This window comes from Oncorhynchus nerka, linkage group LG25 (assembly GCF_034236695.1).
Source record: "Oncorhynchus nerka isolate Pitt River linkage group LG25, Oner_Uvic_2.0, whole genome shotgun sequence".
NCBI classification, from domain to species: domain Eukaryota; kingdom Metazoa; phylum Chordata; class Actinopteri; order Salmoniformes; family Salmonidae; genus Oncorhynchus; species Oncorhynchus nerka.
In genome coordinates, this window is record NC_088420.1 from 905,445 (window position 1) to 977,533 (window position 72,089).

General features: G+C 48.5%; 1 protein-coding gene across 1 annotated transcript; it reads right to left on the reverse strand.

The window, feature by feature from the left end:
- Window positions 1-6,951: 6,951 nt before the first annotated feature.
- lnp1 (leukemia NUP98 fusion partner 1) lies at window positions 6,952-31,872 on the reverse strand. Its single transcript, XM_065009976.1, has 4 exons — window positions 31,684-31,872; window positions 8,472-8,729; window positions 8,021-8,104; window positions 6,952-7,131 (listed from the first exon to the last, which is right to left on the reverse strand). The coding sequence occupies exons 1-4, from the start codon at window positions 31,870-31,872 to the stop codon at window positions 6,952-6,954; spliced, it is 711 nt and encodes a 236-aa protein (XP_064866048.1).
- Window positions 31,873-72,089: the final 40,217 nt, after the last annotated feature.

The following is a 72,089-nucleotide window of genomic DNA, read 5'->3' on the forward strand; positions in this document are numbered from 1 at the left end:
CCTGTTGTATCAGTCCTGTTGTATCAGTCCTGTTGTATAGGTCCTGTTGTATAGGTCCTGTTGTATCAGTCCTGTTGTATAGGTCCTGTTGTATAGGTCCTGTTGTATCAGTCCTGTTGTATAGGTCCTGTTGTATCATAGGTCCTGTTGTATCAGTCCTGTTGTATCAGTCCTGTTGTATAGGTCCTGTTGTATCAGTCCTGTTGTATCGGTCCTGTTGTATCAGGTCCTGTTGTATCAGTCCTGTTGTATCAGTCCTGTTGTATCATCCTGTTGTATCAGTCCTGTTGTATAGGTCCTGTTGTATAGGTCCTGTTGTATAGGTCCTGTTGTATCAGTCCTATTGTATAGGTCCTGTTGTATCAGTCCTGTTGTATCAGTCCTGTTGTATCAGTCCTGTTGTATAGGTCCTGTTGTATCAGTCTGGTGTATCGGTCCTGTTGTATCAGTCCTGTTGTATCGGTCCTGTTGTATAGGTCCTGTTGTATCGGTCCTGTTGTATCGGTCCTGTTGTATCGGTCCTGTTGTATCGGTCCTGTTGTATCAGTCCTGTTGTATCAGTCCTGTTGTATCGGTCCTGTTGTATCAGTCCTGTTGTATCGGTCCTGTTGTATAGGTCCTGTTGTATCGGTCCTGTTGTATCAGTCCTGTTGTATCAGTCTCTGTTGTATCAGTCCTGTTGTATCAGTCCTGTTGTATCAGTCCTGTTGTATCAGTCCTGTTGTATCAGTCCTGTTGTATCAGGTCCTGTTGTATCAGTCCTGTTGTATCGGTCCTGTTGTATCAGTCCTGTTGTATCAGTCCTGTTGTATCAGTCCTGTTGTATAGGTCCTGTTGTATCAGTCCTGTTGTATCAGTCCTGTTGTATCAGTCCTGTTGTATCAGTCCTGTTGTATCGGTCCTGTTGTATCAGTCCTGTTGTATAGGTCCTGTTGTATCGGTCCTGTTGTATCAGTCCTGTTGTATAGGTCCTGTTGTATCGGTCCTGTTGTATAGGTCCTGTTGTATCAGTCCTGTTGTATCGGTCCTGTTGTATCAGTCCTGTTGTATCAGTCCTGTTGTATAGGTCCTGTTGTATCAGTAGGTCCTGTTGTATCAGTCCTGTTGTATCAGTCCTGTTGTATCAGTCCTGTTGTATCAGGTCCTGTTGTATCAGGTCCTGTTGTATATCAGTCCTGTTGTATCAGTCCTGTTGTATCAGTCCTGTTGTATCGGTCCTGTTGTATCAGTCCTGTTGTATCAGTCCTGTTGTATCAGGTCCTGTTGTATCAGTCCTGTTGTATCAGTCCTGTTGTATCATCTCTGTTGTACCAGTCCTGTTGTATCGGTCCTGTTGTATCGGTCCTGTTGTATCAGTCCTGTTGTATCGGTCCTGTTGTACCAGTCCTGTTGTACCAGTCCTGTTGTACCAGTCCTGTTGTACCAGTCCTGTTGTATAGGTCCTGTTGTATCGGTCCTGTTGTATAGGTCCTGTTGTATAGGTCCTGTTGTATAGGTCCTGTTGTATCAGTCCTGTTGTATCAGTCCTGTTGTATCAGTCCTGTTGTATCAGTCCTGTTGTATCAGTCCTGTTGTATCAGTCCTGTTGTATCGGTCCTGTTGTATCAGTCCTGTTGTATCGGTCCTGTTGTATCAGTCCTGTTGTATCAGTCCTGTTGTATCAGTCCTGTTGTATCAGTCCTGTTGTATCAGTCCTGTTGTATCGGTCCTGTTGTATCGGTCCTGTTGTATCAGTCCTGTTGTATAGGTCCTGTTGTACCAGTCCTGTTGTATCAGTCCTGTTGTATCAGTCCTGTTGTATAGGTCCTGTTGTATCAGTCCTGTTGTATAGGTCCTGTTGTATCATCTCTGTTGTATCAGTCCTGTTGTATAGGTCCTGTTGTATAGGTCCTGTTGTATCAGTCCTGTTGTATCAGTCCTGTTGTATAGGTCCTGTTGTATAGGTCCTGTTGTATCAGTCCTGTTGTATAGGTCCTGTTGTATAGGTCCTGTTGTATCAGTCCTGTTGTATAGGTCCTGTTGTATCATCTCTGTTGTATCAGTCCTGTTGTATCAGTCCTGTTGTATCGGTCCTGTTGTACCAGTCCTGTTGTATCGGTCCTGTTGTATAGGTCCTGTTGTATCAGTCCTGTTGTATCAGTCCTGTTGTATCATCTCTGTTGTATCAGTCCTGTTGTATCAGTCCTGTTGTATCAGTCCTGTTGTATAGGTCCTGTTGTATAGGTCCTGTTGTATAGGTCCTGTTGTACCAGTCCTGTTGTATCAGTCCTGTTGTATCAGTCCTGTTGTATAGGTCCTGTTGTATCAGTCCTGTTGTATCGGTCCTGTTGTATCATCTCTGTTGTATCGGTCCTGTTGTATAGGTCCTGTTGTATCGGTCCTGTTGTATCAGTCCTGTTGTATCGGTCCTGTTGTATCAGTCCTGTTGTATAGGTCCTGTTGTATCAGTCCTGTTGTATCGGTCCTGTTGTATCATCTCTGTTGTATCGGTCCTGTTGTATAGGTCCTGTTGTATCGGTCCTGTTGTATCAGTCCTGTTGTATCGGTCCTGTTGTATCGGTCCTGTTGTATCGGTCCTGTTGTATCAGTCCTGTTGTATCAGTCCTGTTGTATCAGTCCTGTTGTATAGGTCCTGTTGTATAGGTCCTGTTGTATCGGTCCTGTTGTATAGGTCCTGTTGTATCAGTCCTGTTGTATCAGTCCTGTTGTATAGGTCCTGTTGTATCAGTCCTGTTGTATCAGTCCTGTTGTATCAGTCCTGTTGTATCAGTCCTGTTGTATCGGTCCTGTTGTATCAGTCCTGTTGTATCAGTCCTGTTGTATCAGTCCTGTTGTATCGGTCCTGTTGTATCGGTCCTGTTGTATCAGTCCTGTTGTATCAGTCCTGTTGTATCAGTCCTGTTGTATCTGTTGGTCCTGTTGTATCGGTCCTGTTGTATCGGTCCTGTTGTATCCTGTTGTATCAGTCCTGTTGTATCAGTCCTGTTGTATCGGTCCTGTTGTATCGGTCCTGTTGTATCGGTCCTGTTGTATCAGTCCTGTTGTATCAGTCCTGTTGTATCAGTCCTGTTGTATCAGGTCCTGTTGTATCGGTCCTGTTGTATCAGTCCTGTTGTATCAGTCCTGTTGTATCAGGTCCTGTTGTATCGGTCCTGTTGTATCAGTCCTGTTGTATAGGTCCTGTTGTATCGGTCAGTCCTGTTGTATAGGTCCTGTTGTACTGTTGTATCAGGTCCTGTTGTATCAGTCCTGTTGTATCGGTCCTGTTGTATCAGGTCCTGTTGTATCAGTCCTGTTGTATAGGTCCTGTTGTATCAGTCCTGTTGTATCAGTCCTGTTGTACCAGTCCTGTTGTATCAGTCCTGTTGTATCAGTCCTGTTGTATCAGTCCTGTTGTATCCTGTTGTATAGGTCCTGTTGTATCAGTCCTGTTGTAGGTCCTGTTGGTCCTGTTGTATCAGTCCTGTTGTATAGGTCCCTCAGTCCTGTTGTATAGGTCCTGTTGTATCAGTCCTGTTGTATCAGTCCTGTTGTATCAGGTCCTGTTGTATCAGTCCTGTTGTATCGGTCCTGTTGTATCAGTCCAGTCCTGTTGTATCAGACCTGTTGTAGGTCCTGTTGTATCAGTCCTGTTGTATCAGTCCTGTTGTATCGGTCCTGTTGTATAGTCCAGTCCTGTTGTATCAGTCCTGTTGTATAGGTCCTGTTGTATCAGTCCTGTTGTATCAGTCCTGTTGTATCAGTCCTGTTGTATCGGTCCTGTTGTATCGGTCCTGTTGTATCAGTCCTGTTGTATCGGTCCTGTTGTATCAGTCCTGTTGTATCGGTCCTGTTGTATAGGTCCTGTTGTATCAGTCCTGTTGTATCAGTCCTGTTGTATCAGGTCCTGTCCTGTCAGTCCTGTTGTAGGTCCTGTTGGTCCTGTTGTATCGGTCCTGTTGTATCAGGTCCTGTTGTATCAGTCCTGTTGTATCAGTCCTGTATCATCTCTGTTGTATCGGTCCTGTTGTATAGGTCCTGTTGTATCAGTCCTGTTGTATCAGTCCTGTTGTATAGGTCCTGTTGTATCAGTCCTGTTGTATCAGTCCCTGTTGTATCAGTCCTGTTGTATCAGGTCCTGTTGTATCGGTCCTGTTGTATAGGTCCTGTTGTATCAGTCCTGTTGTATAGGTCCTGTTGTATCAGTCCTGTTGTATCAGTCCTGTTGTATCAGTCCTGTTGTATCGGTCCTGTTGTATCAGTCCTGTTGTATCGGTCCTGTTGTATCAGTCCTGTTGTATCAGTCCTGTTGTATCAGGTCCTGTTGTATCAGGTCCTGTTGTATCAGTCCTGTTGTATCAGGTCCTGTTGTATAGGTCCTGTTGTATCAGTCCTGTTGTATCAGTCCTGTTGTATCAGGTCCTGTTGTATCAGTCCTGTTGTATCATCTCTGTTGTCCTGTTGTATCAGTCCTGTTGTATCGGTCCTGTTGTATCAGTCCTGTTGTCAGTCTGTTGTATCAGTCCTGTTGTATCAGTCCTGTTGTATCAGTCCTGTTGTACCAGTCCTGTTGTATGTCCTGTTGTATAGGTCCTGTTGTATCAGTCCTGTTGTATCAGTCCTGTTGTATCAGTCCTGTTGTATCAGGTCCTGTTGTATCAGTCCTGTTGTATCAGTCCTGTTGTATCGGTCCTGTTGTATCAGTCCTGTTGTATCAGTCCTGTTGTATCAGTCCTGTTGTATCAGTCCTGTTGTATCGGTCCTGTTGTATCGGTCCTGTTGTATCGGTCCTGTTGTATCAGTCCTGTTGTATCAGTCCTGTTGTATCAGTCTGTTGTATAGGTCCTGTTGTATCAGTCCTGTTGTATAGGTCCTGTTGTATCGGTCCTGTTGTATAGGTCCTGTTGTATAGGTCCTGTTGTATCAGTCCTGTTGTATCAGTCCTGTTGTATAGGTCCTGTTGTATCAGTCCTGTTGTATCAGTCCTGTTGTATCAGTCCTGTTGTATAGGTCCTGTTGTATCAGTCCTGTTGTATCAGTCCTGTTGTATAGGTCCTGTTGTATCAGTCCTGTTGTATAGGTCCTGTTGTATCAGTCCTGTTGTATAGGTCCTGTTGTATCAGTCCTGTTGTATCGGTCCTGTTGTATCAGTCCTGTTGTATCAGTCCTGTTGTATCGGTCCTGTTGTATCAGGTCCTGTTGTATCAGTCCTGTTGTATCAGTCCTGTTGTATCAGTCCTGTTGTATCGGTCCTGTTTTATCATCTCTGTTGTATCAGTCCTGTTGTATCGGTCCTGTTTTATCATCTCTGTTGTATCAGTCCTGTTGTATCGGTCCTGTTGTATCAGTCCTGTTGTATCAGTCCTGTTGTATAGGTCCTGTTGTATCGGTCCTGTTTTATCAGTCCTGTTGTATAGGTCCTGTTTTATCAGTCCTGTTGTATAGGTCCTGTTGTATAGGTCCTGTTGTATCGGTCCTGTTGTATCGGTCCTGTTGTATAGGTCCTGTTGTATCGGTCCTGTTGTATCGGTCCTGTTGTATCGGTCCTGTTGTATCGGTCCTGTTGTATCGGTCCTGTTGTATCAGTCCTGTTGTATCGGTCCTGTTGTATCGGTCCTGTTGTATCGGTCCTGTTGTATCGGTCCTGTTGTATCGGTCCTGTTGTATCGGTCCTGTTGTATCGGTCCTGTTGTATCAGTCCTGTTGTATAGGTCCTGTTGTATAGGTCCTGTTGTATCAGTCCTGTATCTTCTTTTTAAACATTAGGGATCCATTGTAAGTCTAGTGAAGAGAGTTAAGTTGAAAGGGACACATCAACCATTTTGAAAAGATGAAGTCTAAGACTGGGATCAGACCAGGCCTAGGTTATATAGACAGAGGGGATCTGAGTACACTCCTAATCTGAGACACTGTGTGAATACGGGCCCATACCTTTTGAATACGGGCCCATACCTTTTGAATACGGGCCCATACCTTTTGAATACGGGCCCATACCTTTTGAATACGGGCCCATACCTTTTGAATACGGGCCCATACCTTTTGGAAAGTGAGTTCCTCTGGTTCACTGTCTGTTAGGTTGGAAAGGTCAAATAGTAGCCTGTCGTTTGGTCCAAGGAGAGTTGAATGTGTGTTTGGCTTACATGCTGACCACATCACCGCGTGCGTCGTTTGTGCAAGCATTGCAAAATAAATGTACACATGCATGTTATTCAATCATTGCACCCACATGGCATGCGCGCGTCAGCAAGCATCTGCATAGCCAGGCGCTAAAATAGAACCTAGTTCTATTTGTGGCGCTTGATGCGTTGCAAGTTCAGCCTCTCCCATCTCTTCATTGGTTTTTAGGAGCATATACCCACGTGGGTGATTGAAAGATTAACTGAGGTTCACACTCCAGTCCAGGTGGTGGGGGTGATGCACCTTAAAGTTGTTTGCCAACCGCCACATAAAGTCCAAAGATGAAGAAGAAGCCTGAAGGAAGAGAGATTACTAGACACTAACTAGGTTTACCCTTTTATCTGTGGATTAATTGTCAGAGTAGGATCTTGTGCATTTCAGGTAAAATAACAACCCAATGTTTATATCCCAAGATATAGCTAGCTAGCTAAATGTCCATGAATGTGTCATGTGTTTCGACCTGTCCCCAAATTAATGTAGTCTATATAGTTAAAGTTCATTTTGATATTTCAACCTGTGTGTCCTGATCACGTCTGGTGTGGGTGGACAAAATCCGCGGGCGCACGTGCGCGAGCAGTGTGATCAGCATGTTAGACGTTGCTGTGTTAGTTATTTCAGCGTTGTCTCAGCATTAGTGTTTCCAAAATGAAGGTAACTTTATCAAAATTCCCAGGTTTTCCAGAAATCCTGGTTAGAGGATCCCCGGAATTCGGAGAACAACAGAAGGAAATCCGTAAACCTCCAACCACGATTTCTGGAAAACCTGGGAATTTTGGGAACTTTTTTTGTCCCTTCTCAGCGTTGTCTCCTGAGGGAGAGCTGGCGTCGGGGGATACAGTAGTCCTCCTGCACCTTGCTGAACGGATCCTCGCCTGAGCTCCGCCTCTCCTCTCCTCCAGTCACAGACTTCCTCCTATCACACACTCCGGCTGTGCTCCCGCTCCGGGGACGCCCCACATCCAGTCTGCTGGCCACCTTCCAAACAGCCAATCAAAAAACAGCATTAGTTTAATGCTTTATGATGACAACAAGGAAGCTGGGAGACTGGGGTCAGGTATCATGCTTCTGGTGTTGGGGTCAGGTATCATGCTTCTGGTGTTTTGGACAGGTATCATGCTTCTGGTGTTGGGGTCAGGTATCATGCTTCTGGTGTTGGGGTCAGGTATCATGCTTCTGGTGTTGGGGTCAGGTATCATGCTTCTGGTGTTGTGGACAGGTATCATGCTTCTGGTGTTGTCAGGTATCATGCTTCTGGTGTTGGGGTCAGGTATCATGCTTCTGGTGTTGTGGACAGGTATCAGGTATCTTGCTTCTGGTGTTGTGGACAGGTATCATGCTTCTGGTGTTGGGTCAGGTATCATGCTTCTGGTGTTGGGGTCAGGTATCATGCTTCTGGTATCTTGCTTTGGTGTTGTCAGGTATCATGCTTCTGGTGTTGTGGTCAGGTATCATGCTTCTGGTGTTGGGGTCAGGTATCATGCTTCTGGTGTTGGGGTCAGGTATCATGCTTCTGGTGTTGTGGACAGGTCATCTGGTGCTTTTACACCTCATTGTTTGGTGTTTTGTGGGGTACAGCACTTTGGTATCTGATGCTATATAAATAAATTTGATTTGATTTGATTTGGACAGGTATCATGCTTCTGGTGTTGTGGACAGGTATCATGCTTTCGGACCCGTATTGATCATGTTTCAAATCAGGCTCTGAGGAGCCTCCAGTGCTGTATAATACAGAGGGTATATAGGGGACATGCAGGTTGCTGGGGTACACTGTAAACAGGTTAACTACCTTATTACTACAGTACAGAGGGTATATAGGGGACATGCAGGTTAGTGTTAGGGTTATAGGAGTGTGTTGTGACCTCACCTCTTTGTGGAAGCGGTGTGAGCATTGCAACTCCTGGACTCCTCCTCCTCCATTGCCCATGTCTTCATGGCTGTCCGCTTCCCTCTGGAATGGATTACAGTGACATTAGTAATGCAATTTTCCTTATTGAAAACGTTCAATACTGCATCTTATTGCAAATTAGTATGAAAGTATCACTGGGCTTGATATGACTTATCAAACAATGTCACGTGCTTTTTATTGATCATCACTGATAAAACAACAGCAGCAGCATCATTGATGGAACAGTGCCCAGTCATTGATGGAACAGTGCCCAGTCAATGATGGAACAGTGCCCAGTCAATGATGGAACAGTGCCCAGTCAATGATGGAACTGTGCCCAGTCATTGATGGAACAGGCCATTTGCCACCCGTCCATCTATATTAATCCATATACATTATAGTTATATCCCTCTACTGTCTCTGTACCTACCGTGGACATGACCTTCTTGTTGTGGAGCCTCAGTCTCCTTTTGAAGGACTCGGCCAGCTCTGGGATGGTGGTGATGCGCTTCTCTTGGAGGGCTGATTTGACCCTGTTGTTTCCGTCGGAGGACGCACGGCGAGCTCGGGGGTGGTTCCTTACCTCTGACCCCTTCTCCTCCAGGGGTTTCGTGTGGACGGGCGGAGGCGCCATAGTGTCGGCGGCTGCTGCATGGAGACAACTCAGCTGCATGACGTTTAGTTGGGACTGAGGAGAGCAGAGAAGGGTCAGCGTTGGGCTGCTTATGTCAGAGATTTGGTTCAATGTCACTTTGCTTCCTGGGTCAGTCATTGTGCACAGGGATACGGTTAGGGTTAGTTCTTCTACACAGGGATACGGTTAGGGTTAGTTCTTCTACACAGGGATACGGTTAGGGTTTGTTCTTGTGCACAGGGATACGGTTAGGGTTAGTTCTTCTACACGGGGATACGGTTAGGGTTAGTTCTTCTGCACAGGGATACGGTTAGGGTTAGTTCTTCTACACAGGGATACGGTTAGGGTTAGTTCTTCTACACAGGGATACGGTTAGGGTTAGTTCTTCTACACAGGGATACGGTTAGGGTTAGTTCTTCTACACGGGGATACGGTTAGGGTTAGTTCTTCTACACGGGGATACGGTTAGGGTTAGTTCTTCTACACAGGGATACGGTTAGGGTTAGTTCTTCTACACAGGGATACGGTTAGGGTTAGTTCTTCTACACGGGGATACGGTTAGGGTTAGTTCTTCTACACAGGGATACGGTTAGGGTTAGTTCTTCTACACAGGGATACGGTTAGGGTTAGTTCTTCTACACAGGGATACGGTTAGGGTTAGTTCTTCTGCACAGGGATACGGTTAGGGTTAGTTCTTGTACACAGTTTGTTTATACCCATGGTGAATATAAAACACGTGTCAATATTAATATTGACTCTTCATTCTCTAATACTGTTGTTAATCTAGTCCACTGTCTAAAAAAAGACCTTCCAATAAAACGGCCTCCCATTGCATTTCACAATGGATTCATGTTCAGTAATATTGATTTCCCGTCAACCAGTTGGTTACCTCAGGGTGTTGACAACATGTGTGAGTAACGTACAGTTAGGAATATATCTACTGTTCCCTGAAGGAGGCAACGTGGTATAACATACTATGGGGAGTCAACAACCAATCCTATTCAACTGGTTGTAATATAATATTTAATATTTCCTCAATTCAGTACCGCCCTTCAGCCTAAACCACCTGAGGACGTGGTGGCGGCAAAATAAGTTATACCTCATTCCCTCCTTCGGGAAACAGTAGTTATATTCATAACTGTACGTTCCCTTTCACTCGGTCACTCAGTATAACATACCTTGGGGACATACAATTACACTCCTAGGAGGCTCACAGCACCCAAGCACACACAGGTTCCACCGGCTCCAAACTGCCAGAGACCCATATAGATATCCAGAACCTGCTGCAACTTGGCTATGCGCACTGACTGCCCAAGTCCTTAGACCCCACGGTTCTAAGAATAATACTTGCCTTGCTAGCCTGAAATGTCAGAACTCGTACAAGGAACTGTAAGTCCAAAACAACAAAACACCAAGGTGACTTAATGAAGCGCACACGTTGCACTGCATAGCATCGACCAGAGTTATGAACCACAGCAACCCGAGGCGCAAACTCACAGGGAAACTGTGGTAACCAGGGCAAAACGCTTCCAAATCAAACTTTATTTGTCACATGCGCCAAATACAAGTGTAGACCTTACAGTGAAATGCTGACTGACAAGCCCTTAACCAACAGTGCAGTTCAAGAAGAGTTAAGAAAATATTTACCAAATAAACTAAAGTAAAAAATTATAAAAGTAACACAATAAAATAACAATAACGAGGCTATATACAGGGGGTACTGGTACAGAGTCAATGTGGAGGCTATATACAGGGGGTACCGGTACAGAGTCAATGTGGAGGCTATATACAGGGGGTACCGGTACAGAGTCAATGTGGAGGCTATATACAGGGGTTACCGGTACCCAGAGTCAATGTGGAGACTATATACAGGGTAGGTCCGGTACAGAGTCAATGTGGAGGCTATATACTGGTGGGGTCCGGTACAGAGTCAATGTGGAGGCTATATACAGGGGTACCGGTACAGAGTCAATGTGGAGGCTATATACTGGGGTACGGTACAGAGTCAATGTGGAGGCTATATACAGGGGTACCAGTACAGAGTCAATGTGGAGGCTATATACAGGGTACCGGTACAGAGTCAATGTGGAGACTATATACAGGGGTATTACAGAGTCAATGTGGAGGTTATATACAGGGGTACTGGTACAGAGTCAATGTGGAGGCTATATACAGGGGGTACTGGTACAGAGTCAATGTGGAGGCTATATACAGGGGTACCGGTACAGAGTCAATGTGGAGGCTATATACAGGGGTACTGGTACAGAGTCAATGTGGAGGCTATATACAGGGTACCTGGTACAGAGTCAATGTGGAGGCTATATACAGGGGGTACCGGTACAGAGTCAATGTGGAGGTTATATACAGGGGTACTGGTACAGAGTCAATGTGGAGTGCTATATACAGGGGTACTGGTACAGAGTCAATGTGGAGGCTATATACCTGGGGTACTGGTACAGAGTCAATGTGGAGGCTATATACAGGGGGTACTGGTACAGAGTCAATGTGGAGGCTATATACAGGGGGTACCGGCCTGTTGACATCTCTGAGTCAATGTGGAGGCTATATACAGGGTACGGTACAGAGTCAATGTGGAGGCTATATACAGGGGTACCGGTACAGAGTCAATGTGGAGGCTATATACAGGGGTACTGGTACAGAGTCAATGTGGAGGCTATATACAGGAGGTACTGGTACAGAGTCAATGTGGAGGCTATATACAGGGGGTACTGGTACAGAGTCAATGTGGAGGCTATATACAGGGGTACCGGTACAGAGTCAATGTGGAGGCTATATACAGGGTATTACGGTACAGAGTCAATGTGGAGGCTATATACAGGGTAGTACACTGGTACAGAGTCAATGTGGAGGCTATATACAGGGGGTACCGGTACAGAGTCAATGTGGAGGCTATATACAGGGTATTACGGTACAGAGTCAATGTGGAGGCTATATACAGGGGTACCGGTACAGAGTCAATGTGGAGGCTATATACAGTTTGGTACACTGGTACAGAGTCAATGTGGAGGCTATATACAGGGGGTACTGGTACAGAGTCAATGTGGAGGCTATATACAGGGGGTACTGGTACAGAGTCAATGTGGAGGCTATATACAGGGGTGCGGTACAGAGTCAATGTGGAGGCTATATACAGGGGTACCGGTACAGAGTCAATGTTGGAGGCTATATATTGTTTCAGGGGGTACCGGTACAGAGTCAATGTGGAGGCTATATACAGGGTCCTACGGTACAGAGTCAATGTGGAGGCTATATACAGAGGGTTCCGGTACAGAGTCAATGTGGAGGCTATATACAGGGGGTGGAGGTACAGAGTCAATGTGGAGGCTATATACAGGGGTACCGGTACAGAGTCAATGTGGAGGCTATATACAGGGGGTCCCTGTTGTACAGAGTCAATGTGGACTATATACAGGGGTTACGGTACAGAGTCAATGTGGAGGCTATATACAGGGGTACCGGTACAGAGTCAATGTGGAGGCTATATACAGGGGTACCGGTACAGAGTCAATGTGGAGGACTATATACAGGGGGTACCGGTACAGAGTCAATGGGAGGCTATATACAGGGGGTACCGGTACAGAGTCAATGTGGAGGCTATATACAGGGGGTACCGGTACAGAGTCAATGTGGAGGCTATATACAGGGTATTACGGTACAGAGTCAATGTGGAGGCTATATACAGGGGGTACGGTACAGAGTCAATGTGGAGGCTATACAGGGTATTACGGTACAGAGTCAATGTGGAGGCTATATACAGAGGGTGCCACAGAGTCAATGTGGAGGCTATATACAGGGTACCGGTACAGAGTCAATGTGGAGGCTATATACAGGGGGTACCGGTGCAGAGTCAATGTGGAGGCTATATACAGGTTCTATTTGTGGCGCGGTTACAGAGTCAATGTGGAGGCTATATACAGGGGTACGGTACAGAGTCAATGTGGAGGCTATATACAGGGGGTACCAGGGAGTCAATGTGGAGGCTATATACAGGGGTACCAGTACAGAGTCAATGTGGAGGCTATATACAGGGGAGTACTGGTACAGAGTCAATGTGGAGGTTATATACAGGGGTACCGGTACAGAGTCAATGTGGAGGCTATATACAGGGGGTACGGTACAGAGTCAATGTGGAGGCTATATACAGGGGTACCGGTACAGAGTCAATGTGGAGGCTATATACAGGAGTACTGGTACAGAGTCAATGTGGAGGCTATATACAGGGGTACCGGTACAGAGTCAATGTGGAGGCTATATACAAGGGCTACCGGTACAGAGTCAATGTGGAGGCTATATACAGGGGTACGGTACAGAGTCAATGTGGAGGCTATATACAGGGGTACCGGTACAGAGTCAATGTGGAGGCTATATACAGGGGGTACGGTACAGAGTCAATGTGGAGGCTATATACAGGGGGGTACAGAGTCAATGTGGAGGCTATATACAGGGGTACCGGTACAGAGTCAATGTGGAGGCTATATACAGGGTTTAATGTACAGAGTCAATGTGGAGGCTATATACAGGGGGTACGGTACAGAGTCAATGTGGAGGCCGGTACAGAGTCAATGTGGAGGCTATATACAGGGGGTACCGGTACAGAGTCAATGTGGAGGCTATATACAGGGGGTACTGGTACAGAGTCAATGTGGAGGCTATATACAGGGGGTACCGGTACAGAGTCAATGTGGAGGCTATATACAGGGTGTTATGGTACAGAGTCAATGTGGAGGCTATATACAGGGGGTACCGGTACAGAGTCAATGTGGAGGCTATATACAGGGGGTACCGGTACAGAGTCAATGTGGAGGCTATATACAGGGGTACCGGTACAGAGTCAATGTGGAGGCTATATACAGGGGTACCGGTACAGAGTCAATGTGGAGGCTATATACAGGGGGTACCGGTACAGAGTCAATGTGGAGGCTATATACAGGGGGTACCGGTACAGAGTCAATGTGGAGGCTATATACAGGGGGTACCGGTACAGAGTCAATGTGGAGGCTACATACAGGGGGCACCGGTACCAAGTCAGTGTGCGAGGGTACAGGTTAGAGGTCATTTTTCCATGGAGGTAGGGGTGAAGTGACTATGCATAGATAATAAACAGAGAGTAGCTGCAGTGTACAAGACAAATAGAGGGGGGGGGTCAATGTAATAGTCCGGTAGCCATTTGATTAATTGTTCAGCAGTCCTATGGCTTGAAGGTAGAATCTATTAAGGAGCCTTTTGGTCCTAGACTTGGTGCTCCGGTATCGCTTGCCGTGCAAAACAGTCTATGACTTGGGTGACGGAGTCCCTAACAATTTTATGGGCTTTCCTCTGTGACGACCCTCCCACTCTGTCTACCGTATTCTTTCTCTTTGCTCTTGTTTTCCTTAATAGGATGTCAGTGGGCGGAGCTGGGAGTGTCATCAGTGACACCTGGGCCCGGGTGTGTCCCAGGATAAAGGCACCACTTCCCCATTCATTGAGGAGACTCTTCATGCAGACACAGATTTTGGTTGTGGCCGTTTGTTTACTTTGGTACCTTTCAACATTCCTCATTATCACATTTATGCACGCAAACACTCACTTTGACTACTGACTACACATATCATTGTTAATTATATTTAGTTTACTTAAGTTAATAAATATATTTTGTTATTCCTTATCTCCACGTTGTCTCCCTTTTTGTTACGAACTCTGAGCCGGTTCGTGACACCGCCTATTATATTATGTCCTGAATGGAAGGAAGTTTGGAGATGTACTGGGCCGTTCGCACTACCCTCTGTAGCGCCTTACTGTCAGATACCGAGCATTTGCCATACCAGGCGGTGATGCAACAGGTCAGAGTAACACCGCCCCCTTCGATGGAACAGCTGTAGAACTTTTTGAGGATCGGAGGACCCATGCAAAATCTTTTCAGTCTCCCGAGGGGGAAACGGTGTTGTCGTACCCTCTTCACGACTGTCTTGGTGTGCTTTGACCATGTTGTTTGTTGATGATGTGGTCACCAAGGAATTTTAAGCTCTCAACCCGCTTCACTACAGCCCCGTCGATATGAATGGGGGCCTGTTTGGCCTGCCTTTTCAGGTGGTCCACAATCAGCTCCTTGGTCTTGCTCACATTGAGGGAGAGGTTGTTGGCCTGGCACCACACTGCCAGGCCAGCGGTAATAATTTAGGCAGGTTACCTTTGTTTCCTTGGGCACAGGGACTATGGTGGTCTGCTTGAAACATGTAAGTACTATAGACTCAGGTCTCAGAGGTAAAAGTGTGTAAAAGTGAAAACACTTGCCAGTTGGTCCGCGCATGCTTTGAGTACACGTCCTGGTAATCCGTCTGGCCCCGTGGCTTTGTGAATGTTGACCTGTTCAAAGGTCTTGCTCACATTGGCTACCAAGAGCGTTATAACACAGTCATCCAGAAAAGCTGGTGCTCTGATGTATGCTTCAGTGTTGCTTGCCTTGAAGCGATTATAAAAGGTACTTAGCTCGTCTAGTAGGTCCGTAATAGTTGTCAAGCCCTGCCACCTCCGACGAGCATCAGAGCCGGTGTAGTAGGATTCAATCTTAATCCTTTATTTATGCTTTGCTTGTTTGATGGTTTGTCTGAGGGTATAGCGGGATTTTTAAAGTCCCTGGCCACTAGGAGCTCCACTTCCGGATGGGCATTTCTTGTTTGCGTTTGGCCTTATAGAGTTGGTTGAGTGCGGTGTCAGTGCCAGCATCAGTCTGTGGTGGTAAATAGACGGCTACGACAGGTGAAATGCTTACTTACAGAAAGGTATTTGTGTGTGTGTGTGTGTGTGTGTGTGTGTGTGTGTGTGTGTGTGTGTGTGTGTGTGTGTGTGTGTGTGTGTGTGTGTGTGTGTGTGTGTAGGTAAGTAAAAGAAATAAAACAACAGTAAAAAGACATTTGAAAATAAGAGTAGCAAGGCCACAATACACCTACCTATACAGACACCTGTTAGTAGCAAGGCCACATAGTACTACCTAGCTACATACACCTACCTATAGGCTATATACAGACACCTGTTAGTCAGGCTGATTGAGGTAGTATGTACATGTAGCTATATACAGACACCTGTTAGTCAGGCTGATTGAGGTAGTATGTACATGTAGCTATATACAGACACCTGTTAGTCAGGCTGATTGAGGTAGTATGTACATGTAGCTACATACAGACACCGGTTAGTCAGGCTGATTGAGGTAGTATGTACATGTAGCTACATACAGACACCTGTTAGTCAGGCTGATTGAGGTAGTATGTACATGTAGCTATATACAGACACCTGTTAGTCAGGCTGATTGAGGTAGTATGTACATGTAGCTATATACAGACACCTGTTAGTCAGGCTGATTGAGGTAGTATGTACATGTAGCTATATACAGACACCTGTTAGTCAGGCAGCTATATACAGACACCTGTTAGTCAGGCTGATTGAGGTACATGTAGCTATATACAGACACCTGTTAGTCTATGTACATGTAGCTATATACAGTCACCTGTTAGTCAGGCTGATTGTATCTACATGTGGAGCTATATACAGTCACCTGTTAGTCAGGCTGATTGAGTAGTATCTACATGTAGCTATATACAGTCACCTGTTAGTCAGGCTGATTGAGGTAGTATGTACATGTAGCTATATACAGACACCTGTTAGTCAGGCTGATTGAGGTAGTATCTACATGTAGGTACATACAGACACCTGTTAGTCAGGCTGATTGAGGTAGTATGTACATGTAGCCACATACAGACACCTGTTAGTCAGGCTGATTGAGGTAGTATGTACATGTAGCTATATACAGACACCTGTTAGTCAGGCTGATTGAGGTAGTATCTACATGTAGCTATATACAGACACCTGTTAGTCAGGCTGATTGAGGTAGTATGTACATGTAGCTACATACAGACACCTGTTAGTCAGGCTGATTGAGGTAGTATCTACATGTAGCTATATACAGACACCTGTTAGTCAGGCTGATTGAGGTAGTATGTACATGTAGCTATATACAGACACCTGTTAGTCAGGCTGATTGAGGTAGTATGTACATGTAGCTATATACAGACACCTGTTAGTCAGGCTGATTGAGGTAGTATGTACATGTAGATATATACAGACACCTGTTAGTCAGGCTGATTGAGGTAGTATGTACATGTAGCTATATACAGACACCTGTTAGTCAGGCTGATTGAGGTACATGTAGCTACATACAGACACCTGTTAGTCAGGCTGATTGAGGTAGTATGTACATGTAGCTATATACAGACACCTGTTAGTCAGGCTGATTGAGGTAGTATGTACATGTAGCTATATACAGACACCTGTTAGTCAGGCTGATTGAGGTACATGTAGCTATATACAGACACCTGTTAGTCAGGCTGATTGAGGTAGTATGTACATGTAGCTATATACAGACACCTGTTAGTCAGGCTGATTGAGGTAGTATGTACATGTAGCTATATACAGACACCTGTTAGTCAGGCTGATTGTAGTATGTACATGTAGCTATATACAGACACCTGTTAGTCAGGCTGATTGAGGTAGTATGTACATGTAGCTATATACAGACACCTGTTAGTCAGGCTGATTGAGGTAGTATGTACATGTAGCTATATACAGACACCTGTTAGTCAGGCTGATTGAGTAGTGTAGTACATAGTAGCTGATATACAGACACCTGTTAGTCAGGCTGATTGAAGTATGTACATGTAGCTTACATACAGACACCTGTTAGTCAGGCTGATTGAGGTAGTATTTAATATACAGACACCTGTTAGTCAGGCTGATTGAGGTAGTATGTACATGTAGTACAGACACCTGTTAGTCAGGCGGTATGTACATGTAGCTATATACAGACACCTGTTAGTCAGGCTGATTGAGGTAGTATGTACATGTAGCTATATACAGACACCTGTTAGTCAGGCTGATTGAGGTAGTATGTACATGTAGCTATATACAGACACCTGTTAGTCAGGCTGATTGAGGTAGTATGTACATGTAGCTACATACAGACACCTGTTAGTCAGGCTGATTGAGGTAGTATGTACATGTAGGTATAGTTAAAGTGACTGTGGGTGTATGATGAACAGAGAGTAGCAGCAGCGTAAAGAGGGGGGGAAACACAATGCAGATAGTCCAGGTAGCCATTTGATTACCTGTTCAGGAGTCTTATGGCTTGGGGGTAAAAACTGTTGAGAAGCCTTTTTGTCCTAGACTTGGCACTCCAGTACCGCTTGCCATGCGGTAGTTGAGAGAACAGTCTATGACTGGGGTGGCTAGGGCCCCCTTTTCTCCCCAATTTTGTGGTATCCAATTGTTAGTAATTACTATCTTGTCTCATCGCTGCAACTCCCATACGGGCTTGGGAGAGACGAAGGGTGGCTGGGGTCTTTGACAATTTTTAGGGCCTTCCTCTGACACCACCTGGGTAGAGGTCCTGGATGGCAGGCAGCTTTGCCCCAGTGCTTTTAAAAATGAATCTCTCCAGAAATACAGTGGGGCAAAAAAGTATTTAGTCAGCCACCAATTGTGCAAGTTCTCCCACTTAAAAAGATGAGAGAGGCCTTTAATTTTCATCACACACTTCAACTATGAGAAAATACAATCCAGAAAATCACATTGAAGGATTTTTAATGAATTTATTTGCAAATTATGGTGGAAAATATGTATTAGTTGTCAGTCGTATTTGTCCTTTGTCTTGTCGTGTCCCATGTATATATATTTTTATACTATATATTTTTTTTGCATATCTTTTTATATTTTTCTAAACCCTTACTTCAAAATACTCTCCTGCAACCCGCCTCACCCAATGTGGTGTGGACCTGCTTTTTCTCTAACGTATTTTTCTTTGCCTCTTACTGGAATCTCTCCAACATAAACTAGCCAGCTAACGGTCATCAGCTAACCTCTAGCTCGGAAAGCTCTCGCCAGTTTGTACAACACGATTCAACCAGAGCATACGGACCTATTTTTCTCTCCATATCCCCGGATTCCTATCGCAAGCTCTGAACCTTATCACCTTCCGACATTCGCAGCTAACGTCCCCTGAATGCTAGCTGTCTAGAGCACAACGGACTGTTGGCTTACGAGGCCCATCGAATACATTCCGAAGCCACTAGCTAGCAGTCAGCTATCCTTTGCTAGCGGTCATCAGCTACCTTTATCCCGGACTCTCACCAGTCTGTACAGCGTGACTCAAACCAGAGCTAGTCGGACTTACTTACAAGCTCTGAACCTATTATTTTCTTTTTATAAAAAAATGTATTGTGATTTTTTATTTATTTTTGATTCCACCTGGAATTATAGCAGCTAACGACCCCTGAACGCACAGCCGCTAATCTGCGGCCTGCTAGCCATCTAAAGCACATTGGACTGCTGGCTTAAGAGGCCCTTCGGAAATATTTCTTCGGCACCTATACATATTTTGCCAATTGGCCTGGTTTACCACACGGAGCCCTGCTGATCCGTCCTCTGATGTAACTGCACGAGGTGGGCACAACAGACTTCCCTCCATCGTCGTCCCTCTAAAGACTTTCTGTTAGCCTGCTAGCCCCATGCCGCTAGCTGCCTGAAGCCACGCACTGGACTTGTATGATCACATGGCTACGCATGCCTTTCCCTAACGTCACCATGCCGTGTCGATTGCTGTTCTGGTTTGTAACTATTGTTTTATTTCACTGTAGAGCCTCTAGCACTGCTCAACATGCCTCGGCTAACAATTTAGTTCCACCCCCCCCACACACGCATCACCTGGTTTAAATGCTATTTCTAGAGACAATATCTCTTTCATTATCACTATATGCACAGGTTTACCCCCACTGTATTCACATCCTACTATACCTTTGTCTGTACATTATGCCTTGAATATATTCTACCGTGCCCAGAAATCTGCTCCTTTTACTCTCTGTTCTGAACGTACTAGGCGTCCAGTTCTGTTAGCCTTTAGCCGTACCCTTATCCTACTCCTCCTCTGTTCCTCTGGTGATGTAGAGGTTAATCCAGGCCCTGCAGTGTCAACCTCCACTCCCATCCCCCAGGCTCTCTCATTTGTTGACTTCTGCAACCGTAAAAGCCTTGGTTTCATGCATGTTAACATTAGATGCCTCCTCCCTAAGTTTGTTTTATTCACTGCCCTAGCACACTCCACCAATCCGGATGCCCTAGCCGTGTCTGAATCCTGGCTTAGGAAGACCACCAAAAACCTTGAAATTTCCATTCCTAACTATAACATTTTCCGACAAGATAGAACTGCCAAAGGGGGCAGTGTTGCAATCTACTGCAGAGATAACCTGCAGAGTTCTGTCCTACTATCCAGGTCTGTACCCAAACAATTTGAGCTTCTACTTCTAAAAAGAAAACAAGTCTCTCACCATTGCCGCTTGCTATAGACCACCCTCTGCCCCCAACTGTGCCCTCAACACCATATGTGATTTGATTGCCCCCCATCTATCTTCTGAGCTCGTGCTACTAGGTGACCTAAACTGGGACACGCTTAACACCCCGGCCATCCTACAATCTAAGCTTGATGCCCTCAATCTCACACAATTTATCAATGAACCTACCAGATATAACCCCAAATCCGTAAACACTGGCACCCTCATAGATATCATCCTAACTAACTCGCCCTTCAAATACACCTCTGCTGTTTTCAACCAAGATCTCAGCGATCACTGCCTCATTGCCTGCATCCGTAATGTGTCTGCGAGCAAACGACCACCCCTCATCACTGTCAAACGCTCCCTAAAACACTTCTGCGAGCAGACCTTTCTAATCGACCTGGCCGGGGTATCATGGAACGACATTGATCTCATCCCGACAGTAGAGGATGCCTGGTTATTCTTTAAAAGTGCCTTCCTCACCATCTTAAATAAGCATGCCCCGTTCAAAAAATGTAGAACCAGGAAAAGATATAGCCCTTGGTTCACTCCAGACCTGTCTGCCCTTGACCAGCACAAAAACATCCTGTGGCGTTCTGCATTAGCATCGAATGGCCCTCGTGATATGCAACTTTTCAGGGAAGTTCGGAACCAATATACACAGGCAGTTAGGAAAGCTAAGGCTAGCTTTTTTAAACAGAAATTTGCATCCTGCAGTACAAACTCAAAAAAAGTCCATGGAGATTAAGAGCACCTCATCCCAGTTACCCACTGCTCTGAGGCTAGGAAACACTGTTACAACCGACAAATCCACTATAATTGAGAATCTCAATAAGCATTTCTCTACGGCTGGCCATGCTTTCCATCTGGCTACCCCTACCCTGGTCAACTGCCCGGGCACCCTCCACAGCTACCCGCTCAAGCCCCCACCATTTCTCCTTCACCCATATCCAGATAGCTGATGTTCTGAAAGAGCTGCAAAATCTGGACCCCTACAAATCAGCCGGGCTAGACAATCTGGACCCTCTCTTTCTAAAACTATCCGCCGCCATTGTTGCAACTCCTATTACCAGTCTGTTCAACCTTTCTTTCGTATCATCCAAGATCCCTTAATATTGGAAAGCTGCCACGGTCATCCCCCTCTTCAAAGGGGGTGACACTCTAGATCCAAACTGTTATAGACCTATATCCATCCTGCCCTGCCTTTCTAAAGTCATCGAAAGCCAAGTTAATAAACAGATCACCGACCATTTTGAATCCCACCGTACCTTCTCCGCTGTGCAATCCGGTTTCCGAGCTGGTCACGGGTGCACCTCAGCCAAGCTCAAGGTACTAAATGATATCATAACCGCCATCAATAAAAGACAGTACTGTGCAGTTGTCTTCATCGACCTGGCCAAGTCTTTTGACTCTGTCAATCACCGTATTCTTATCGGCAGACTCAACAGCCTTGGTTTCTCTAATGACTGCCTCGCCTTGTTCACCAACTACTTTGCAGACCGAGTTCAGTGTGTCAAATCGGAGGGCCTGTTGTCTGGGCCTCTGGCAGTCTCTAAGGGGGTAACACAGGGTTCAATTCTTGGGCCGACTCTTTTTTCTGTATATATCAATGATGTCGCTCTTGCTACGGGTGATTTCCTGATCCACTTCTACGCAGACAACACCATTCTGTATACATCTGGCCCAATTTGGACATTTGGACACTGTGTTAACTAACCTCCAAACGAGCTTCAATGCCATACATCACTCCTTCCGTGGCCTCCAACTGCTATTAATAGCTAGTAAAAACCAATTGCATGCTCTTCAACTGTTCGCTGCCAGCCCAACTAGCATCACTACCCTGGACGGTTCTGACCTAGAATATGTGGACAACTACAAATACCTAGGTGTCTGGCTCGACAGTAAACTCTCCTTCCAGACTCATATTAAACATCTCCAATCCAAAATCAAATCTAGAATCGGCTTTCTATTTTGCAACAAAGTGTCACGCCCTGTGTTACGATCAACTAGGAGTGGAATCAGGCGCAGAGAGGTTCAGTCTTTCTTTCAAATTTATTCCCCAGCGCAACAAAACAGTCACGCCAACACACAGGGCGTATATAAGTTGCCAGTCCAAACAACAGGACAAAATAGTCCGGAGAATAAATATACGAATAACTCACACCATCAAACACAGAGTAACACAAACAAGCCCGCACAAATACCCAGCGGGCCTAGTGCCCTTAAATACCCTACAAACAAACCCTAATACAAAACAGGTGTACCCAATTACCCAATAACCCAAAACAAACGGAAAGGGAATCGATGGCAGCTAATAGGTCGGCGACGACGACCTCCGAGCACCGCCCGAACAGGAAGAGGCACCATCTTTGGCGAGGTTCGTGACACCCTGACCTTAGAGATCCTGTTTATGTCTCTTTTTTAGGTGTGGTCAGCGTGTGAGTTGGGGTGGGTATTCTATATTCCATTATTTGTATTTCTATGTCTTCGCCGGGTAGGGTTCCCAATCAGGACAGCTGTCTATCATTGTCTCTGATTGGGAACCATACTTAGGCAGCCCTTTTTTCCACCTGTCTTTGTGGGAAGTTTACTTTTTTTATGGCACATAGCCTTTAGCTTCACGGTTTGTTTTGTAGTATTTATTGTTTTGTCGGCTTATTCACTTAAATAAAGGAATATGTACGCTCACAACGCTGCACCTTGGTCCTCTTCTTACAACGGCCGTGACACAAAGCCTCCTTCACTCATGCCGCCAAACTTACCCTAGTAAAACTGACTATCCTACCAATCCTTGACTTCGGCAATGTCATCTACAAAATAGCTTCCAATATTCTACTCAGCAAACTGGATGCAGTCTATTACAGTGCCATCCGTTTTGTTACCAAAGCCCCTTATACCACCCACCACTGCGACCTGTATGCTCTAGTCGGCTGGCGCCCGCTACATATTCGTTGCCAGACCCACTGGCTCCAGGTCATCTATAAATCTATGCTAGGTAAAGCTCTGATTTTCTCAGCTCCCTGGTCACGATAACAACACCCACCTGTAGCACGCACTCTAGCAGGCATATCTCACTGGTCATCCCCAAAGCCAACACCTCGTTTGGCCGCCTTTCCTTCCAGTTCTCTGCTGCCAATGACTGGAACAAATGGCAAAAATCGCTGAAGCTGGAGACTTATATTTCCCTCACTAGCTTTAAACATCAGCTATCGAAGCAGCTAACCAATCGCTGCAGCTGTACATAGTCCATCTGTAAATAGCCCACCCAATCTACCTACCTCATCCCCATATTGTTTTAATTTACCTTTTTAACTTTTCTGCTCTTTTTCACACCAGTATTTCTACTTGCACATCACCATCTGCTCATCTATCACTCCAGTGTTAATCTGCTAAATTGTAATGACTTTGCTACTATGGCCTATTTATTGCCTTACCTCCTCACGCCATTTGCACACACTTTCTTTTTTCTCTATTGTGTTATTGACTGTACGCTTGTTTATTCCATGTGTAACTCTGTGTTGTTGTTTGTGTCGCACTACTTTGCTTTATCTTGGCCAGGTCGCAGTTGTAAATGGAAACTTGATCTCAACTAGCCTACCTGGTTAAATAAAGGTGTTCTCAACTAGCCTACCTGGTTAAATAAAGGTGTTCTCAACTAGCCTACCTGGTTAAATAAAGGTGTTCTCAACTAGCCACCTGGTTAAATAAAGGTGTTCTCAACTAGCCTACCTGGTTAAATAAAGGTGTTCTCAACTAGCCTACCTGGTTAAATAAAGGTGTTCTCAACTAGCCTACCTGGTTAAATAAAGGTGTTCTCAACTGGCCTACCTGGTTAAATAAAGGTGTTCTCAACTAGCCTACCTGGTTAAATAAAGGTGTTCTCAACTAGCCTACCTGGTTAAATAAAGGTGTTCTCAACTAGCCTACCTGGTTAAATAAAGGTGTTCTCAACTAGCCTACCTGGTTAAATAAAGGTGTTCTCAACTAGCCTACCTGGTTAAATAAAGGTGTTCTCAACTAGCCTACCTGGTTAAATGAAGGTGTTCTCAACTAGCCTACCTGGTTAAATAAAGGTGTTCTCAACTAGCCTACCTGGTTAAATAAAGGTGTTCTCAACTGGCCTACCTGGTTAAATAAAGGTGTTCTCAACTAGCCTACCTGGTTAAATAAAGGTGTTCTCAACTGGCCTACCTGGTTAAATAAAGGTGTTCTCAACTAGCCTACCTGGTTAAATAAAGGTGTTCTCAACTAGCCTACCTGGTTAAATGAAGGTGTTCTCAACTGGCCTACCTGGTTAAATGAAGGTGTTCTCAACTAGCCTACCTGGTTAAATGAAGGTGTTCTCAACTGGCCTACCTGGTTAAATGAAGGTGAAATATATATATTTTTTAAATAAGCGCAAACCAAATAGGATGGCGTATCACTCCAGAATGCTGTGGTAGCCATGCTGGTTGTGTGCCTTGAATGTCTCTTCTTATTATTGGTGTCCTTTGGTACTGGTTTCTTTGCAGCAATTCGACCATGAAGACCTGATTCACACAGTCGCCTCTGAACAGTCGATGTTGAGATGTGTCTGTTACTTGAACTCTGTGAAGCATTTATTTGAGCTGCAATTTCTGAGGCTGGTAACTCTAATGAAATAATCCTCTCCAGCAGAGGTAACTCTGGGTCTTCCTTTCTTGTGGCCGTCGTTATGAGAGCCAGTTTCATCATAGCGTTTGATGGTTTTTGCGACTGCACTTGAAGAAACTTTCAAGTTCTTGAAATTTCCCGAATTGACTGACCTTCATGTCTTAAAGTAATGATGGAGTGTCGTTTCTCTTTGCTTATTTGAGCTGTTCTTGCCATAATATGGACTTGGTCTTTTACTAAATAGGGCTGTCTTCTGTATACCACCCCTGCCTTGTCACAACACAACTGATTGGCTCAAACAAATTAAGAAGGAAAGAAATTCCACAAATTAACTTTTAACAAGGCACACCTGTTAATTGAAATGCATACCTGGTGACTACCTGATGAAGCTGGTTGAGAGAATGTCAAGAGTGTGCAAAGCTGTCATCAAGGTAAAGGGTGGCTACTTTGAAGAATCTCAAATATGAACTATATTTTGATTTGTTTAACATTTTTTTGGTTACTAACTGATTCCACATATTTTATTTAACACTTTTTTTTTTAGTTACTACATGATTCCATATTGTGTTATTTGATAGTTTTGATGTCTTCACTATTATTCTACAATGTAGAAAAGAGTAAAAATGCAGAAAAAATCTTTGAACGGGCAGCCATCAACATCATAGAGCCTTGCACATCTAATGTACGGTCTCCCATTCTTTGTCAGAATAAACTACAAATCAACTGGCCGACTTTCTTTAATAAACAAGAGATCACATCCGTTACATATGTGTGCCGTGCACGGGTGATATCTTGCGTTTTTTGTGATGCAGAGTTGAACTAATTGATAAACGGTCTTCTAATCAAACACTCTATAACAGTCATTCTAATGTCAGTCATTCTGCTTGTCACGTGATCTACTTTCCCCTTCAGTTTACACAAGATTTTAGGACACGTACACACTATCCAGTAACACATGTTTATAATGTGGTAGATACACTACTTCCATTAATTAAGCTTGGGGTTTATGGTGTAAAGATAAAGATGTACATCTTCCGTTTTTCAGTCATCGTCCATAGCAGGGGCTTTTATCCATTAGATGAAACCCACAGTAACAATCAACCCAATAATCACTTCATCCTCAGAACATTAGAGTTGCACCAATCCTGTACCATTTAGAAATGGAGCCCGGAAAAAACGTCAGGGAAACACTGTCTCCTTTCAATCCCTTCAAACAATGTATCTCTCCTAGTCAACCTCATCAGTCCGCACAGTTCCCACCTACAGTCAGCTAGTCACCCCCAGCCCTCCACAGAGTTCCCACCTACAGTCAGCGAGTCACCCCCAGCCCTCCACACAGTTCCCACCTACAGTCAGCTAGTCACCCCCAGCCCTCCACACAGTTCCCACCTACAGTCAGCTAGTCACCCCCAGCCCTCCACACAGTTCCCACCTACAGTCAGTTAGTCACCCCCAGCCCTCCACACAGTTCCCACCTACAGTCAGCTAGTCACCCCCAGCCCTCCACACAGTTCCCATCTACAGTCAGCTAGTCACCCCCAGCCCTCCCACACAGTTCCCACCTACAGTCAGCTAGTCACCCCCAGCCCTCCACACAGTTCACACCTACAGTCAGCTGGTCACCCCCAGCCCTCCACACAGTTCCACCTACAGTCAGCTAGTCACCCCAGCCCTCCACACAGTTCCCACCTACAGTCAGTTAGTCACCCCCAGCCCTCCACACAGTTCCCACCTACAGTCAGCTAGTCACCCCCAGCCCTCAACACAGTTCCCACCTACAGTCAGTTAGTCACCCCAGCCCTCAACACAGTTCCCACCTACAGTCAGTTAGTCACCCCCAGCCCTCAACACAGTTCCCACCTACAGTCAGCTGGTCACCCCCAGCCGTCCACACAGTTCCCACCTACAGTCAGCTAGTCACCCCCAGCCCTCTACACAGTTCCCACCTACAGTCAGTTAGTCACCCCCAGCCCTCCACACAGTTCCCACCTACAGTCAGCTAGTCACCCCAGCCCTCCACACAGTTCCCACCTACAGTCAGCTAGTCACCCCCAACCCTCAACACAGTGCCCACCTACAGTCAGCTAGTCACCCCCAGCCCTCCACACAGTTCACACCTACAGTCAGCTGGTCACCCCCAGCCCTCCACACAGTTCCCACCTACAGTCAGCTAGTCACCCCCAGCCCTCCACACAGTTCCCACCTACAGTCAGCTAGTCACCCCCAGCCCTCCACACAGTTCCAACCTACAGTCAGTTAGTCACCCCCAGCCCTCCACACAGTTCCCACCTACAGTCAGCTAGTTACCCCCAGCCCTCCACACAGTTCCCATCTACAGTCAGCTAGTCACCCCCAACCCTCCACACAGTTCCCACCTACAGTCAGCTAGTCACCCCCAGCCCTCCACACAGTTCCCACCTACAGTCAGCTAGTCACCCCCAGCCCTCCACACAGTTCCCATCTACAGTCAGCTAGTCACCCCCAGCCCTCCACACAGTTCACACCTACAGTCAGCTGGTCACCCCAGCCCTCCACACAGTTCCCACCTACAGTCAGCTAGTCACCCCCAGCCCTCCACACAGTTCCCACCTACAGTCAGCTAGTCACCCCCAGCCCTCCACACAGTTCCCACCTACAGTCAGCTGGTCACCCCAGCCCTCCACACAGTTCCACCTACAGTCAGCTAGTCACCCCCAGCCCTCAACACAGTTCCCACCTACAGTCAGTTAGTCACCCCCAGCCCTCAACACAGTTCCCACCTACAGTCAGTTAGTCACCCCCAGCCCTCCACACAGTTCCCACCTACAGTCAGCTAGTCACCCCAGCCCTCCACACAGTTCCCACCTACAGTCAGTTAGTCACCCCCAACCCTCAACACAGTTCCCACCTACAGTCAGCTAGTCACCCCCAGCCGTCCACACAGTTCCCACCTACAGTCAGCTAGTCACCCACAGCCCTCCACACAGTTCACACCTACAGTCAGCTAGTCACCCCCAGCCCTCCACACAGTTCCCACCTACAGTCAGCTAGTCACCCCCAGCCCTCCACACAGTTCCCACCTACAGTCAGCTAGTCACCCCCTTTCCTCCACACAGTTCCAACCTACAGTCAGTTAGTCACCCCCAGCCCTCTACACAGTTCCCACCTACAGTCAGCTAGTCACCTCCAGCCCTCCACACAGTTCCCACCTACAGTCAGCTAGTCACCCCAGCCCTCCACACAGTTCCCACCTACAGTCAGCTAGTCACCCCCAGCCCTCCACACAGTTCCCACCTACAGTCAGCTAGTCACCCCTTTCCTCCACACAGTTCCAACCTACAGTCAGTTAGTCACCCCCAGCCCTCTACACAGTTCCCACCTACAGTCAGCTAGTCACCTCCAGCCCTCCACACAGTTCCCACCTACAGTCAGCTAGTCACCCCCAGCCGTCCACACAGTTCCCACCTACAGTCAGCTAGTCACCCACAGCCCTCCACACAGTTCACACCTACAGTCAGCTAGTCACCCCCAGCCCTCCACACAGTTCCCACCTACAGTCAGCTAGTCACCCCCAGCCCTCCACACAGTTCCCACCTACAGTCAGCTAGTCACCCCCAGCCCTCCACACAGTTCCCATCTACAGTCAGTTAGTCACCCCCAGCCCTCCACACAGTTCCCACCTACAGTCAGTTAGTCACCCCCAGCCCTCCACACAGTTCCCACCTACTGTCAGTTAGTCACCCCCAGCCCTCCACACAGTTCCCACCTACAGTCAGCTAGTCACCCCAGCCCTCTACACAGTTCCCACCTACAGTCAGCTAGTCACCCCCAGCCCTCCACACAGTTCCCATCTACAGTCAGCTAGTGACCCCCAGCCCCCAACACAGTTCCAACCTACAGTCAGTTAGTCACCCCCAGCCCTCCACACAGTTCCCACCTAGTCAGCTAGTCACCCCCAGCCCTCCACACAGTTCCCACCTACAGTCAGTTAGTCAGTCCCAGCCCTCCACACAGTTCCCACCTACATTCAGTTAGTCAGTCCCAGCCCTCCACACAGTTCCCACCTACAGTCAGCTAGTCACCCCCAGCCCTCCACACAGTTCCCACCTACAGTCAGCTAGTCACCCCCAGCCCTCCACACAGTTCCCACCTACAGTCAGCTAGTCACCCCAGCCCTCCACACAGTTCCCACCTACAGTCAGCTAGTCACCCCCAGCCCTCCACACAGTTCCCACCTACAGTCAGCTAGTCACCCCCAGCCCTCCACACAGTTCCCACCTACAGTCAGTTAGTCAGTCCCAGCCCTCCACACAGTTCCCACCTACAGTCAGCTAGTCACCCCCAGCCCTCCACACAGTTCCCACCTACAGTCAGCTAGTCACCCCCAGCCCTCCACACAGTTCCCACCTACAGTCAGCTAGTCACCCCCAGCCCTCCACACAGTTCCCACCTACAGTCAGCTAGTCACCCCCAGCCCTCCACACAGTTTCCCACCTACAGTCAGCTAGTCACCCCCAGCCCTCCACACAGTTCCCACCTACAGTCAGCTAGTCACCCCCAGCCCTCCACACAGTTCCCACCTACAGTCAGTTAGTCAGTCCCAGCCCTCCACACAGTTCCCACCTACAGTCAGCTAGTCCACCTCCACACAGTTCCCACCTACAGTCAGCTAGTCACCCCCAGCCCTCCACACAGTTCCCACCTACAGTCAGCTAGTCACCCCCAGCCCTCCACACAGTTCCCACCTACAGTCAGCTAGTCACCCCAGCCCTCCCACAGTTCCCACCTACAGTCAGCTAGTCACCCCCAGCCCTCCACACAGTTCCCACCTACAGTCAGCTAGTCACCCCCAGCCCTCCACACAGTTCCCACCTACAGTCAGCTAGTCACCCCCAGCCCTCCACACAGTTCCCACCTACAGTCAGCTAGTCACCCCCAGCCCTCCACACAGTTCCCACCTACAGTCAGTTAGTCACCCCCAGCCCTCCACACAGTTCCCACCTACAGTCAGCTAGTCACCCCCAGCCCTCCACACAGTTCCCACCTACAGTCAGCTAGTCACCCCCAGCCCTCCACACAGTTCCCACCTACAGTCAGCTAGTCACCCCCAGCCCTCCACACAGTTCCCACCTACAGTCAGCTAGTCACCCCCAGCCCTCCACACAGTTCCCACCTACAGTCAGCTAGTCACCCCCAGCCCTCCACAGTTCCCACCTACAGTCAGCTAGTCACCCCAGCCCTCCACACAGTTCCCACCTACAGTCAGCTAGTCACCCCAGCCCAGTTCCCACCACACAGTTCACCCCCACCTCCACACAGTCAGCTACAGTCAGTCCCCCAGCCCTCCACACAGTTCCCACCTACAGTCAGCTAGTCACCCCCAGCCCTCCACACAGTTCCCACCTACAGTCAGCTAGTCACCCCCAGCCCTCCACACAGTTCCCACCTACAGTCAGCTAGTCACCCCCAGCCCTCCACACAGTTCCCACCTACAGTCAGCTAGTCACCCCCAGCCCTCCACACAGTCACAGTCAGCTAGTCACCCCCAGCCCTCCACACAGTTCCCACCTACAGTCAGTTAGTCACCCCCAGCCCTCCACACAGTTCCCACCTACAGTCAGTTAGTCAGCCCTCCCAGCCCTCCAGTCACCCCCAGTTCCCACCTACAGTCAGCTAGTCACCCCCAGCCCTCCACACAGTTCCCACCTACAGTCAGCTAGTCACCCCCAGCCCTCCACACAGTTCCCACCTACAGTCAGCTAGTCACCCCCAGCCCTCCACACAGTTCCCACCTACAGTCAGCTAGTCACCCCCAGCCCTCCCAGTTCCACACAGCTAGTCCCACCTACAGTCCTAGTCACCCCCAGCCCTCCACACAGTTCCCACCTACAGTCAGCTAGTCACCCCAGCCCTCCACACAGTTCCCACCTACAGTCAGCTAGTCACCCCAGCCCTCCACACAGTTCCCACCTACAGTCAGCTAGTCACCCCCAGCCCTCCACACAGTTCCCACCTACAGTCAGCTAGTCACCCCCAGCCCTCCACACAGTTCCCACCTACAGTCAGCTAGTCACCCCCAGCCCTCCACACAGTTCCCACCTACAGTCAGCTAGTCACCCCCAGCCCTCCCAGTTCCCACCTATAGTCAGTCACCCCCATCCCTCCACAGTTCCAACCCACAGTCAGTTAGTCACCCCCAGCCCTCCACACAGTTCCCACCTACAGTCAGCTAGTCACCCCCAGCCCTCTACACAGTTCCCACCTACAGTCAGTTAGTCACCCCCAGCCCTCCACACAGTTCCCACCTACAGTCAGCTAGTCACCCCAGCCCTCCACACAGTTCCCACCTACAGTCAGCTAGTCACCCCCAGCCCTCCACACAGTCAGTTCCCACCTACAGTCAGCTAGTCACCCCAGCCCTCCACAGAGTTCACACCTACAGTCAACTAGTCACCCCCAGCCCTCCACACAGTTCCCACCTACAGTCAGCTAGTCACCCCCAGCCCTCCACACAGTTCCCATCTACAGTCAGCTAGTAACCCCCAGCCCTCAACACAGTTCCAACCTACAGTCAGTTAGTCACCCCCAGCCCTCCACACAGTTCCCACCTACAGTCAGTTAGTCACCCCCAGCCCTCCACACAGTTCCCACCTACAGTCAGCTAGTCACCCCAGCCCTCCACACAGTTCCCACCTACAGTCAGCTAGTCACCCCCAGCCCTCCACACAGTTCCCACCTACAGTCAGCTAGTCACCCCCAGCCCTCCACACAGTTCCCACCTACAGTCAGCTAGTCACCCCAGCCCTCCACACAGTTCCCACCTACAGTCAGCTAGTCACCCCCAGCCCTCCACACAGTTCCCACCTACAGTCAGCTAGTCACCCCCAGCCCTCCACACAGTTCCCACCTACAGTCAGCTAGTCACCCCCAGCCCTCCACACAGTTCCCACCTACAGTCAGCTAGTCACCCCCAGCCCTCCCTCCACAGGCAGCCAAATAGTGCCAACCCAGGTCCTTACCATACAGGGGAGCGAGGCTCGGCGGTCAGTCTGCGGCCGTGCTGGTCTCCTGAAGCTGCGTTTTCTCTCTGAAGTTCTACTTCCTCCCTCTCTAGCTCCATGGCCCCAGTAGCTGCTCATCCAGTTGGTGAAGTTCCCATCATCATCCTCGTCTTCGTTGGAGAAGGCCGGGAGCAGCCTCAGAGCCATGGTGGCAGGCAGCGGGCAGGTGGTGAGCAAAATAAGAAAAGAGAGAGAGGTTATCCTTCTCTTAGTTGCTCCTGGTCTGGCCGGATGGTTCTGGGCTCTGGGCTCTGGGCTGTGTCAGGCTCCTGGTCTGGTCGGACGGTGGTGTGCTCTCGGCCGTGACAGGCTCCTGGTCTGGCCGGATGATTCTGGGTTCTGGGCTCTGGGCTCTGGGCCGTGACAGGCTCCTGGTCTGGCCGGATGGTTCTGAGTTCTGGGCTCTGGGCTCTGGGTTCTGGGCTCTGGGCTGTGGGCTGTGTCAGGCTCCTGGTCTGGTCGGACGGTGCTGGGCTCTGGGCTCTGGGCTGTGTCAGGCTCCTGGTCTGGTTGGACAGTGCTGGGCTCTGGGCTCTGGGCTGTGTCAGGCTCCTGGTCTGGTCAGACGGTGCTGGGCTCTGGGCTGTGTCAGGCTCCTGGTCTGGTTGGACGGTGCTGGGCTCTGGGCTCTGGGCTGTGTCAGGCTCCTGGTCTGGTCGGACGGTGCTGGGCTCTGGGCTGTGTCAGGCTCCTGGTCTGGTTGGACGGTGCTGGGCTCTGGGCTCTGGGCTGTGGGCTCTGGGCTGTGTCAGGCTCCTGGTCTGGTTGGACGGTGCTGGGCTCTGGGCTCTGGGCTGTGTCAGGCTCCTGGTCTGGTCGGACGGTGGTGTGCTCTGGGCCGTGTCAGGCTCCTGGTCTGGTCGGACGGTGCTGGGCTCTGGGCTGTGTCAGGCTCCTAGTCTGGTCTGACGGTGCTGGGCTCTGGGCTGTGTCAGGCTCCTGGTCTGGTCGGACGGTGCTGGGCTCTGGGCTCTGGGCTGTGTCAGGCTCCTGGTCTGGTCGGACGGTGCTGGGCTCTGGGCTCTGGGCTGTGTCAGGCTCCTAGTCTGGTCTGACGGTGCTGGGCTCTGGGCTGTGTCAGGCTCCTGGTCTGGTTGGACGGTGCTGGGCTCTGGGCTCTGGGCCGTGTCAGGCTCCTGGTCTGGTTGGACGGTGCTGGGCTCTGGGCTCTGGGCTCTGGGCTGTGTCAGGCTCCTGGTCTGGTCGGACGGTGGTGTGCTCTGGGCCGTGTCAGGCTCCTGGTCTGGTTGGACGGTGCTGGGCTCTGGGCTCTGGGCTCTGGGCTGTGTCAGGCTCCTGGTCTGGTTGGACGGTGCTGGGCTCTGGGCTCTGGGCCGTGTCAGGCTCCTGGTCTGGTTGGACGGTGCTGGCCTCTGGGCTGTGTCAGGCTCCTGGTTGAGGCTGCTCTCTGCTGTGTGCTTTGTGCTCCCAAGCTGAAAGTCTACTGATCTGGGCTGTCTCTCAGTTCAGACTGTACTGCGCCGTGCGATGTGCTCCCAAACTGCCCGTCTATCGACTACCACACTGATGAGACCTCAGACCTCCCAACACATTGTCCCAGAAACCAGAGGTAAAGTTACTCAACTTCCATCCCAACAGTCCTCTAACCCTCGTCAGTGTAGTTCGGTATTCTCAGCTAAGGCAAAAATTAACCACACAGCTTTCACCCCGTGTCTTTAAACCAGTGAATCCTCTGTAAGCTTTTTAGCATCGCTGTGGGAGAGTGAGAGGGAGGGAGGAGGGAGAGTTTGAATCTTTCCATTACAGACCCAGGCCCTGAGGGGTGGACTGCCCAGATACTCCAATTCCCCATACTTTCCACTGGCTGGGCTCATCAAACCAAACCTGTCACAGGCTACTCTGTCTCCCCTGTGCTGTTGTTGTGCTGGTGGCCTGGGGCGGGTAGAATACAGGTCAGGGTGGGAGCGCCAGTCGAAGGGCAGTAGGGGTACTTTTGCTAAGGTAATGACTCAATATTTCTTAATTACAAAATGTAAGGTTGCTTGCATTTATTTTGATTTAATTGAACCTTTATTTAACTTGGAAATTCAGTTAAGAACAAATTGATATTTACAATGACGGCCTACCCCGGACTACGCTGGGCCAATTGTGCGCCATGGGGCTCCCAATCATGGCCAGATGTGATACAGCCTGGATTTGAACCAGGGAATGTAGTGATGCCTCTTCCACTGAAATGCAATGCCTTAGAACGCTGCGCCACTCGGGAGCCCTAACCCCAGTTCTCTGCTAATATGAGTGAGATATATCACATGTGCGAACAGCTAGGACCGCCTACTCTCATAAGAACCAATCAAAAGCGTCTGTTGGAGACAGATAAGTAGAGTAGCGAATGAGGTGAGGACCTCACTTCCATAAATGGATCCACTCTCCTCCCTTCTGGTTATTCTCACACTCTCGTGAGTAAGGGAATGCGGTGATACATCTCACTCATAATATCAGAGAACCGGGGTTACGCAAGTAACCTGAAGTTCTCTTTCCAATACTTACTTCAATGTATCACGTGTGGGGATATGGCTGACGCCTGTATCGCAGGAAACATGCTCTGAAGCCGGAGCAGGGCAGGGCAGGCCAGGGCAGGGAAGGGCAGGCCAGGGCAGGGAAGGGCAGGCCAGGGAAGGGCAGGGCAGGGAAGGGCAGGCCAGGGCAGGGAAGGGCAGGCCAGGGAAGGGCAGGGAAGGGCAGGCCAGGGAAGGGCAGGGCAGGGAAGGGCAGGCCAGGGAAGGGCAGGGAAGGGAAGGGCAGGGCAGGGCAGGGCAGGGAAGGGCAGGGCAGGGAAGGGCAGGGAAGGCTAGGGCAGGGAAGGGAAGGGCAGGGAAGGCTAGGGCAGGGCAGGGAAGGGAAGGGCAGGGCAGGGCAGGGCAGGGAAGGGCAGGGCAGGGCAGGGCAGGCCAGGGAAGGGCAGGGCAGAGAAGGGCAGGGCAGGCCAGGGCAGGGAAGGGCAGGGAAGGGCAGGCCAGGCCAGGGAAGGGCAGGGAAGGGCAGGGAAGGGCAGGGCAGGCCAGGCCAGGGCAGGGAAGGGCAGGGAAGGGCAGGGAAGGGCAGGCCAGGCCAGGGAAAGGCAGGGCATCCTGGTAGGCCAGGGCAGGGAAGGGCAGGGCAGGGAAGGGCAGGCCAGGGCAGGGAAGGGCAGGCCAGGGAAGGGCAGGGCAGGGAAGGGCAGGCCAGGGAAGGGCAGGGCAGGGCAGGGCAGGGCAGGGCAGGGCAGGCCAGGGCAGGGAAGGGCAGGCCAGGGCAGGGCAGGGAAGGGCAGGCCAGGGAAGGGCAGGGCAGGGAAGGGCAGGCCAGGGAAGGGCAGGGCAGGGAAGGGCAGGGCAGGGCAGGGAAGGGCAGGGCAGGGAAGGGAAGGGCAGGGAAGGCTAGGGCAGGGCAGGGAAGGGCAGGGCAGGGAAGGGCAGGGCAGGGCAGGGAAGGCTAGGGCAGGGCAGGGAAGGGCAGGGAAGGCTAGGGCAGGGCAGGGAAGGGCAGGGCAGGGCAGGGCAGGGCAGGGCAGGCCAGGGAAGGGCAGGGCAGGGCAGGGCAGGGAAGGGCAGGGCAGGGCAGGCCAGGGAAGGGCAGGGCAGGCCAGGGCAGGGAAGGGCAGGGAAGGGCAGGGAAGGGCAGGCCAGGCCAGGGAAAGGCAGGGCATCCTGGTAGGCCAGGGCAGGCCAGACCAGGGCAGGGAAGGCCAGGCCAGGGCAGGCCAGGCCAGGGCAGGGAAGGGCAGGCCAGGGCAGGCCAGGGCAGGGAAGGGCAGGCCAGGGCAGGGCAGGGAAGGGCAGGCCAGGGAAGGGCAGGGCAGGGAAGGGCAGGCCAGGGAAGGGCAGGGCAGGGCAGGGCAGGGAAGGGCAGGGCAGGGAAGGGCAGGGAAGGCTAGGGCAGGGCAGGGAAGGGCAGGGAAGGCTAGGGCAGGGCAGGGCAGGGAAGGGCAGGGCAGGGCAGGGCAGGCCAGGGAAGGGCAGGGCAGGGCAGGGAAGGGCAGGGCAGGCCAGGGCAGGCCAGGGAAGGGCAGGGCAGGCCAGGGCAGGGAAGGGCAGGGAAGGGCAGGGAAGGGCAGGCCAGGCCAGGGAAAGGCAGGGCATCCTGGTAGGCCAGGGCAGGCCAGGCCAGGGCAGGGAAGGCCAGGCCAGGGCAGGCCAGGCCAGGGCAGGGAAGGGCAGGCCAGGGCAGGCCAGGGCAGGGAAGGGCAGGCCAGGGAAGGGCAGGGCAGGGAAGGGCAGGCCAGGGCAGGGAAGGGCAGGGAAGGGCATGCCAGGGCAGGGAAGGGCAGGCCAGGGAAGGGCAGGGCAGGGAAGGGCAGGCCAGGGCAGGGAAGGGCAGGGCAGGGAAGGGCAGGCCAGGGAAGGGCAGGGCAGGGAAGGGCAGGCCAGGGCAGGGAAGGGCAGGCCAGGGAAGGGCAGGGCAGGGAAGGGCAGGCCAGGGAAGGGCAGGGCAGGGCAGGGAAGGGCAGGCCAGGGAAGGGCAGGGCAGGGAAGGGAAGGGAAGGGAAGGGCAGGGCAGGGCAGGGAAGGGCAGGGAAGGGCAGGGAAGGCTAGGGCAGGGCAGGGAAGGGCAGGGAAGGCTAGGGCAGGGCAGGGAAGGGCAGGGCAGGGAAGGGCAGGGCAGGCCAGGGAAGGGCAGGGCAGGGCAGAGAAGGGCAGGGCAGGCCAGGGAAGGGCAGGGCAGGCCAGGCCAGGCCAGGGCAGGGAAGGGCAGGGAAGGGCAGGGAAGGGCAGGCCAGGCCAGGGAAAGGCAGGGCATCCTGGTAGGCCAGGGCAGGGAAGGGCAGGGCAGGGAAGGGCAGGCCAGGGCAGGGAAGGGCAGGCCAGGGAAGGGCAGGGCAGGGCAGGGAAGGGCAGGCCAGGGAAGGGCAGGGAAGGGCAGGCCAGGGCAGGGAAGGGCAGGCCAGGGCAGGGCAGGGAAGGGCAGGTCAGGGAAGGGCAGGGCAGGGAAGGGCAGGGCAGGGAAGGGAAGGGCAGGGAAGGCTAGGGCAGGGCAGGGCAGGGCAGGCCAGGGAAGGGCAGGGCAGGGCAGGGAAGGGCAGGGCAGGCCAGGGCAGGCCAGGGAAGGGCAGGGCAGGCCAGGGCAGGGAAGGGCAGGGAAGGGCAGGGAAGGGCAGGCCAGGCCAGGGAAAGGCAGGGCATCCTGGTAGGCCAGGGCAGGCCAGGCCAGGGCAGGGAAGGCCAGGCCAGGGCAGGCCAGGCCAGGGCAGGGCATCCTGGTAGGCCAGGGCAGGGCAGGGCATCCTGGTAGGCCAGGGCAGGGCATCCTGGTAGGCCAGGGCAGGGCAGGCCAGGCCAGGCCAGGCCAGGGCAGGGAAGGCCAGGCCAGGGCAGGCCAGGCCAGGCCAGGCCAGGGCAGGGAAGGCCAGGCCAGGGCAGGCCAGGCCAGGGCAGGGAAGGGCAGGCCAGGGCAGGCCAGGGCAGGGAAGGGCATCCTGGCAAGCCAGGGCAGGCCAGGCCAGTGCAGGGCATCCTGGTAGGCCAGGGCAGGGCAGGGCATCCTGGTAGGCCAGGGCAGGGCATCCTGGTAGGCCAGGGCAGGGCAGGGCAGGCCAGGCCAGGCCAGGGCAGGGCAGGGCAGGGCAGGGCAGGCCAGGGCATCCTGGTAGGCCAGGGCAGGGCAGGCCAAGCCAGGGCAGGGCATCCTGGTAGGCCAGGGCAGGGCAGGGCATCCTGGTAGGCCAGGCCAGGGCAGGCCAGGCCAGGGCAGGCCAGGCCAGGGCAGGCCAGGGCAGGGCAGGGCATCCTTGGCAGGCCAGGGCAGGGCAGAACAGGGTCAACATCAGCCTCAGAGGTATGCACCATCAAGGTGTAGAGACACCAGGCCCAGTTTAATGAGACATGTCCCAAAAACAGTACCCAAGAGGTAAAGTCTGTAGGAGAGGGCCCGTCCAGACCCAGTTTAATGAGACATGTCCCAATGAGCGAAGAACGTGACGCCCTTGCCCCAGCTCTCCTACAGTCCAAGTAGATGCAAACCGCAGATACTGGATGCCCTTCTAGGGAAGGCAAAAATATAGACATGATGATTTACAGCTAATTACAGTTAGTCCTAGACCCATTGTATTATGGGATTGCGCGGACTTTTCGGGTGAATTCCTTTACACTGAAGCAGCCATCATGCGGGTTAAATCATATTTTACATTTGTCAGCCATACAATGAGAAGACGATTTCTCACTAATTTAAGGCTCCCAGGGTAAAATACAGAATCACACAGCCTATTGTAACAAATTGGCCACTTGGGTACATCAAGCGTTCCCCACATGCCCAGGGAGTCTCGTGGTGGAAGCGAACATCTGCAATTGCGGTCAGTAGGATACATGAAATTTGTTGAATTTTGAGAGAAAATGTTGCATCGGGAGCCCGTGAATCAGTTCGAAAACGTCAAGTGACTCTGTGAGCCTTCAATCTAAAACTTATAATTAATAGCCTATTCCATGTTCTGTTTTCCCCAAATATTTTTGTATGTAAGCTAATAGTTAGCTGTGCCCTCCCTAGATGTATTTTCCTTATGTCCGTAGTCTACACTGCTATCTGCCCAGCAGCTAGCCAGCTAGCAAACGTCCACCGTCTACCGAATAGCAGCACTGTAGAAACTATTACACTCAACTGAACGACTTGATTAGTGTAGTGTTAGCTAGCTACATAGTTGTCTTTGCTGTCTTCGTATCCAAGATAATTGTGTAGTTTAGAGTGTGTAGTTTTAGAGTGATTATCTTAATTTACCGAGGTTAGCTAGCCAGCTATTAGTCGTCCTTAACGTAGGAGACACTGCTAGCTAGCCAACAGCTAGCCAACGTCTACCGAATAGAACTTCCGCACTCAACAACCCGGTCGCATTCCGCTTCGCTCCACAGGTAGTATCACATTTTCATTTCATTTCATTACAGTACAACGGTTTGATTTGTTTGATCGTAGCTAGCTACATAGCTAGCTACATAGCCGTCTTTGTATCAAAGATAATTGTGTAGTCTAGAGCGATTTTCTAGGTTAGCTAGCCAGCTATTGTCGTTCTTTTAACGCAACGTAACGTAATCAACACTGCTAGCTAGCCAGCTAGCCCCCGAATAGCAGCACTGTAGAAACTATTCACTCAACGGAACGACTTGATTAGTGTAGTGTCAACAACGCAGCCACTGCCAGCTAGCCTACAAAGTCAACAACGCAGCCACTGCCAGCTAGCCTACTTCAGCAGTACTGTATCATTTTAATCACTTTAGTCAATAAGATTCTTGCTACGTAAGCTTAACTTTCTGAACATTCGAGACGTGTAGTCCACTTGTCATTCCAATCTCCTTTGCATTAGCGTAGCCTCTTCTGTAGCCTGTCAACTATGTGTCTGTCTATCCCTGTTCTCTCCTCTCTGCACAGACCATACAAACGCTCCACACCGCGTGGCCGCGGCCACCCTAATCTGGTGGTCCCAGCGCGCACGACCCACATGGAGTTCCAGGTCTCCGGTAACCTCTGGAACTGCCGATCTGCGGCCAACAAGGCAGAGTTCATCTCAGCCTATGCCTCCCTCCAGTCCCTCGACTTCTTGGCACTGACGGAAACATGGATCACCACAGATAACACTGCTACTCCTACTGCTCTCTCTTCGTCCGCCCACGTGTTCTCGCACACCCCGAGAGCTTCTGGTCAGCGGGGTGGTGGCACCGGGATCCTCATCTCTCCCAAGTGGTCATTCTCTCTTTCTCCCCTTACCCATCTGTCTATCGCCTCCTTTGAATTCCATGCTGTCACAGTTACCAGCCCTTTCAAGCTTAACATCCTTATCATTTATCGCCCTCCAGGTTCCTCGGAGAGTTCATCAATGAGCTTGATGCCTTGATAAGCTCCTTTCCTGAGGACGGCTCACCTCTCACAGTTCTGGGCGACTTTAACCTCCCCACGTCTACCTTTGACTCATTCCTCTCTGCCTCCTTCTTTCCACTCCTCTCCTCTTTTGACCTCACCCTCTCACCTTCCCCCTACTCACAAGGCAGGCAATATGCTCGACCTCATCTTTACTAGATGCTGTTCTTCCACTAACCTCATTGCAACTCCCCTCCAAGTCTCCGACCACTACCTTGTATCCTTTTCCCTCTCGCTCTCATCCAACACTTCCCACACTGCCCCTACTCGGATGGTATGGCGCCGTCCCAACCTTCGCTCTCTCTCCCCCGCTACTCTCTCCTCTTCCATCCTATCATCTCTTCCCTCTGCTCAAACCTTCTCCAACCTATCTCCTGATTCTGCCTCCTCAACCCTCCTCTCCTCCCTTTCTGCATCCTTTGACTCTCTATGTCCCCTATCCTCCAGGCCGGCTCGGTCCTCCCCTCCCGCTCCGTGGCTCGACGACTCATTGCGAGCCCACAGAACAGGGCTCCGGGCAGCCGAGCGGAAATGTGGGAAAACTCGCCTCCCTGCGGACCTGGCATCCTTTCACTCCCTCCTCTCTACATTTTCCTCTTCTGTCTCTGCTGCTAAAGCCACTTTCTACCACTCTAAATTCCAAGCATCTGCCTCTAACCCTAGGAAGCTCTTTGCCACCTTCTCCTCCCTCCTGAATCCTCCTCCCCCTCCCCCCCCTCCTCCCTCTCTGCAGATGACTTCGTCAACCATTTTGAAAAGAAGGTCGACGACATCCGATCCTCGTTTGCTAAGTCAAACGACACCGCTGGTTCTGCTCACACCGCCCTACCCTGTGCTCTGCCCTCTTTCTCCCCACTCTCTCCAGATGAAATCTCGCGTCTTGTGACGGCCGGCCGCCCAACAACCTGCCCGCTTGACCCTATCCCCTCCTCTCTTCTCCAGACCATTTCCGGAGACCTTCTCCCTTACCTCACCTCGCTCATCAACTCATCCCTGACCGCTGGCTACGTCCCTTCCGTCTTCAAGAGTGCGAGAGTTGCACCCCTTCTGAAAAAACCTACACTCGATCCCTCCGATGTCAACAACTACAGACCAGTATCCCTTCTTTCTTTTCTCTCCAAAACTCTTGAACGTGCCGTCCTTGGCCAGCTCTCCCGCTATCTCTCTCAGAATGACCTTCTTGATCCAAATCAGTCAGGTTTCAAGACTAGTCATTCAACTGAGACTGCTCTTCTCTGTATCACGGAGGCGCTCCGCACTGCTAAAGCTAACTCTCTCTCCTCTACTCTCATCCTTCTAGACCTATCGGCTGCCTTCGATACTGTGAACCATCAGATCCTCCTCTCCACCCTCTCCGAGTTGGGCATCTCCGGCGCGGCCCACGCTTGGATTGCGTCCTACCTGACAGGTCGCTCCTACCAGGTGGCGTGGCGAGGCGAGAATCCGTCTCCTCACCACGTGCTCTCACCACTGGTGTCCCCCAGGGCTCTGTTCTAGGCCCTCTCCTATTCTCGCTATACACCAAGTCATGGTCATTGCTATGCAGACGACACACAATTAATCTTCTCCTTTCCCCCTTCTGATGACCAGGTGGCGAATCGCATCTCTGCATGTCTGGCAGACATATCAGTGTGGATGACGGATCACCACCTCAAGCTGAACCTCGGCAAGACGGAGCTGCTCTTCCTCCCGGGGAAGGACTGCCCGTTCCATGATCTCGCCATCACGGTTGACAACTCCACTGTGTCCTCCTCCCAGAGCGCTAAGAACCTTGGCGTGATCCTGGACAACACCCTGTCGTTCTCAAATAACATCAAGGCGGTGGCCCGTTCCTGTAGGTTCATGCTCTACAACATCCGCAGAGTACGACCCTGCCTCACACAGGAAGCGGCGCAGGTCCTAATCCAGGCACTTGTCATCTCCCGTCTGGATTACTGCAACTCGCTGTTGGCTGGGCTCCCTGCCTGTGCCATTAAACCCCTACAACTCATCCAGAACGCCGCAGCCCGTCTGGTGTTCAACCTTCCCAAGTTCTCTCACGCCACCCCGCTCCTCCGCTCTCTCCACTGGCTTCCAGTTGAAGCTCGCATCCGCTACAAGACCATGGTGCTTGCCTACGGAGCTGTGAGGGGAACGGCACCTCAGTACCTCCAGGCTCTGATCAGGCCCTACACCCAAACAAGGGCACTGCGTTCATCCACCTCTGGCCTGCTCGCCTCCCTACCACTGAGGAAGTACAGTTCCCGCTCAGCCCAGTCAAAACTGTTCGCTGCTCTGGCCCCCCAATGGTGGAACAAACTCCCTCACGATGCCAGGACAGCGGAGTCAATCACCACCTTCCGGAGACACCTGAAACCCCACCTCTTTAAGGAATACCTAGGATAGGATAAAGTAATCCTTCTCACCCTCTCCCCCCCTTAAAAGATTTAGATGCACTATTGTAAAGTGGCTGTTCCACTGGATGTCATAAGGTGAATGCACCAATTTGTAAGTCGCTCTGGATAAGAGCGTCTGCTAAATGACTTAAATGTAAATGTAAATGTAATGTCCATTATGGCTTGATGGTTCGAATGTGTAATCAATCTTTCTGTCCGTTGGCGAGCTAGCTGCATTATAGCGGTCATTTGTGGTGAATTTAGGTGAACTATTCTCAACCACAAACGTTAGCTTACTATTCTGAATTTAATTGTTTATATAACTTCTATTTTGGGGATTTGGATTCACTTGAGTGGGTTGAGTCACTGATGTGATCTTCCTGTCTGGGTTGGCGCCCCTCCCCCTTGGGTTGTGCCGTGGCGGAGATCTTTGTGGGCTATATTCGGTCTGGTCTCAGGATGGTAAGTTGGTGGTTTAAGATATCCCTCTCGTGGTGTGGGGGCTGTGCATTGGCAAAGTGGGTGGGGTTATATCCTGCCTGTTTGGCCCTGTCCGGGGGTATCTTCGGATGGGTGTCTCCTGATCCCTCCTGTCTCAGCCTCCAGTATTTATACTGCAGTAGTTTATGTGTCGGGGGGCTAGGGTCAGTCTGTTATATCTGGAGTACTTCTCCTGTCTTATCCGGTGTCCTGTGTGAATTTAAGTATGCTCTCTCTTATTCTCTCTTTCTCTCTCTCTCTCGGAGGACCTGAGCCCTAGGACCTTGCCTCAGGACTACCTGGCATGATGACTCCTTGCTGTACCCAGTCCACCTGGCTGTGCTGCTGCTCCAGTTTCAACTGTTCTGCCTGCGGCTATGGAACCCTGATCTGTTCACCGGACGTGCTACCTGTCCCAGACCTACTGTTTTCAACTCTCTAGAGACAGCAGGAGCGGTAGAGATACTCTGAATGATCGGCTATGAAAAGCCAACTAACATTTACTCCTGATGTGCTGACTTGTTGCACCTTCGACAACTACTGTGATTATTATTATTTCACCATGCTAGTCATTTATGAACATTTGAACATCTTGGCCACGTTCTGTCATAATCTCCACCTGGCACAGCCAGAAATGGACTGGCCACCCTTCATAGCCTGGTTCCTCTCTAGGTTTCTTCCTAGGGTTTGGCCTTTCTTGGGAGTTTTTCCTAGCCACCGTGCTTCTACACCTGCATTGCTTGCTGTTTGGGGTTTTAGGCTGGGTTTCTGTACAGCACTTTGAGATACCAGCTGAAGTAAGAAGGGCTATATAAATACATTTGATTTGATTCTGAAAGACAACTGCAGCTTGAACTGAGATTGCTGATTTATTTTTTATTATTTTTATTATCCAGAATCAACATTACACAATGTCACGTAGAGTAGGCCAGAAGGCTAAACTGGATAACCTAACCTCTATCAAAATAAAAAGATGGCGGAGCCGCAAAAGTTCTTCTGTGCAAAGGTGTTTATTTACAAGTGATTCCGGAACAAAAAACAACAGTACTGCCATCAACGTCTACCTTATGGGACAGCTTAAAACCACTGCTGCCCCATCCACAGCTCAATCCAAAATGTCTCTCCCCATGACTGAAAGAGAGGCTCCCTTTTGTAGGGCTAGCCCCTCCCCTCAGAACAATTAACCCTCATTAATTAATCAATTAACAATACAAACCTACATTTTCCATGAACTAAACATACTAAAGGATATACATTGCAACACGGTTTTAAACAATATCACAACATAACATTTACAACATTACATCACTACTGACAATATCTTTCAATATGCCCATATGCATTAATGAGCCATTTGGGACAGGCACTATAAAGCCAACCCAATTCCCTTAGCTCGGGTCCTTTTCCAGCATACCCGGAAGCTACTGAGATGGAGAGAGAGGAACAGAACAAACAAACAATGCGCTCATCCACAACATTGATAAGTATAATAATTATTGTATCTCTCAAATATGAACATTGACAAGTGTGAAATGCATGCACCAAGACAGAAGTTAATTTGTGTGTCGACCCACATTGTTAACTTATCTTATAATGGCGCAGGGAGGAGTGATGAATATGTGTGTGCGTTAAAGAACCAAATGCTGCCCGCGGCCAGTGACGGACTTCTACGTCACACACAATTAAAATGTTTCAGTGCAAATCGTGTATACAGTAACTTCATAGAAATGCACCCAACTTCTCTTAATTGTGGCCAAATGTTACCTTGCATTCAGGCAATTTACTGCTTTTAAGTCTCACTTACAGTGACCACAAGGGATATCAAATATCTATGAAAAGTGCTAAATTTCAACCAGCAGACAACATTTAGATTTGGCCAATACTCAGTTGTGTAACGATTGTCGTTGAAGGAGAAGAGGACCAAAGTGCAGCGTGGTATCTATTCATAATACTTTCAATAAATATGAACACTCGAACAAAAACAACACACCGACAAACGAACAGTTCTGTAAGGTGCAACAAAAACACTAAACAGAAAATAACCACCCACAACTAACAGTGGGAAAACAGGCTGCCTAAGTATGGTTCTCAATCAGAGACAATGATTGCCAGCTGCCTCTGATTGGGAACCATACCAGGCCAAACACCTTTGGGGGGGGGGTACTGTCACACCCTGACCATAGTAAGCTGTTTATTATCTATGTTGGTTGGGGTGTGATAGTGACTAGGGTGGGTCATCTAGGTTTTTTGTATGTCTATGTTGGCCTGATATGGTTCCCAATCAGAGACAGCTGTTTATCATTGTCTCTGATTGGGGATCATATTTAGGTAGTCATTTCCTCATTTGTCTTTGTGGGATCTTGTCTACATTGAGTTGCCTGAGTGCATACCAGTAGCCTCACGGTTCGTTTGTTCTTTATTGTTTTGTTAGGTGAGTTTCGCTTTATTAAAATATGTGGAACTCTATGCACGGTGCGCCTTGGTCTACTCATTACGACGAACGTGACACCTGGTATGTCTACAGACAATGTCTTTTCCCAGGACCTAGAGGCAGGCGGCCCATTGGACAGTGTTGATCTTACACTGTTTCATTTAAAGCTTCAGGCAAAGTTATTCAGGCAAAGTTATTGTTACCTGTCCCTGTCATTCAGTCTATTATTGAAGAATTTCAAGATATTCCTGACCTTGGTCAATCACATCTTCTTTCAAAGCTCAATGAGAAGTTGGGTGTACTTGGCATTCCTGAGAATTATATAAAACATGGAATTGAAGAGCTCCAAAAGGAGGTCATCTAGGTTTTTGTATGTCTATGTTGGCCTGATATGGTTCCCAATCAGAGGAATTGAAACATGGAATTGAAGAGCTCCAAAAGGAGGTCATCTAGGTTTTTGTATGTCTATGTTGGCCTGATATGGTTCCCAATCAGAGGAATTGAAACATGGAATTGAAGAAAAGGAGGATCTTCTCAAAGTAATGGTTCTTTACGAACAGATCAGTGTCCGAAGTCTTTTAAAAACATCTTCAATTATGTTTAACCTTTAGCCCTTGTATTTAGGCACTAATGAATCTGGGAAAGAGTGCTTTGCCGAGTGTCGTGGTAATTTCCTGTATTACTAAAGAATTGAGAGAGCAAACCACACACAAGTCAGAGTTATATTATAAAGTCCATCTTTAATTATATAGGAGCTTCACCATAGCCCTTTGACTCTCAGATCAATTCAGTGTCTATAAATGAATTCTCTGAGAGTGCTTACAAAACAATTCTTTGTGTCATTTATAGCCAAGACACACCCCTCTCAACTCACATGACGAATAACAGATCTTAGGAACATTACATTAGGGCCTTTTACTTGAAAGAGGAGTATCCCATAGCTAGATAGCATTAGCTATAACTTATCATTCAGTTTGCTCTCTCTTACACGAGGTTCTACTTCTCGTTCTTGGTACTTCATATTACCAAACCATTACCTCATCCAATGGCATATATAAATTGTCAATTCTAGATACTCGCATCTCAAATACCATCCCTCCTGGACAAGCTCACGGAGAAAGTGAGTCTCTTAGGTCATATACTAGGTCAAGATAAGGGCAACCTCAGAGGGGACATACAATAGTTACAGACACATTCCCATAAGAAGAGGAGCCTCCATTCTGTCCTCCTCCCCTTCTGATATTCTTCATAGCATCACATGGTTTAACCTCTTGAAGCTAGGGGGCACTCTTATTATGTTTGGAAAAATAACGTTCCCAAAGCAAACGACCTATTTCTCAGGACCACATGCCAGAATATGCATATAATTGATTAGGATAGAAAACACTCTAAAGTTTCCAAAACTGTCAAAATATTGTCTGTGAGTATAACAGAACTGATATTGCAGGTGAAACCCTGAGAAAAATCAAACCAGGAAGTGGCTTCTATTTTGAAAACTCCATGTTCCATAGCCTCCCATTGCTCCATTTAAAGGGATATCAACCAGATTCATTTTCCTATCGCTTCCTCAAGGTGTCAACAGTCTTCAGACATAGTTTCAGGCTTTTATTTTGAAGAATGAGCGTGAACGACCACATTGCGTAAGTGGGTAGGTTGGGGCTCTCAGAGTGAATTGTGCGCAAAAGAGAAAGGCGGCCATTGTTACTCCCGGTCCTAGTGAAAAGCCAACTGTCCCAGTTGATATATTATTAAATAGATATTTGAAAAACACCCTGAGGATTGATTATAAAAAATGTCTGACATGTTTCTGTGGACATTATGGATATAATTTGGAATTGTTGTCTGCGTTGTCATGACCGCTGATTCCTGGGCATAACGCATCAAACTAACGGAGGTATTTGGATATAAAAAATATCTTTATGGAACAAAAGGAACATTTGTTGTCTAACTGGGAGTCTCGTGAGTGAAAACATCCGAAGATCATCAAAAGTAAACCATTAATTTGATTGCTTTTCTGATTTTCGTGACCAAGTTACACGATGCTAAGTGTACTTATTGTTTTGTCGAGCGATCGGTAAACTTACACAAACGCTTGTATTGCTTTCGCTTTAAAGCATCATTTCTAAACAGAGACGACAGATTAACAAAAGGCTAAGCTGGGTTTTGCAATATTGCACTTGTGATTTCATGAATATGAATATTTTCTAGTAATATTATTTGATTGTGGCGCTATGCTATTCAGCGTTGCTCATGACAATTATCCCGGTATCTGTTAACCTCAGAGAGGTTAACAGATACATTGGCATATGAAGACAAGCCTTACCTGTCCCCTCTCTGGGCCCCAAGTGACTTTACCCACATAAGCATACTTATGAAAATTGATAAAACATCTTATTTATAATAATTCTGATTCAGCCACGACACCAGTATGTCCCTATAAATAAAATATGTGGTGCCCTTTTAGAGTCGGAGACATTCAAGACACAAACCATTACAGACTACAAAGGGAAGCACAGACGATAGCTGCCCAGTGACACAAGCCTACCAGAAGAGCTAAATAACTTCTATGCTCGATACGAGGCAAGTAACACTGAAACATGCATGAGAGCACCAGCTATTCCGGACGACTGTGTGATCACGCCGCCGGCAGCCGATGTAAGACGTATAAACAGGTCAACATTCACAAGGCCGCTGGGCCAGACGGATTACCAGACGTGTACTCCAAGCATGTGCTGACCAACTGGCAAGTGTCTTCACTGACATTTTCAACCTCTCCCTGTCTGAGTCTGTAATACCAACATGTTTCAAGCAGACCAGCATAGTCCCTGTGCTCAAGAACACTAAGGTACCCTGCCTAAATGACTACTGACCCATAGCACTCACGTCTTTAGCCATGAAGTGCTTTGAATGGCTGGTCATGGCTCACATCAACACCATTAACCCAGACACACTCCAAGTTGCATACCGCACCAACAGATCCACAGATGATGCAATCTCTATTGCACTCCACACTGCCCTTCCCCACCTAGACAAAAGGAACACCTATGTGAGAATGCTATTCATTGACTACAGCTCTGTGTTCAACACCATATTGCCCTCAAAGCTCATCGCCAAGCTAAGGACCCTGGGACTAAACACCTCCCTCTGCAACTGGATCCTGGACTTCCTGACGGGCCACCCTCAGGTGCTAAGGGTAGGTAACAACACATCCGCCACGCTGATCCTCAACACAGGGGCCCCTCAGGGGTGCTTGCTCAGTCCCCTCCTGTACTCCGTGTTCACTCATAACTGCACGGCCAGGCACGACTCCAACACCATCATTAAGGTTGCCGATGACACAACAGTGGTAGGCCTGATCACTGACAACGATGAGACAGCCTATAGGGAGGAGGTCAGAGACCTGACCGTGTGGTGCAAGGACAACAACCTCTCCCTCAACGTGATCAAGACAAAAGAGATTGTGGACTACAGGAAAAGGAGGACCGAGCACGCCCCAATTCTCATCGACGGGGCTGTAATGGAGCAGGTTGAGAGCTTCAAGTTCCTTGAAGTCCACATCAACAACAAACTAACATAGTCCAAGCACACCAAGACAGTCATGAAGAGGGCATGACAAAACCTATTCTCCCTAAAGAGACTGAAAAGATTTGGCATGTGTCCTCAGATACTCAAAAGATTTTACAGCTGCATAATCGAGAGCATCCTGACCTGTTGCATCACTGCCTGGTACGGGGAACTGCTCGGCCTCCGACCGCAAGCACTACAGAAGGTAATGCGAACGGGACTAGTACATCACTGTGGTAAAGCTTCCTGCCTACGGGCGGCAGTCTCAAAGGTAATCGCCCGGGAGCTGTTCCACCTCTTCAGCCGGGTGGGCAGCCTGAACGAGATCCTGACCGACCAAGTTACAGAGTTCATGTGAAATGAAAGCTCCTATAAATAAAGCAGATCCAGATCTTCATCCGCAGATGGTTGGGCTTGTCGAACGGCTCAATAAGACACTCAAACAAATGCTGCAGAAGTTCATCGAGTGGGACGGGAAGAACTGGGACCAGCTACTACCCCACCTAATGTTCTTGATCCGATAAGTGTCCCAGGCCTCCACTGGGTTTTCTGCTTTTGAAGTCCTCTACAGGAGGAGACCATGTGGCCTACTGGATCTCACCAAGGAGGTGTGGGAAGCCCAGCTGACCCCCTTACGCAGTGTGTCCCAGTGCTTCCAAGCCAAGGTCTACAATAGGGGTACCCAGCCTTCGAGAGTTCCATGTGGGTGACAAGGTGCTAGTTTTAATCCCCACCGCAGAAAGTAAGTTCCTGGCAACATGGTTTTTGCTGTATGAGGTGACAGAGAGGCTGGGACCTGTAAATTACCACGTACGGCAGCCGGGGAGACGGAAACCCCAACAGATTTACCACGTGAACCTATTGAAGAGGTGACACGTGAGGACAGCCTTGGCCGTGTTGTGGTCAAAACCCGGGATGCCAATGGGACCAGTGGTGGTTCAGAGCAATGAGGACCTCGGACTGGCCCAGAAGCAAGTGCTCCGGGAGCTCATCGATTGTTATACCGCCGTGTTCTCTGAGAACGACCCTTCTTGAACACCAAGTCCTCACCCGGCCTGTAGAAACATCCAAACCGAATGGTCGTCTACATTTCTGCAATGACTTCCAGGGTGTGAACGGCATAAGTTTGTTCGACGCCTACCCCATGCCAAGGATGGACAAGCTTTTCGACCGGTTGGGAAAGGCCCGGTAGATCACCACCCTGGACCTGAAAGGGATATTGGCAGGTACCCTTAGTAGCCTCCTCTTGGGAGAAGATGGCATTCTCGACCCCGGGCGGCTTATACCAATACAAGGTCCTCGGGTGCGGTCTCCATGGAGCTCCACCCACGTTCCAGCGCCTGATGGACCAAGTTCTCCAACACACAGTGGACTATTAGGACGACATCCACAGCTACGGTTGGGAAGAGCACCTGACATGCCTCCAGGCAGTATTGGACGCACTCAGGCAAGCCAGGTTGACAGTGAATCCCAAGAAATGCAAGCTGGGGTTCGTGGAGGTGGAGAACCTGGGGTATTTGATCGGACGGGGGAACGTCATGCCCCAGGAGAGAGAGGTCCAGGCGTTTCGTGATTGCCACGTTCCCCGCACCAAGACACAGGCCAAGTCCTTCCTGGGGCTGGCGGGATACTATAGCCAGGATCTCAAGGCCATCAGACTGTTAAACAGCCACCACTAACATTGAGTGGCTGCTGCCAACACACTGACTCAACTCCAGCCACTTTAATAATGGGAATTGATGGGAAATGATGTAAAATATATCACTAGCCACTTTAAACAATGCTACCTAATATAATGTTTACATATATAGGGCTAATCTCACCGGCTATGCCCCGGGGCCTAATCACACAGGCAATGCCCAAGGGCTAATCTCACTGGCTATGCCCCGGGGTATAATCACACAGGCAATGCCCAAGGGCTAATCTCACCGGCTATGTCCCGGGGTATAATCACACAGGCAATGCCCAAGGGCCTTACTCATCCTGGTGAAAATGTAGAATTGCTTCGTTCACTAGGGCCCTGCATGACAATAGCTGTCAGGACTGGTGGAAAGCAGGGTTGTAACTGCAGACTGGAAAATCCCTTGGTATCACCCACTTCTCCTGGGTGTGTCAGAACCAAGTCAACCAAGTAGCAAGTTTTAAGTTCCTCGGCATACACATCACAGACAAACTGAATTGGTCCACTCACACTGACAGCGTCGTGAAGAAGGCGCAGCAGCGCCTCTTCAACCTCAGGAGGCTGAAGAAATTCGGCTTGTCACCAAAAGCACTCACAAACTTCTACAGATGCACAATCGAGAGCATCCTGGCGGGCTGTATCACCGCCTGGTACGGCAACTGCTCCGCCCTCAACCGTAAGGCTCTCCAGAGGGTAGTGAGGTCTGCACAACGCATCACCGGGGGCAAACTACCTGCCCTCCAGGACACCTACACCACCCGATGTTACAGGAAGGCCATAAAGATCATCAAGGACATCAACCACCGAACCACTGCCTGTTCACCGCTATCATCCAGAAGGCGAGGTCAGTACAGGTGCATCAAAGCTGGGACTGAGAGACTGAAAAACAGCTTCTATCTCAAGGCTATCAGACTGTTAAACAGCCACCATTGAGTGGCTGCTGCCAACACACTGTCATTGACACTGACCCAACTCCAGCCACTTTAATAATGGGAATTGATGGAAAATGATGTAAATATATCACTAGCCACTTTAAACAATGCTACCTTATATAATGTTACTTACCCTACATTATTCATCTCATATGCATACGTATATACTGTACTCTACATCATCGACTGCATCCTTATGTAATACATGTATCACTAGCCACTTTAACTATGCCACTTTGTTTATTTTGTCTACATACTCATCTCATATGTATATACTGTACTCGATACCATCTGCTGTATGCTGCTCTGTACCATCACTCACTCATATATCCTTATGTACATATTCTTTATCCCCTTACACTGTGTATAAGACAGTAGTTTTAGAATTGTTAGTTAGATTACTTGTTGGTTATCACTGCATTGTCGGAACTAGAAGCACAAGCATTTCGCTACACTCGCATTAACATCTGCTAACCATGTGTATGTGACAAATAAAATTGGATTTGATTTGATTTTTCATCTTTGCCAAGTGGAGGGAAGTGCTCTCCATAACAGAACCAAGTCATCTTTGCCAAGTGGAGGGAAGTGCTCTCCATAACAGAACCAAGGCATCTTTGCCAAGTGGAGGGAAGTGCTCTCCATAACAGAACCAAGTCATCTTTGCCAAGTGGAGGGAAGTGCTCTCCATAACAGAACCAAGTCATCTTTGCCAAGTGGAGGGATGTGCTCTCCATAACAGAACCAAGTCATCTTTGCCAAGTGGAAAAAAGTGCTCTCCATAACAGAACCAAGTCATCTTTGCCAAGTGGAAAAAAGTGCTCTCCATAACAGAACCAAGTCATCTTTGCCAAGTGGAGGGAAGTGCTCTCCATAACAGAACCAAGGCATCTTTGCCAAGTGGAGGGAAGTGCTCTCCATAACAGAACCAAGGCATCTTTGCCAAGTGGAGGGAAGTGCTCTCCATAACAGAACCAAGGCATCTTTGCCAAGTGGAGGGAAGTGCTCTCCATAACAGAACCAAGTCATCTTTGCCAAGTGGAGGGAAGTGCTCTCCATAACAGAACCAAGTCATCTTTGCCAAGTGGAGGGAAGTGCTCTCCATAACAGAACCAAGTCATCTTTGCCAAGTGGAGGGAAGTGCTCTCCATAACAGAACCAAGTCATCTTTGCCAAGTGGAGGGAAGTGCTCTCCATAACAGAACCAAGTCATCTTTGCCAAGTGGAGGGAAGTGCTCTCCATAACAGAACCAAGTCATCTTTGCCAAGTGGAGGGATGTGCTCTCCATAACAGAACCAAGGCATCTTTGCCAAGTGGAGGGAAAAAAACACCACTCAGAATCATAAAAAAGGCTAAGGAGTTTCCAAGGGAACCTTGTCCTCACATGGAACGGTGGAGAAAAATACATTTACATTTTACGTTCTTATCCAGAGGGATTTAGCTAAGCAACCACATATATCAGTCATAGTAAGTACATTTTTCCTCAATAAAGAAGCTATCAGCAAAGTCAGAGCTAGTAAGGCGAGAAAAGTGTGAGTGTTTGTTCTCAAAAGCCTTTTTGGATGGGGATGGGGGGGTTGGAATAGAGTGCGAGGAGGGGCTGCAAGGGGGGGAGGGTACTGTGGGATTATCAGATTTCAGAAGATGGGCAGGGACTGAGCTGTTCTAGCTTCAGGGGGGAAGCTGGTTCCACCATTGTGATACCAGGACAGAGAAGAGCTATGATTGGACTGAGCAGGAGTGTCACGCCCTGACCATAGAGAGCTTTTTATTCTCTATGTTGGTTAGGTCGGGGTGTGACTAGAGGTGGGTCATCTAGGGGATTATGTTTCTATGTTGGCCAGGTATGGTTCCCAATCAGAGGCAGCTGTTTGTCGTTGTCTCTGATTGGGGATCATATTTAGGCAGCCATTTCCCCTTTGTACTTTGTGGGATCTTGACTATAGATAGTTGCCTGTTAGCACTATTGTTAGCTTCACGTTTCGTTTTGAGATGTATTGTTCTTGTTTTGCTGTGAGTTTCACCTAGAAATAAAAAGATGTGGAACCCAGATCTCGCTGCGCTTTGTTCCACTCATTGTAATGAACGTGACAAGGAGCTGACCTCCTGTAGGGGTGGCAGCTGAGTACAGCTATCTGAAGGGTACAATGATTGACACTCCCTCCAGGAACTATTCTGGTGGCTGAGTACAGCTATCAGAGGGGTACAATGATTGACACCCCTTCCCCGGAACTATTGTGGCAGCTGAGTACAGCTATCTGGGGAAGGGTACGATGATTGACACCCCCCCAGGAACTATTGTGGCAGCTGAGTACAGCTATCTGGGGAAGGGTACGATGATTGACACCCCCCCAGGAACTATTGTGGCAGCTGAGTACAGCTATCTGGGGAAGGGTATGATGATTGACACCCCCCCAGGAACTATTGTGGCAGCTGAGTACAGCTATCTGGGGAAGGGTACGATGATTGACACTCCCTCCAGGAACTATTCTGGTGGCTGAGTACAGTTATCAGAAGGGTACGATGATTGACAATCCGTAAAGAGTTTTGATTGGCATCATGAATAGATTTACTATGTCTATGATAGTGACTGCAGTCGTGGTGGGGGGGAAGTGTGAAGGTAACCACCAAAAATGTTTGAGGTGCAGTATTGACCTTGTGGTCATGGACTAAGGGACAAATTATGTGGATAATTGAGTATGCCACTAGCCATAATTGGGATCTTGATGGTAGGGGCTTTGTTCTACCATGCCATCAGAACCCTAATACTTAAGAGCACTAATACCTATGGCTGGCCGGACGATACAGTCAAACTATTGACTTACATAGTAGTCTCTGTCTTGTTATGGCACCTAAGGATGTAGGAGAGAGTGAGAGTGAGCTGTCTCTGATGCTCTGAAGCCAATGGAGGAATTCTGGGTGAACGTGTGAGGGAAACCAATAGGGTCTAACATCCCATTGGCATAGAACAGATCGGATGGATGGTCCATGCCCCAATCTCATTCACATCAAGGGTGGTGTGAAATGATTAACATGTATATTCTCTCTATTCTCGGCTAATGTTTTCCAGGTGATGTGGCATGTGTGAATGATCACTGTTCCAGAATAGGGACCGTTGGAGACCATCTGGCTTTACCTGGTTTTAATCCGTTTATAATGGCATAATTAGCTTAGAAGTAATAATGATCAGGTTATGAGTTAGATGGAATGATCTATGTGCATTGTATTTGAGCAGAGGGAAAGGGGGCCTGGAGTTAGAGCTGATAGATCGTAATTACTGTTCTATAACACTGTCTTATATCTTTACTGTTATATATCATTATAAACTCTTAAGATGAACATACAGTTTTTATATATTATTGCGATCCATGTACACTAGGGAGTGGTAAAAATAATTAAACAGCAACAGTAAAATAACAAGTGAGGCTATATACAGGGTATTACGGTACAGAGTCAATGTGGAGCCTATATACAGGGTATTACGGTACAGAGTCAATGTGGAGGTTATATACAGGGGGTACCGGTACAGAGTCAATGTGGAGGCTATATACAGGGGTACGGTACAGAGTCAATGTGGAGGTTATATACAGGGGTACGGTACAGAGTCAATGTGGAGGTTATATACAGGGTATTACGGTACAGAGTCAATGTGGAGGCTATATACAGGGGTACGGTACAGAGTCAATGTGGAGGCTATATACATGGTATTACGGTACAGAGTCAATGAGGTTATATACAGGGTATTACGGTACAGAGTCAATGTGGAGGCTATATACAGGGTATTACGGTACAGAGTCAATGTGGAGGTTATATACAGGGTATTACGGTACAGAGTCAATGTGGAGGCTATATACAGGGTATTACGGTACAGAGTCAATGTGGAGGCTATATACAGGGTATTACGGTACAGAGTCAATGTGGAGGCTATATACAGGGTATTACGGTACAGAGTCAATGTGGAGGCTATATACAGGGTATTACGGTACAGAGTCAATGTGGAGGCTATATACAGGGTATTACGGTACAGAGTCAATGTGGAGGCTATATACAGGGGTATTACGGTACAGAGTCAATGTGGAGGCTATATACAGGGTATTACGGTACAGAGTCAATGTGGAGGCTATATACAGGGTATTACGGTACAGAGTCAATGTGGAGGCTATATACAGGGTATTACGGTACAGAGTCAATGTGGAGGCTATATACAGGGTATTACGGTACAGAGTCAATGTGGAGGTTATATACAGGGTATTACGGTACAGAGTCAATGTGGAGGTTATATACAGGGTATTACGGTACAGAGTCAATGTGGAGGCTATATACAGGGTATTACGGTACAGAGTCAATGTGGAGGCTATATACAGGTATTACGGTACAGAGTCAATGTGGAGGCTATATACAGGGTATTACGGTACAGAGTCAATGTGGAGGCTATATACAGGGTATTACGGTACAGAGTCAATGTGGAGGCTATATACAGGGTATTACGGTACAGAGTCAATGTGGAGGCTATATACAGGGTATTACGGTACAGAGTCAATGTGGAGGCTATATACAGGGTATTACGGTACAGAGTCAATGTGGAGGCTATATACAGGGTATTACGGTACAGAGTCAATGTGGAGGCTATATACAGGGTATTACGGTACAGAGTCAATGTGGAGGCTATATACAGGGTATTACGGTACAGAGTCAATGTGGAGGCTATATACAGGGTATTACGGTACAGAGTCAATGTGGAGGCTATATACAGGGTATTACGGTACAGAGTCAATGTGGAGGCTATATACAGGGTATTACGGTACAGAGTCAATGTGGAGGCTATATACAGGTATTACGGTACAGAGTCAATGTGGAGGCTATATACAGGGTATTACGGTACAGAGTCAATGTGGAGGCTATATACAGGGTATTACGGTACAGAGTCAATGTGGAGGCTATATACAGGGTATTACGGTACAGAGTCAATGTGGAGGCTATATACAGGAGTACTGGTACAGAGTCAATGTGGAGGCTATATACAGGGTATTACGGTACAGAGTCAATGTGGAGGCTATATACAGGGTATTACGGTACAGAGTCAATGTGGAGGCTATATACAGGGTATTACGGTACAGAGTCAATGTGGAGGCTATATACAGGGTATTACGGTACAGAGTCAATGTGGAGGCTATATACAGGGTATTACGGTACAGAGTCAATGTGGAGGCTATATACAGGGTATTACGGTACAGAGTCAATGTGGAGGCTATATACAGGGTATTACGGTACAGACAGAGTCAATGTGGAGGCTATATACAGGGTATTACTGGTACAGAGTCAATGTGGAGGCTATATACAGGGTGTTACGGTACAGAGTCAATGTGGAGGCTATATACAGGGTATTACGGTACAGAGTCAATGTGGAGGCTATATACAGGGTATTACGGTACAGAGTCAATGTGGAGGCTATATACAGGGTATTACGGTACAGAGTCAATGTGGAGGCTATATACAGGGTATTACGGTACAGAGTCAATGTGGAGGCTATATACAGGGTATTACGGTACAGAGTCAATGTGGAGGCTATATACAGGGTATTACGGTACAGAGTCAATGTGGAGACTATATACAGGGTATTACGGTACAGAGTCAATGTGGAGGCTATATACAGGGTATTACGGTACAGAGTCAATGTGGAGGCTATATACAGGGTATTACGGTACAGAGTCAATGTGGAGGCTATATACAGGAGTACTGGTACAGAGTCAATGTGGAGGTTATATACAGGGTATTACGGTACAGAGTCAATGTGGAGGCTATATACAGGGTATTACGGTACAGAGTCAATGTGGAGGCTATATACAGGGTATTACGGTACAGAGTCAATGTGGAGGCTATATACAGGAGTACTGGTACAGAGTCAATGTGGAGGCTATATACAGGAGTACTGGTACAGAGTCAATGTGGAGGCTATATACAGGGTACTGGTACAGAGTCAATGTGGAGGCTATATACAGGAGTACTGGTACAGAGTCAATGTGGAGGCTATATACAGGAGTACTGGTACAGAGTCAATGTGGAGGCTATATACAGGGTATTACGGTACAGAGTCAATGTGGAGGCTATATACAGGGTATTACGGTACAGAGTCAATGTGGAGGCTATATACAGGAGTACTGGTACAGAGTCAATGTGGAGGCTATATACAGGAGTACTGGTACAGAGTCAATGTGGAGGCTATATACAGGAGTACTGGTACAGAGTCAATGTGGAGGCTATATACAGGAGTACTGGTACAGAGTCAATGTGGAGGCTATATACAGGGTACTGGTACAGAGTCAATGTGGAGGTACAGAGTCAATGTGGAGGCTATATACAGGGTATTACGGTACAGAGTCAATGTGGAGGCTATATACAGGGTATTACGGTACAGAGTCAATGTGGAGGCTATATACAGGGTATTACGGTACAGAGTCAATGTGGAGGCTATATACAGGAGTACTGGTACAGAGTCAATGTGGAGGCTATATACAGGAGTACTGGTACAGAGTCAATGTGGAGACTATATACAGGAGTACTGGTACAGAGTCAATGTGGAGGCTATATACAGGGTATTACGGTACAGAGTCAATGTGGAGGCTATATACAGGGTATTACGGTACAGAGTCAATGTGGAGGCTATATACAGGAGTACTGGTACAGAGTCAATGTGGAGGCTATATACAGGAGTACTGGTACAGAGTCAATGTGGAGACTATATACAGGAGTACTGGTACAGAGTCAATGTGCGAGATCACAGGTTAGTTGAGGTAATTGAGGTAATATGTATATGAGTTAAAGTGACTATGCATAGATAATAAACAGAGAGTAGCAGCAGCATAAAAGAGTGGTCTGGGTAGCCCTTTGATTAGCTGTTCAGGATTTTATGGCTTGGGGGTAGAAGCTGTTAAGAAGCCTTTTGGACCTAGACTTGGCGCGCCGGTACCGCTTGCCATGCGGTAAGCAGAGAGAACAGTCTATGACTAGGGTGGCTGGAGTTATTGAAACATTTTTGGGCCTTTCTCTGACACCGCCTGGTCCTGGTTGGCAGGAAGCTTGGCCCCAGAGATGTACTGGGCCGTACGCACCAACCTCTGTAGTGACTTGCGGTCGGAGGCCGAGCAGTTGCCATACCAGGCAATGATGCAACCCGTCAGGATGCTCTCGATGGTGCAGCTGTAGAACCTTTTGAGGATCAGAGGACCCATGCCAAATCTTTTCAGTCTCCTAAGGTGGGATAGGCTTTGTTGTGCCCTCTTCACGACTGTCTTGGTGTGCTTGGACCATGTTAGTTTGTTGGTGATGTGGACACCAAGGAACTTGAAGCTCTCAACCTGTTCTACTACAGCCCCATCGATGAGAACGAGGACGTGCTCGGTCCTCCTTTTCATGTAGTCCACAATCATCTCCTTGTCTTGCTCACGTTGAGGGAGAGATTGTTGTCCTGGCACCACCCTGCCAGGTCTCTGACCTCCTCCCTATAGGCTGTCTCATCATTGTCGGTGATCAGGCCTACCACTGTTGTGTCATGAAAACTTGATGACGGTGCTGGACCGTGCCTGGCCATGCAGCCATGCGTGAACAGGGAGTACAGGAGGGGACTGAGCATGCACCCCTGAGGGGCCCCTGAGTGGCGGATCAGCATGGAGGATGTGTTGTTACCTACCCTTACCACCTGGGGGCAGCCCATCAGGAAGTCCAGGATCCAGTTGCAGAGGGAGGTGTTTAGTCCCAGGATCCTTAGCTTAGTGATGAGCTTTGAGGGTAATATGGTGTTGAACACGGAGCTGTAGTCAATGAATAGCATTCTCACATAAGTGTTCTTTTTGTCCAGGTGGGAAAGGACAGTGTGGAGTGTAATAGAGATTGCTTTATCTGTGGATCTGTTTGGGCGGTATGCAAATTGGAGTGGGTCTAGGGTTTCTGGGTTAATGGTGTTGATGTGAGCCATGACCAATCTTTCAAAGCACTTCATGGCTACAGACCTGAGCGCTAAGGGTCGGTAGTTATTTAGGCAGGTTACCTTAATGTTCTTGGGCACAGGGACTATGGTGGTCTGCTTGAAACATTTTGGTATTACTTGAAACATGTTGGTATTACAGACTCAGTCAGGGACTGGTTGAAAATGTCAGTGAAGACACTTGCCATTTGGTCAGCACATGCTCGCAGTACACGTCCTGGTAATCCATCTGGCCCTGCGGCCTTGTGAATGTTTGTTGACCTGTTTAAAGGTCTTTCTCTCATCGGTTATGGAGAGCGTGATTACACAGTCGGTGCTCTCATGCATGTTTCAGTGTTCCTGCCTCAAAGTGAGCATAGAAGTAATTTAGCTTGGCTGGTAGTTTCGTGTCACTGGGCAGCTCACGGCTGTGCTTCCCTTTGTAGTCTCTAATAGTTTGCAAACCCTGCCACATCCGATGAGCGTCGGAGCTGGTGTAGTACCATTCAATCGTGGTCTTGTATTGATGCTTTTCCTGTTTGATGGTTCGTCAGAGGGTATAGAGGAATTTCTTAGAAGCTTCCGGGTTAGAGTCCTGCTCCTTGAAAGCGGCACCTCTACCCTTTACCTCAGTGCGGATGCTGCCTGTAAACCATTGCTTCTGGTTGGGGTATGTACGTACGGTCACTGTGGGGATGACGTCATCGATGCACTTATTGCTGAAGCCAGTGACTGATGCGGTATACTCCTCAATCGGAAGAATCCCAGAACATATTCCAGTCTGTGCTAGCAGAACAGTCCTGTAGCTTAGCATTTGACCAGTTTCGTATTGAGTGAGTCACTGGTGCATCCTGCTTTCATTTTTGCTTGTAAGCAGGAATCAGGAGGATAGAATTATGGTCAGATTTGCCAAATGGAGGGTGAGGGAGAGCTTTGTGTGTGGAGTAAAAGGTGGTCTAGAGTTTGTTTTACCTCTGGTTGCACATTTAACATGCTGGTAGATATTAGGTAAAACTGATTTAAGTTTCCCTGCATTAAAGTCCCCGGCCACTAGGAGCGCTGCCTCTGGATGAGCTTTTTCCTGTTTGCTTATCGAGTGCGGTCTTAGTGCCAGCATCGGTCTGCGGTGGTATATAGACACCTATGAAAAATATAGAATATAGTTCAATTCCCAATTTCTCTCCCTTTGATTTTTACTTCTCAGGTGAGGGTGATGTTTAGGTAAGGGTGAAGTCTGTGCAAAAACAAAACACACATATTGAAAAAATGTGAACAATTAGACACCCTACAACCCACACCTACATCCACGTGTATAAATCTGATTGATGGATTGTGCAGTAAACAGGCTCAGGTGTATAACTTTGGCTCCTTCCATCTTCAAATAATAGGCAAGAGGACCAACCATGGAGAATAGTAAGACACTATTAAAGAGAGTGATGAAAACTCTGATTATGGTGATTATGATGGCTGAAGGTGTTAGAATAAACAAAACACAAGACTTAATCATGCTCTCTCTCTCTCTTTCCATCCGTCTCTCGTCTGCAGGTATGTTATGACGTGAGGGAGGATGCAAACCCCCAGTCCCGTTACCGCCACCTCACCCGCTATAAGATAACCTTCGGGCCGACTGGGAGCCCAAGGCTGGTTAGGAGACACCACTAGAGACAGTATTATGTAATTGTGATGAACTGAGAGATTATGAAGTTTAGTAGCAATGTAATGAATTAATCACCTGCTCCCTGCTCCTCTGTTCTTCTTATCTCTTCCCTTTGTGTCTTTGACATTATTTCTCCCACCTCCTTTTTCTGCCTGTTTTTATTATGCAACCAGTTCAGATTGAACTTGCATTTATAATATAATATAATAATATGTATAATACATGTATTGTGTATTTATAAAACTTGGGTGATGAACTTCTTTCAATAAAGCTTTTCACATTCTCTACTGGTTAAAATTAAGTGTCTCGTTTGATGAAATACTACACCTGTCCTGTGTCCTCAGACCAGTGAAATACTACACCTGTCCTGTGTCCTCAGACCAGTGAAATACTACACCTGTCCTGTGTCCTCAGACCAGTGAAATACTACACCTGTCCTGTGTCCTCAGACCAGTGAAATACTACACCTGTCCTGTGTCCTCAGACCAGTGAAATACTACACCCGTCCTGTGTCCTCAGACCAGTGAAATACTACACCTGTCCTGTGTCCTCAGACCAGTGAAATACTACACCCGTCCTGTGTCCTCAGACCAGTGAAATACTACACCCGTCCTGTGTCCTCAGACCAGTACACCTGTCCTGTGTCCTCAGACCAGTGAAATACTACATGATGCAAAGGTCCTGTGTCCTCAGACCAGTGAAATACTACACCTGTCCTGTGTCCTCAGACCAGTGAAATACATTACCCGTCCTCAGACCTGTGTCCTCCTCAGACCAGTGAAATATTTACACCTGTCCTGTGTCCTCAGACTACACCCGTCCTGTGTCCTCAGACCAGTGAAATACTACACCCGTCCTGTGTCCTCAGACCCAGTCCTGTGTCCTCAGACCAGTGAAATAACATCAGACCAGTGAAATACTACACCCGTCCTGTGTCCTCAGACCAGTGAAATACTACACCCGTCCTGTGTCCTCAGACCAGTGCAGATGAAGGAAATGAGATGGTGAGGAGAACCTGTTTTAAAGTATTCACATGATGCAAAGGAAGTGTAGAGTACTGTTTTTTTTAAATTCTGCTTCTGTATATATTCATTTAAAATCAGCCTTGAACTTTTTATTTTGTTTAAATAGATAAACTATATTTATTATCTATTTATTATCTATTTATGATGGAGCGGTCCCCAGCCCTGTGCCCTAGATACACACCTGAGCGACCCACACACAAAAGAGTAGTCCTTATCTGTTTTATAGGCCTACTGCAAGTAGCCGATATTTAGCGAAGACAGAAAGATAAATGCAGTCAGAGACTCCGGCCGCAAAACCTGCCTCTATAGGGGAGGATCCGGGTGGGAGTCCAGCGTCAGCTCCAGTGTGGGGCGAAGTACCCACTCCGCTCGCGGTTCCGCCAGCATCCACCGTAGGAGGTTCCGGACTGTGGACCGTCGTACGAGATTTCCGGACTGTGGACCGTCGTACGAGGTTCCGGACTGTGGACCGTCGCAGGAGGTTCCGGACTGTGGACCGTCGCAGGAGGTTCCGGACTGTGGACCGTCGTAGGAGGTTCCGGACTGTGGACCGTCGTAGGAGGTTCCGGACTGTGGACCGTCGTCGGAGGTTCCGGACTGTGGACCGTCGTCGTCGGAGGTTCCGGACTGTGGACCGTCGTCGGAGGTTCCGGACTGTGGACCTTCGTTGGAGGTTCCGGACTGTGGACCGTCGCAGGAGGTTCCGGACTGTGGACCGTCGCCGGAAGCTCTGGACTGGGGACCGTCGCCGGAAGCCTGGTGTGTGGAGCCAGCACAGGTGGCACGGGACTGGTGACTCGCCCTTCAGGACGAATGCGGGGAGCAGGCACAGGACGTACTGGACTGGGGAGGCGTACTGGTGGCCTGGTGTGTGGAGCCAGCACAGGTGGCATGAGACTGGTGACTCGTCGCAGGAGGTTCCGGACTTCAGGACGAATGGACTGGGAGCAGGCACAGGACGTCCGGACTGGACTGGGGAGGCGCACTGGTGGCCTGGTGTGTGGAGCCAGCACAGGTGGCACCGGACTGGTGACTCGCCCTTCAGGACAAATGCGGGGAGCAGGCACAGGACGTACTGGACTGGGGAGGCGCACTGGTGGCCTGGTGTGTGGAGCCAGCACAGGTGGCATGAGACTGGTGACTCGCACTTCAGGACGAATGCGGGGAGCAGGCACAGGACGTACTGGACTGGGGAGGCGCACTGGTGGCCTGGTGTGTGGAGCCAGCACAGGTGGCACCGGACTGGTGACTCGCACTTCAGGACGAATGCGGGGAGCAGGCACAGGACGTACTGGACTGGGGAGGCGCACTGGTGTCCTGGTGTGTGGAGCTGGCACAGATAGTACCGGGCTGAGAAGGCGCTCTTCAGTGCACCAGCGCTGCAGCATACTCCTTGCCAAAACCTCTCTCCGGTATCTCTCATTACCTTCCTCTATCGACTCCCACACATGCTCTGGCACTCTCCTATGCTCGACGGCTAGCTCCGCCGACCACCCCCCGCTTTCTGTGGGTGCAAACCCTGGCGTCGTCCCGGTCCTCCCTTTTTTCCTTCCGTCTGCCGCCAAGGAAGGGTTTCGCATCCTCTCATGTCCTCCCACGTGAAAAACCTCCTCACCTCATGTTCACACTGCTTGGTCCCTTGTTGGTGAGATCTTCTGTCACGGTTGTGTGGACAGACGGAACAAGGCACAACGTGATTAAAGTTCCACATATTTATTTACGCAAAACGTCCAAACAAAAAAAAGGAAACAAACAGCGAACCATGACATCAGAGGTGCCACATGCACTAATTCAAAAAAAGATCCCACAAAACACAGTGGGGAAATGGCTGCCTAAATATGATCCCCAATCAGAGACAACGATAAACAGCTGCCTCTGATTGGGAACCATACCAGGCCAACATAGAAATAAAAAAACCTAGATCACCCACCCTAGTCACAGAGAATAGAAAGGCTCCATATGGTCAGGTCGTGACAGCCTGCCTGGCAGGCTTGGTCCAACAAAGCCAAAGCCCCCAGATGGATGAGCATAATATACAAGGAACTTCTCAATGCTGCTAATGAGTACCTTGACGACCTTGTACCTAGCCGGTGGGGATTCCGGTGGCAGTGCTGGCAACACTAGCTTCAGTAACTCATGGGGAGGGGGTCACACTCAGACAATCAGAGAGGGGGCAAATAATTATGGCCCTGGTGGCACATAATAATCAAAAGGTCTGATTGCTCAGAGATGCTTTGGGAAAAACAGGGGACCAGCGTGTGTGTGTTTCAGGGTAGAGGGGTGTATCTTAGCGCCATCAGCTAGGACTTGACATTGGTTAATCAAATCTCTGCCTCCTCAAACAGCTACAACTCTATATCCATTCACACCTCAAGTCTTCTCTTAAGTTGGGCTCAGGGATGGAACAACTGTTGAACGTCTGTGCCTGTGGATTTTTGTGGGGTGAAGGGTAGGGAGAGTGTGTGTGTGTGTGTGTGTGTGTGGTGTGTGTGTGTGTGTCCCACATCTGTTGCTAGGGTGAATGATGTTAGGGACAATACAGGATGAATCACAACAATGGTTTGTCAAAATACTAATTGCTTGACAAAAATGTAATATTTGTAATGCCAATCCTGGTTATAAGTAACAACCCTTCATATGAACTGACAACATTATTATGCATATTATTTGAATAATTGTGGAAATAAATACAGTACCACTCATAAGTTTGGACACACCTACTCATTCCAGGGTTTTTCTTTCCAACAAGTGCTCAGCATATCTGGGAACTACTTCAAGACTGTTGGGAAAGTATTCCAGGTGAAGCTGGTTGAGAGAATACCAAGAGTATGCTAAGCTGTTATCGAGGCAAAGGGTGGCTCCTTTGAAGACTCTAAATTCTGAAATATATTTTCAAATCAAATCAAATCAAAGTGTATTTGTCACGTGCGCCGAATACAACAGGTAGACCTTACAGTGAAATGCTTATTTACAGGCTCTAACCAATAGTGCAAAAAAAGGTATTAGGTGAACAATATGTAGGTAAAGAAGTAAAACAACAGTAAAAAGACAGGCTATATACAGTAGCGAGGCTATAACAGTAGCGAGGCTATAAAAGTAGCAAGGCTACATACAGACACCGGTTAGTCAGGCTGATTGAGGTTAGTCAGGCTGATTGAGGTAGTATGTACATGTAGATATGGTTAAAGTGACTATGCATATATGATGAACAGAGAGTAGCAGTAGCGTAGAAGAGGGGTTGGCGGGTGGCGGGACACAATGCAGATAGCCCGGATAGCATTGTGCGGGAGCACTGGTTGGTCGGGCCAATTGAGGTAGTATGTACATGAATGTATAGTTAAAGTGACTATGCATATATGATAAACAGAGAGTAGCAGCAGTGTAAAAAGAGGGGGGTGGGGGCGGCACACAATGCAAATAGTCTGGGTATCCATTTAATTAGCTGTTCAGGAGTCTTATGGCTTGGGGGTAAAAACTGTTGAGAAGCCATTTTGTCCTAGACTTGGCACTTGGAACTGCTTGATATGCGGTAGTAGAGGGAACAGTCTAAGACTGGGGTGGCTGGGTCTTTGACAATTTTCAGGGCTTTCTTCTGACACCGCCTGGTATATAGGTCCTGGATGGCAGGCAGCTTAGCCCCGGTGCTGTACTGGGCCGTACGCACTACCCTCTGTAGTGCCTTGAGGTCGGTGGCCGAGCAGTTGTCATACCAGGCAGTGATGCAATCAGTCAGGATGCTCTCGATGTTGCAGCTGTAGAACCTTTTGTGTATCTCAGGACCCATGCCAAATCATTTTAGTTTCCTGAGAGGGAATAGGCTTTGTCGTGCCCCCTTCACGACTGTCTTGGTGTGTTTGGACCATTCTAGTTTGTTGTTGATGTGGACACCAAGGAACTTGAAGCTCTCAACCTGCTCCACTACAGCCCAGTCAATGAGAATGGGGACGTGCTCGGTGCTCCTTTTCCTGTAGTCCACAAGATTTGTTGTTTAACACTTTTTTGGTTACCACATGATTCCATATTTCCTAGTTTTGATGTCTTCACTATTATTATACCATGTAGAAAATAGTCAAAATAAAGGAAAACCACTGGAATGAGGATGTGAATGAGAATGTGTCAAAACATGTGACTGGTAAGATGGCGCAGAAAGATATGGTCGCCTCGCTTCGAGTTCTTAGGAAACTTTATCTTATTTGTTTAATGTATTATTTCTTACATTGTTACTCCAGGAAATCTGAAGTCTTATTACATACAGCCGGGAAGAACTATTGGATATAAGAGCAACGTCAACTTTCCAACATTACGACCAGGATTACGACTTTCCCCAAGCGGATCCTCTGTTCGGACCACTACCCAGGACAATGGATCTGATCCCAGTAGGCGACCCAAAACAACGGCACCGCAGAAGGGGCAGACGGAGCAGTCTTCTGGTCAGGTTCCGTAGACGGGCACATTGCTCACCGCTCCCGAGTATACTACTCGCCAATGTCCAGTCTCATAACAACAAGGTAGACGAAATTTGAGCAAGGGTTGTCATCCAGAGAGACATCAGAGATTGTAACATTCTATGTTTCACGGAAACATGGCTCACTCGGGATACGTTATCGGAGTCAGTACTTCACGCATCACACCGACAGAAACAAACATCTCTCTGGTAAGAAGAAGGGCAGGGGTGTGTAATGTGTGTAATGCCTTATGATTAATGCGTCGTGGTGTGATCATAACAACATACAGGAACTCAAGTCCTTTTGTTCACTTGACCTAGAATTCCTTACAATTAAATGCCGGCCGCAATTCTCTTCGATTATAATCACAGCCATGCATGGACTTTCTGACGGGCTGCCCCCAGGTGGTGAGGGTAGCTAGATTACTTGTTGGTTATTACTGCATTGTCGGAACTAGAGGCACAAGCATTTCGCTACACTCGCACTAACATCTGCTAACCATGTGTATGTGACAAATAAAATTTGATTTGATTTGACAAAGGTGCGTTCTAAGCCCTCTCCTGTACTACCTGTTCACCCATGACTGTGTGGCCATGCGCCTCCAACTCACTCTTCAAGTTTGCACACGACACAACAGTAGTGGGCTTGATTACCAACAACGACGAGACGGCCTACAGGGAGGAGGTGAGGGCCCTCAGGGTGTGGTGTCAGGAAAAAAAACTCACACTCAACATCAACAAAACAAAGGAGATGATCGTGGACTTCAGGAAACAGCAGAGGGAGAACCCCCCTATCCACATCGATGGGACAGTAGTGGAGAAGGTGTAAAGCTTCAAGTTCCTCGGCGTACACATCACGGACAAACTGAAATGGTCCACCCACACAGACAGCGTGGTGAAGAAGGCGCAACAGCGTCTCTTCAACCTCAGGAGGCTGAAGAAATTTGGCTTGTCACCGAAAAAACTCACAAACTTTTACAGATGCACAATCAAGAGCATTACCGCCTGGTACGGCAACTGCTCCGACCACAACAGTAAGGTTCTCTAGGGGGTAGTGATGTCTGCCAAACGCTTCAACTACCTGCCCTCCAGGACACCTGCAGCACCTGATGTCACAGGAAGGCCAAAAAGATCAAGGACAACAACCACCCGAGCCACTGCCTGTTCACCCCACTATCATCTAGAAGGCGAGGTCAGTACAGGTGCATCAAAGCTGGGACCGAGAGACTGAAAAACAGCTTCTATCTCAAGGCCATCAGACTGTTTGTCACGTTCTGACCTTTATTTCCTTTGTTTTTATTTATTTAGTATGGTCAGGGCGTGAGTTGGGGTGGGCAGTCTATTTTTTGTTTTTCTAGGTTTTGGGTATTTCTATGTTTCGGCCTAGTATGGTTCTCAATCAGAGGCAGGTGTCATTGGTTGTCTCTGATTGAGAATCATACTTAGGTAGCCTGGGTTTCACTGTGTGTTTGTGGGTGATTGTTCCTGTCTCTGTGTTTTGCACCAGATAGGGCTGTTTTTGGTTTTCCACATTTATTGTTTTGTAGTGTTCATGTTTATCTGTTTTTATTAAACATGAATCAATATAACCACGCTGCGTTTTGGTCCTCCTCTCCTTCACCACAGGAAAATCCTTACACTGTTAAACAGCCACCACTAACATTGAGTGGCTGCTGTCAACATACTGACTCAAATCTCCAGCCACTTTAATAATTAAAAATTGGATGTAATAAATGTATCACTAGTCACTTTAAACAATTACACTTTATATCAATGTTTACATACCCTACATTACTCATCTCATATGTATATACTGTATTTTATATCATCTACTGCATCTTGCCAATGCCGTTTGGTCATCGCTCATCCATATATTTATATGTACATATTCTTATTCATCCCTTTACACTTGTGTGTATAAGGTAGTTGTTGTGAAATAGTTAGAGGTAGTTGAGATTACTTGTAAGATATTATATCAGTCCAACCCTATCTACTACTACTACTACATATATTATCCCAACCCTAACTACTACATATATTTTTAACCCTTATTTTACCAGGTAAGTTGACTGAGAACACATTCTCATTTACAGCAACGACCTGGGGAATAGTTACAGGGGAGAGGAGGGGGGATGAATGAGCCAATTGTAAACTGGGGATGATTAGGTGACCATGATGGTTTTGAGGGCCAGATTGGGAATTTAGCCAGGACACCGGGGTTAACACCCCTACTCTAATGATAAGGGCCATGGGATCTTTAATGACCAGAGAGTCAGGACACCTGTTTAACATCCCATCCATAAGACAGCACCCTACACAGGGCAGTGTTCCCAATCACTGCTCTGCAGTATTGGAATATTTTTTAGACCAGAGGAAAGGGTGCCTCCTACTGGCCATCCAAAACCACTTCCAGCAGCATCTGGTCTCCCATCTAGGGACCAACCAGGACCAACCCTGCTTAGCTTCAGAAGCAAGCCAGCAGTGGAATGCTGGGTGGTATGCTGCTGACCAGGACCAACCCTGCTTAGCTTCAGAGCCAAGCCAGCAGTGGTATGCAGGGTGGTATGCTGCTGACCAGGACCAACCCTGCTTAGCTTCAGAAGTAAGCCAGCAGTGGGATGCAAACAATTACTGCTTACTTTGGTCCTCATAATGAAAAGCCCAACACATTGTATTCCTCATACATAATGCCTTTATTGAAATGTTTCATCAAGTGCCATTTACACCATTCACATTATACGCTGTGAAACATCGGAAGCCATTCACTTTCAATGGAAGGGAAGCGAGAGAAACGGCGTGGGCGGGGGACCGTTGAGCGAAGCGAGCATGGTCGAGGGAGCTGAACAGGGCGGGATGCGATATCACGACGTGAGAGACTATTTGAAGTTCATCATAGCTTCCAACCCCTACTGGATTGACTGACGATGGCTGTTGATACGTAGCACTTGCTTGCTAGCTTGTTAGTACTCACATGAGGGTGAAGCTAGCGTGGTTAGGTGAGTGCCGCTTTTATAGTGTAATGACACAGCAGGGAGCAGGTCTCGAACCCTCGACATTCTAGGCATAAACCCAGGGTTGTTACACTACTCCCTCCTTTCAAAGACCGCGTCCTCGCGCTAGCTTGTGACTCTACGTCTTACAGGAACGCGCTCACCGGCCAAGCACACGCACTGTCGTGGATGGGAGGTCCAATCACTTCTGACACCAATGTAATGACCTGACTAGATCATAAGGCCAAGCACACACACTGTCGTGGATGGGAGGTCCAATCGCTTCTGACACCAATGTAATGACCTGACTAGATCATAAGGCCAAGCACACGCACTGTCGTGGATGGGAGGTCCAATCACTTCAGACACCAATATAATGACCTGACTAGATCATAAAGGAACAATTGTCCAGACAGAGGATTGAGTTTACGAATTGACGGTATAGTAACCCAACTTTACACAGGCTACTGTTTGGCCGTTGCCCACGCCAAATCAATTAAAGATAAATACAAACCAACCGTGACCTTCTCTTGTGAAGCCCAGACATAAGAGAGAGAGAACAATGGCTGAACCTGGTCTTAACTTCCAATGCTCCACCCCCCTGCCCCGCCCCCTGCCCCGCCCCCTGCCCAACCCCCCCTCCACGCCTCTCCACCAACCGCCAGGATGCCCAGCATCAGAACATTCCAGGCATTCCCGTGATTGGCAGATAGCAGGTTGATTGGCATGTCGGACCCCGCGAACCCACTAATAGCCTAACACATAACACCCCGCTGTCTGTGCGGGTCACTACAATCCTATAAACTGACGGTCTCTATATACACTACCGTTCAAAAGTTTGGGGTCACTTAGAAAAGTCCTTGTTTTTCAAAGAAAAGCTCATTTTTTTCCACTAAAATAACATAAAATTGATAAGAAATACAGTGTAGATGTTGTTAATGTTGTAAATTACTATTGTAGCTGGAAACGGCTGATTTTTATGGAATATCTACATAGGCGTACAGAGGCCCATTATCAGCAACCACCACTCCTGTGTTCCAATGGCACGTTGTGTTAGCTAATCCAAGTACAGAGGCCCCATTATCAGCAACCATCACTCCTGTGTTCCAATGGCACGTTGTGTTAGCTAATCCAAGTACAGAGGCCCATTATCAGCAACCATCACTCCTGTGTTCCAATGGCACGTTGTGTTAGCTAATCCAAGTACAGAGGCCCATTATCAGCAACCATCACTCCTGTGTTCCAATGGCACGTTGTGTTAGCTAATCCACGTACAGAGGCCCCATTATCAGCAACCATCACTCCTGTGTTCCAATGGCACGTTGTGTTAGCTAATCCACGTACAGAGGCCCCATTATCAGCAACCATCACTCCTGTGTTCCAATGGCACGTTGTGTTAGCTAATCCAAGTACAGAGGCCCCATTATCAGCAACCATCACTCCTGTGTTCCAATGGCACGTTGTGTTCGCTAATCCAAGTACAGAGGCCCATTATCAGCAACCATCACTCCTGTGTTCCAATGGCACGTTGTGTTCGCTAATCCAAGTACAGAGGCCCCATTATCAGCAACCATCACTCCTGTGTTCCAATGGCACGTTGTGTTAGCTAATCCAAGTACAGAGGCCCCATTATCAGCAACCATCACTCCTGTGTTCCAATGGCACGTTGTGTTAGCTAATCCAAGTACAGAGGCCCCATTATCAGCAACCATCACTCCTGTGTTCCAATGGCACGTTGTGTTAGCTAATCCACGTTTATCATATATATTGTTATAGCATTATGTATTTTTTTTACCCCTTTTTCCCCCCAATTTCGCAAGAGGACAAGTACGTTAGAGTGTCTAGTTTGAGAAACATACGCTTCAAAAGTCCTCAACTGGCAGCTTTATGAAATAGTACCCACAAAACACCAGTCTCAACGTCAACAGTGAAGAGGCGACTCTGGGATGCTGGCCTTCTAAGCAGAGATGCAAAGAAAAAGCCATATCTCAGACTGGCCAATAAAAATAACATATTAAGATGAGCAAAAGAACACAGACACTGGGGAGGAAGTAGAAGGCCAGCATCCCGGAGTCGCCTCTTCACTGTTGAAGTTGAAACGGGTGTTTTGATGTTATTTTAATGGACAAAAAAATAGCTTTTCTTTAAAAAACAAGGACATTTCTAAGTGACCCAAAACTTTTGAATGGTAGTGTAGCTCTATAGACCCTGGGTGTGTCTGAAGAAACACCCTGTCTATTCCCTATATAGCTCTATAGACCCTGGTCAAAAGTAGACCACTATATAGGGAATAGGGAGCCATTTGGAACACAGCCCTTGTTGACTTGATGGCAGGTTGGTGCTGCTGTGCTGTCGAGTTTGAGGACAGCCTGCCTTTATGGCCCTGAGGGCAGAAATCTGATCGAGTGGTTGTGCCGGTTGCCCTCCCAGACCAGTCCAACCAGGCAGGCAGCACCAGGCTGCTACACACAGGAATGTGACCCAGGATAGATGGAAACTAGGCCATGCCACACACTCTGGGATTCAATGATAGCACATCTGGGTCATCAAATACAGAGAATGTTGATTATTTATTTTATGTATTCATTTTTTATTTCACCTTTATTTAACCAGGTAGGCTAGTTGAGAACACCTTTATTTAACCAGGTAGGCTAGTTGAGAACACCTTTATTTAACCAGGTAGGCAAGTTGAGAACATCTTTATTTAACCAGGTAGGCCAGTTGAGAACACCTTTATTTAACCAGGTAGGCTAGTTGAGAACACCTTTATTTAACCAGGTAGGCCAGTTGAGAACACCTTTATTTAACCAGGTAGGCTAGTTGAGAACACCTTTATTTAACCAGCTAAGCTAGTTGAGAACAAGTTCTCATTTACAACTGCGACCTGGCCAAGATAAAGCAAAGCAGTTCGACACATACAACAACACAGAGTTACACATGGAGTAAAACAAACATACAGTCAATAATACAGTATAAACAAGTCTATATACA

Bases quoted from the DNA above. Each gene is read 5' to 3' on its own strand.
- lnp1 (XM_065009976.1), bottom strand. From the start codon at position 31,872: ATGGCTCTGAGGCTGCTCCCGGCCTTCTCCAACGAAGACGAGGATGAT. The intron at 8,730-31,683 runs GTAAGGACCTGG...TGCTCTCCTCAG, and splicing joins GAGCCTCGCTCCCCTGTATG to TCCCAACTAAACGTCATGCA. The intron at 8,105-8,471 runs GTAGGTACAGAG...AATCCATTCCAG, and splicing joins ACAAGAAGGTCATGTCCACG to AGGGAAGCGGACAGCCATGA.